Source organism: Malus sylvestris, chromosome 5 (genome assembly GCF_916048215.2).
Source record: "Malus sylvestris chromosome 5, drMalSylv7.2, whole genome shotgun sequence".
Taxonomy (NCBI): Eukaryota; Viridiplantae; Streptophyta; class Magnoliopsida; order Rosales; family Rosaceae; genus Malus; species Malus sylvestris.
The window spans coordinates 41207304-41267084 of NC_062264.1; the positions used below are offsets into that span (position 1 = coordinate 41207304).

Here is a 59781-nt window from a genome sequence, read left to right on the forward strand (position 1 = left end):
AAAATATAGTGGAGGGCGGTTGTGGTCTTCGACGACATCAAGAGAATGTGTCGCTAGAGAACCTAATAAAATCTCATCAAACCCTAATTTATCTCGTTCATCAACTCCATGGCCAAGGTTGAAGGATCCAAGGATTGTGCGTGCGTCCCGAGCTTTTGGAGGAAAGGACAGGCATAGCAAGGTTTGCACCATAAGAGGGCTTCGAGATCGACGGGTGAGGCTATCGGTACCCACTAAAATCCAATTGTATGATCTTCAAGAAAGGCTTGGTCTTAACCAGCCTATCAAGGTTGTCGATTGGTTGCTTGATGACGACCATAATCAAGTCTGGTTGTTCCAGAGTAGGTGGTTGGGTAGGTTTATGTGTTTGTGTAATTTTTTCAAGTTTGTAAATTTTGTATTTGAGAGTAAAATGATAAGTTTGTGGGACAAAATTTCTAAGTTGGATGTAGAAAGAAGATTAATAGGTTTAAATAAAATTTCCCTTTTAAAAGTACATCGAAAAGAGATGTACTTCTGCAAAGCTTTCGCGGTAGGACCAGGACGTTACTAAGAAAAAGAAGAGAGATAACATAGGCTGAAGTGAAAAATCGGATAAAATTGGTGGAACTATTATTAAATAAAATTAATTTCGGGGTTTTTTTAGAAATAACGTAAATTTGAGTGGTGGGTTGGGGAAAGTATAAATTTGAGCAAACGTGTACCGAAAACAAAAATTCGGTGCTTTCCGCTGCTTCGTCGGAGACTCCGGAGTCGCTCTCCTCCGAACAAAATGGTCAGTTTCTTTCTCACTCCTCAACTTTCTCTCTCTTGAAATTCCAATTGATTTGGAAAATGTTTTGGGCTAGGATTAGGGTTAGGGATTAGACATTGGTATCAGCTTCTTGATCTGTTTGTGAGTGGAATAGTTGGGGTCGGATCCAAGTTCCTCAGAACTGAATCTTGCAGATCCTGCAATTTTAACATAAATGAAATGCATATTTTTGAAATTAAGGTTATATATATGTATATATATATGCTAATGCATTGTTTAATTGGAGGATAATAAATTGTTCAGATTTTATGTTTGTTTGTTCTTGTTGATTTGCTGCTGTTAGATGACTCAAAATTAACAGATGAATGGCATACATTGTCCCATTTGAATTTTTAAGAAAAAAATTGGATTTGAGCTTGCAACTGAGTTACCGTGATCCTGGGAAATGATTCTACTAGTTTTATGTGTTTGTTTGATCTGGTTAATGTTGTTATAAACAATGTAGTTGACATTGTAAACGGATCACACTTAAGTTTTTAAGATGTTCAATATAAGCTTGTAAATGAGTTAACATAACCAACTATGATCCCGGGAAATCATTTGCGTAAACTTGTAGTGGAGCATATTCAGTACAATTGTGCACTTGCAATGTTAGATGTGCACGATAAGCATGGATGGGTGAGATGTCGGACCCTTTTATAATGGCGGTGCTAGAAGCAGTTGGTGCAGTGATCCCATAATGATTCATGTTTTGCAAATCGGTTATTGGTTGTTGATTGTAGGAGTCATGCCCTTCGATAAAGAACATCCTCCTCCTTGATTCTGAAGGGAAACGTGTGGCTGTCAAGTATTATTCAGAGGAGGACTGGCCAACGAATGCTGCCAAAGAATCTTTTGAGAAAGCTGTGTTTACTAAAACTCAAAAGACAAATGCACGGACAGAAGGTAATTTAAGCTTTATTTATATCTGTATAGGTAACTCCGCCTATGTCTTACATGGCCGGTCCCAAGCCCGGATAAAGGAGGAGGGGGAGGGCGTCAGGTAGTCGACAGCCGGCACTCCATGATCACGTCGAATCCTTATGAAAATGAATCCAGAACAAAATCGCGCTAAAGCTAGGGCGTCACCCGTAAGTGGCGCGCTGTGTGGCCCGAGCACAGTGATAAGTGAGCAAGGGTCGCTGTATCTCCATCGGCACCCGGATGCAGTGTTAAATGAGCAAGGGGGCCATAGAAACTTCTTTTCGAACGACTCCACTCAAAGTTGTTTGGGAGCATATGCTCCTATCAACTTTACCCGGGACACACAAAAGAAGTACTTTGATCCTATTAGACGGGGGAGGGTGAAGAAGCTAGGACAGAAGGGTAGAGTTCAAGAGAGCAAAATGCGTTTAGGAACGTGGAATATAGGAACCTTAACGGGAAAATCTATGGAAGTAGTGGAAGTTATGGTGAGGAGAAGGATAAATATTATGTGCCTACAAGAAACTAAGTGGGTTGGTAGTAAGGCAAAGGATCTAGAAAACTCAGGGTTTAAACTTTGGTATTCGGGCACAAATAGAACGAGAAACGGTGTTGGCATCATCGTGGACAAGACCTTGGTACAAGATGTTGTAGATGTCAAGAGGGTAGGAGATAGAATCATGGCAATCAAGATTGTAATAGGACAAGAACTTATCAATGTGATTAGTGCGTACGCACCTCAAGTAGGGTTGGATACGAGTTCGAAGGAGAAATTTTGGGAAGATCTTGGAGACTTGGTGCAAGGAATTGCTCAGACGGAGAAGTTATTTATAGGAGGAGATTTAAATGGACACGTGGGCAGGGAGACAGGCAACTATGGAGGTTTTCATGGTGGCCATGGTTTTGGGGAGAGAAACGAGGATGGGGAAGCTATCTTAGATTTTGCAATGGCATATGATCTCTTCTTAGCCAACACCTTCTTTAAGAAGAGAGAAGAACATGTGATCACCTACAAGAGTGGGTCGTCAAAAACACAAATAGATTTTCTTCTAATGAGGAAAGGGGATCGTATAACTTGTAAGGATTGCAAAGTTATACCAGGAGAGAGCGTGGCTAATCAACATCGCTTGTTGGTGATGGATGTACATATCAAAAGAGTAAGACAAAAGAACAAGACTTGGAAGTGCCCAAGGACTAGATGGTGGAATCTAAAAGAAGAAAAACAAGCCATTTTCAAAGAGAAGGTAATCACCCAATGTGTGTGGGATAGAGAGGGGGAAGCTAGCCAAATGTGGGATTCCATGGCTAGTTGTATCCGAAAAGTAGCAAAAGAGGTATTAGGAGAGTCCAAGGGCTTTGCCCCACACCAAAAGGAATCTTGGTGGTGGAATGAGGAGGTACAAACAAAGGTGAAGGCTAAGAAGGAATGTTGTAAAGCCTTATACAAGGAGAGGACCGATGAAAATGGTGAAAGGTATAGAAAAGCGAAGCAAGAGGCGAAGAAAGCTGTCAGAGAAGCTAAGTTAGCGGCTTACGACGATATGTATAAACGACTAGATACCAAAGAAGGAGAGTTGGATATCTATAAACTATCTAGAGCAAGGGAAAAGAAGACAAGGGACCTAAACCAAGTGAGGTGCATCAAGGATGAGGATGGAAAGGTTCTTGCTACAGAGAACGCGGTTAAAGACAGATGGAGAGGTTATTTTCATAATCTTTTCAATGAAGGACATGAAATGAGTGCTTCTTTAGGGGAGTTGAGTAACTCAGAAGAGTGTAGAAACTACTCTTTTTATCGTCGAATCCGGAAGGAAGAAGTGGTTGTAGCTTTGAAGAAGATGAAGCATAAAAAAGCAATAGGCCCAGACGATATACCAATCGAAGTGTGGAAACTTTTGGGAGAGACAGGTATAACATGGCTCACTGACCTTTTCAATAGGATTTTGAAAACGAAGAAGATGCCAAATGAGTGGCGAACGAGCACTTTGGTGCCTATCTACAAGAATAAGGGCGACGTACAAAATTGCATGAACTATAGGGGTATTAAGCTAATGAGTCATACAATGAAGCTCTGGGAGAGAGTCATTGAGCATAGATTGAGGCAAGAGACACGGGTTTCGGACAACCAATTCGGGTTCATGCCAGGGCGCTCAACCATGGAGGCAATCTATCTCTTACGAAGATTGATGGAAAGATATAGAGATGGGAAAAAGGATTTACACATGGTCTTTATAGATTTGGAAAAAGCGTATGATAGGGTCCCAAGAGACATTCTTTGGAGGATTTTAGAGAAGAAAGGAGTACGAGTAGCATATATCCAAGCTATAAAGGATATGTATGAAGGAGCAAAGACTGCCGTAAGAACTCATGAAGGACAAACCGAAAGCTTTCCCATAACTGTAGGATTACATCAAGGCTCATCCTTAAGTCCTTACCTTTTTGCGTTGGTAATGGATGAGTTAACAGGACATATTCAAGATGATATTCCTTGGTGTATGCTTTTCGCAGACGATATAGTGTTGATAGATGAAACTCAGGAAGGGGTAAATGCAAAGCTTAACCTTTGGAGAGAAGTGTTGGAATCTAAAGGTCTTCGCCTAAGCCGATCAAAGACAGAATATATGGAGTGCAAGTTCAGTGCAAATGGAGGCCAAAACGAGTTAGGGGTGAGGATCGGAGATCAAGAAATACCAAAGAGCGACCGTTTTCGTTACCTAGGATCTATCTTGCAAAAGAACGGAGAATTAGATGGAGATCTCAACCATAGAATACAAGCTGGATGGATGAAGTGGAAGAGTGCATCTGGCGTGTTGTGTGACCGCCGTATGCCACTGAAGCTCAAGGGAAAATTTTATAGGACGGCAATAAGGCCGGCGATGCTGTATGGCACAGAATGTTGGGCGGTGAAACATCAACACGTACACAAAATGGGTGTAGCGGAGATGAGGATGCTTCGTTGGATGTGTGGGCACACGAGAAATGATAAGATTAGGAATGAGGATATCCGCGGTAAAGTAGGAGTAGCCGAAATTGAAGGAAAGATGAGAGAAAATCGGTTACGGTGGTTTGGACATGTGCAAAGAAGGCCTACTGACGCTCCGATTAGAAGATGCGACTATGAGACAGAGGTTCAGGGCCGAAGGGGTAGAGGAAGACCTAGGAAAACTTTGGAAGAGACTCTAAGAAAAGACTTAGAGTACTTGGATCTAACGAAGGACATGACACAGGATCGAGCACAATGGCGTTCTAAGATTCATATAGCCGATCCCACTCAGTGACTTGGATTTTCCAAGTCTCCAACCGAGAAGTTTTCCTCACTCGGGAAATTAAGGGAACACTACCCCAACCTACATGCTCCACTCAGAAAGCTTCAACATACAAGCTTCAACAAAAGAAAATTCAAAGAACTTAGCGAAGAAGGCTTTGGTGTATTTAACACAATACGTTGAAATGAAGGAAAACTTATTTATTGATATCCCCGATAAGCTACAAATATGTACATATACATGAGTCAAAATAAACACACAAGAGGGAGCCTTCACAAAGGTTGCTTAGGAGAAGTCTCAGCAGTAAGTAGAGCCCCAGAAAGAGAAGGCACCGGAGGGGGATCATTTGGAGCCTCAGTACTAGACAGAACCCTAGAAGGAGGATGCATCAGAGGTTGATCATTTGGAGTTTCATTACGCGGTACAGCCCCAGAAGACGAAGGCAATAAATGCCTTTGGAACAAACCCACAAATCTCTGATGATCAAGTAAAACCTGACCATCAGTTTCCTTCATCTGGTCAAGCTTCCTCTTCATGTTTGTAGCATAGTCATGTGCGAGCCGGTGCAACTGTTTATTCTCATGCTTGAGCCCCCTAATCTCCTGTTTGAGACTCATCACTTCAGCCGCCAATGATTCAACTTGGCGGGTTCGAGCAAATAGGCGTTGGGCCATATTAGACACAGAACCTGCACACTGAACACTGAGAGCCAGCGAATCCTTAACAGCTAACTCATCAGACCGTTTGGAAAGTAGTCTGTTATCTTTGGGAGTGAGAAGGTTCCTGGCCACCACCGCAGCGGTCATATCATTCTTCATCACGGAATCCCCAACGGTAAGAGGACCAGTAGGGGAGACGAAGGATGGGCGCCATATGTTGTCTGGAGAAGGCGGGGCTGCCTCTTCAACAAGGTTCAAGTCAAAACGACGGTCGGAGGGGCCAGACATTTCAAAGGTGTTGAAGAGAGAAGAGGTCGGACAAATCAAGATCTTAGAAGTGCAAGAATGAAGCTTCTACTGGTGGAGATTCAAGTGTGCTTTGGAACTTAATGCCAGCCCCTATAAAAATAGGCACTCGACGGAGCTTCAGAAATCGAAGAGGCGTTTGCTTTCTCAAAAGCTGGGCTGCTTAGAGATCACGAGGGTTGATCTCAGAAATCGAAGAGGCGTTTGCTTTCTCAAAAGTTGGGCTGCTCAAAGACCACGAAGGCCGATCTCAGAAATCGAAGAGGCGCTCGCTTTCTCAAAAGCTGGGCTCCCCAGAGACCACGAGGGCCGATCTCAGAAATCGAAGAGGCACCTACTTTTCCAGCCTTGTCAGCACCTGTCACACGCACACTCAGCTTTGCGGAAATTATGGGCATTCTGTCAAAGACTTCTGGGGAAGTAGAAAACACATGAATCTTACTGTTCAATCACCCACTTCCCACACGCAACAATAGCTCATGGGTACCACAGATAACTTTGCCAAAGTTCTCTGCCAAAGTTGAGCACGTGAAGCTTGCAGCTCCCACTACATCGCTCTGACCAAGAAGGGTAAAAGAATAGCAAAGAAACAGCACTAACAAAGTTTAGACCCATAAATTTTGAAGGTCTAGCTACCATATTATTACCCACAAGGGTAAAGGAACAGTACCACTGCTGGATAATTGGAAAGTCCCTGTGTGTCAACCTCTGTGCTTCGTGGCAAGGTAGACTAGCAAACATGTCCAACCTTTACTCACATTCGAGAAAACACTCCCAATAAGATTGCTTGCTCCAAAATCGAAGAGGCACCGTCCTCCGAATCTCAAGAGCCAGACTCCCAACATGACTACTTTCTTAAAAATCGAAGAGAGGGTAAAGGAACAGTACCATTGCTGGATAATTGGAAAGTCCCTGTGTGTCAACCTCTGTGCTTCGTGGCAAGGTAGACTAACAAACATGCCCAACCTTTACTCACATTCGAGAAAACACTCCCAACAAGATTGTTTGCTCAAAAATCGAAGAGGCACCGCCCTCCGAATCTCGAGAGCCAGACTCCCAACATGATTACTTTCTCAAAAATCGAAGAGACACTGCTCCCCGAATCTCGAGAGCCAGACCCCCAGCATGATTGGTTTCTCAAAAATCGATGAGGCATCGTTCTCCGAATCAATCGAAGAGGCGCTCGCTTTCTCAAAAGCTGGGCTGCTCAGAGACCACGAGGGCCGATCTCAGAATTCGAAGAGGCACCTACTTTTCTAGCCTTGTCAGCACCTGTCACACGCACACTCAGCTTTGCGGAAATTATGGGCATTCTGTCGAAGACTTCTGGTGAAGTAGAAAGCACATGAATCTTACTGTTCAATCACCCACTTCCCACACGCAACAATAGCTCATGGGTACCACAGATAACTTTGCCAAAGTTCTCTGCCAAAGTTGAGCACGTGAAGCTTGCAGCTCAGCTCCCACTACCTTTGTGCTTCGTGGCAAGGTAGACTAGCAAACATGCCCAACCTTTACTCACATTCGAGACAACACTCCCAACAAGTTTGCTTGCTCCAAAATCGAAGAGGCACCGCCCTCCGAATCTCGAGAGCCAGACTCCCAACATGATTACTTCCTCAAAAATCGAAGAGACACTGCTCCCCGAATCTCGAGAGTCAGACCCCCAGCATGATTGCTTTCTCAAAAATCGAAGAGGCATCGTTCTCCGAATCTCGAGAGCCAGATACCACAGACCACTTTTTCAAAGTGCTCTGACAGAGTTAAAACATGTGAAACTGGCAGCTCCCACTACCGTGCTATGACCAAGCAGGGTAAAGGAATAGCATTACTACTTGTTGTTAGGGAGACTCCTATATATGTCGACCTCCATCCCCAACGGACAGGCAGACCTGCAAAAATGCTCAACCCTTCATCATATCTGAGAGGGCACTCCCAACGAAGCCTTTCGAAATATTCAGCTTTCTTTCCCCCCGATAATACCTCTGCAAACAAGCTATACTAAAGCAAGAATATCTCATATCATCAGGGTTAAAAGCAAGAGTATCCCATATCATGCTTTTTCCCTGTCTTTTCTTTTGGCCTTGTTTTTACCTGCAAGACAAGGAGAAAGAGAGCAATCAGTCAGCACTTGGAATCAAGCTTCCAGCCAGGAACTGACTGCCTGGAACCCCTTACCTGATTACTTACCTGACATTGCTCTCGAGTACTCATCTTCAACATCTTATGTTCCCAGGGAAGATTCCGCATCTGCTTGAGGAACAGATAGGGCAAGTGCGAAGGATACAAGGAAGCATGTGGAGACAAGCGTAACAGCACACGTGCCGATACATCCATTACTCTGTCAAAAGCAAAAGTATCCCATATCAGCAGGGTGGAACGTACTCTAGATTTGATGGACTTGTTTTGACCCTCAAATTCTTCAGTCGGCCTTATACTCTGGAGGAAACCAGAAAACCCTCCAGCTCAGTTCAAGAATAAGCCTGTGGAAAGTTACTTCTTCAAAAGCAAAAGTATCTCATATCATCTCTTCTCATTTTTCTTCTCTTTATCCTTCATGCTGCTTCAAGATGGGGAGAAGGTGAACAATCAGTCGGAGCTCTGATTGCTTACCTTGTCTGTCACCTCTTTCAGCAGACCCCCTAGCTCGGCGACTTGGGGGACTCCTACTACATGGTTTGTATCGCGCTTGACCAAGCCTGAAACTACAAGTAAGCTTCAAGTGAAATTGATACATTACCTTGTGCATCTCCACCAGTTAAAGATACCACCCTTGGATGGAGGAAGAGTACTTCCAGAGAAGATGCCACATCTACCTATGAGACAGATAAGGCAAGTCAAGACGACACCACACTCCGATACTTAGAAGTTTCGTGATTACGAGATCATTCTCCCACAATATTTCCTAATGTCATTTGTACTAAATCATTCACTTGTAATCACTAAAGGAGAGCTTGAACCTATGTACTTGTGTAAACCCTTCACAATTAATGAGAACTCTTCTATTCCGTGGACGTAGCCAATCTGGGTGAACCACGTACATCTTGTGTTTGCTTTCCTATCTCTATCCATTTATATACTTATCCACACTAATGACCGGAGCAATCTAGCGAAGATCACAAAAAGCGACCGTTTTCGCTACCTAGGATCTATCTTGCAAGAGAACGGAGAATTAGATGGAGATCTCAACCATAGAATACGAGCTGGATGGAAAGAGTGCATCCGGCGTGTTGTGTGACCGTCGTAGGCCACTGAAGCTCAAGGGAAAATTTTATAGGACGGCAATAAGGCCAGCGATGTTGTATGGCACAGAATGTTGGGTGGTGAAGCATCAACACGTACACAAAATGGGTGTAGCGGAGATGAGGATGCTTCATGGGATGTGTGGGCACACGAGAAAGGATAAGATTGGGAATGAGGATATCCGAGGTAAAGTAGGAGTAGCCGAAATTGTAGGAAAGATGAGAGAAAATTGGCTCCGGTGATTTGGACATGTGCAAAGAAGGCCGACTGACGCTCCGGTTCGAAGATGTGACTACGGGACAGAGGTTCAGGGCCGAAGGGGTAGAGGAAGACCTAGGAAAACTTTGGAAGAGACTCTAAGAAAAGACTTAGAGTACTTGGATCTAACGGAGGACATGACACAAAACCGAGCGCAATGGCGTTCTAGGATTCATATAGCCGACCCCACTTAGTGGGAAAAGGCTTTGTTGTTGTTGTTGTTGTTGTTGTTATATCTGTATAGGTCATATGTCATCAAATTATTCGAATCCCTATCAACCGATATCCCCTCATATGAAGCATTGTGTTGTTTTGATTCGACCTGCGTCCATATAACTTGTTGCGTCTTCCTGTACAGCTGAGATAGCAATGTTTGAGGGCACCATTGTAGTTTACAAGTTTGTTCAAGACCTTCACTTTTTTGTTACTGGGGGTGAAAATGAAAATGAGCTCATTTTAGCCACAGTTCTCCAGGGTTTTTTTGATGCAGTCGGCATTCTCCTGAGGTCTTTGTTCCCATCATAAAACTTGATAATTTTTACTCTCAAGTAGTTGTAATTTGATATTAATTTGGGCTTTCTTTTGTACAGAGGCAATGTGGACAAGAAGGAAGCACTTGAGAATTTGGATCTCATTTTACTATGCCTTGATGAAATTGTTGATGGCGGGTAAGCTAAACGAAAAGCTAGAAAGATATAAGAACCAAGATTGTTTTAGCAATGTATATTGCTACCTTTTGTTTAGATTGGTTGTACCTTATATCTTTTACCAATCATGACCCACTAGACCTCAAATCTCGCAGCCTGAGCCTAACTGTTTATTTTTTGTTCAGCATTGTTCTTGAGACTGATTCAAATGTTATAGCAAGTAAGGTTGCAAGTCATAGCATTGACGCTGGAGCTCCGTTGTCTGAGCAGGTATATCCGTTCACTAGATAGTTAAACTCGACGTGTAAAAATACTGTGTCAACAACCGGATACTCCCTGCCACCAAATTTTATGTTGTTAATGTATGCATATTTCTTTTTGCAGACAATAAGTCAAGCATTGGCGACCGCCCGCGAACATCTAGCCAGATCACTTCTTAAATGATGTGTTGAAAGAGGAGAAGCAAGGAGAGAGGACATCAGTTTTGTATGTTTCTGTTCCATTATTGGTGTGCTTGATTTCAAGTATCGAATTAGCTTAAAATGCTTCGATGTTATCAAATTCGATTACTTTTGTAGAACTTGGTTAATTTGGACATCGGAACAGTTGATGTCAGGGGTTTAGAATTCAAGCCGATTCAAGATATACGGTTACATTGTTTGGTGAATTGAACACCATATGAACTCACAAGCGATCGTGAGCTATAAACCTTGTCAATAGCGCAACTATGGATTACGTTAACCACTTTTTAAAACTACGATATACGCTTTATACATCTATTTGGTTATACATCTAGGCCTTGTTTGGTACACGGGTGTTTGGTGAGCTTTGTATGAAATAAGCATTGGACTATTTAATCCGGGCCCACTTATCTTATATCCCATACCCGGCTATATATCCCTTCTAAAACCATGGGACAATTTAGTCGGGCTCGCTCTCTCCTTCCTCTCCGAACGCATGGTTGGTCCTCCCAGGTTCCGCCCCTCCCTCATTCATCTTCCCAGGTTCCGCCCCTCCCTTTGTTTCATGGAATTTTTCTGCAATTTCTGATTTCTGGGTTTTTTCATCCGCCATTATCTAACACAACAGGCTTTAACGTCTGCAACTTTCTGCCATTTTCTAGAGCTTCAAAACTTGTGAGTAATTTGCTAGGTGAAAATCAAATTCAAGTTTTAAATTTTGGGTGCATTTAGTAGTTATTTTTCTTGTTTTGTAGAGGGATATTATTTTTATAGAATTTTTCAAGAACTAGAGCAAGCAAGCAAGCTCCAATGGCAAAACGGCTCTCTTCTCTCTCCCAGTAAAAAACACACAAAACTCACTTCCTCTTTCTTTGTGAATCCGAGATTGTTCACCAGCTTCACTTCAAAAGCCGTCTCTGAATTCGACGGCCGCCATGAGCCCAACCTCTATCCTCGAAATGAAGCCGTTTTTAGGCCTTCGAAACCCTTCTTGTCCAAATCAAACACCCCTAGAACCCCAGAAATCTGAGGAGGGAGTGATGGAGGAGGGCGTGAGGGGAGGAGACGATTGGAAATCTGGGGGGAAGATCAGCAATCTGGAGAGGGGATAGGGAAAAGTTCATCAAACAAGAAAATATTTGGCAATTTTTTTTCTCTTCCCTTTTCTTATTCGGTTTAGTACCAAACAGTATAAATAATACGATCATTAGTCCGATACTATACGAAACGCCAGATTAATTTAGTCAGTACTATCCGGTGGCTATTTATCCTATTCGACATAAATAGTCAGTACAATCCGAGCTGCCAAATGAGACCCTATTCGGTTGAGGCGTCACCAGGAACCTTTCTCTTCCTATTCTCTTCGTTTCTGTTTCTGAGAATCCGACTGTTAAGGTACAACAATTGTATCATGCTTGTTGAATCATAACATAATCTGCGTTGTGTAGGAAAGCATCGCCGGCTGTTGGGGGTAGATTGTTGCGAGACGCATTTTTACGAACCACTTCATGATTCTCTGCCTCGTGCTGAAACATCTTAACCAACTCTTGAAGCTCCAACTTTCTAACTTCAACTTGCTCTCCAGTGACCGGTTTTTTCAATCCAAGGTAAAGCAGCCCGACCGCAATCAGCACAGTTCCTATAAAGATGAGAATGGCTGAAAATACACCAAAGGCATATGGAGCGTTCTCTGCACCCGGCATTCCATCAACATTAATTCCAAATAGTCCAGTGATGACCGAGAGCACAAGGCCGCAGCCACCAAAAACAGTCAGGTTGTGCGTCACTCGAAGGCTTCGATCCTGGTTTAACATTCAGGATGATAATTTTACAGTTAAAAATCCGAACAATAAAGAGTTTTACAGTTAAAACCTAAGAATGTGTACACAGACCTGTAACCATGCACGAACGGTGCTCTGCATCACGTCCTGAATGGTGAATAAGCGGCCGCGAACTGCTTCTTGTTCCTCGATCATTTCTCTTGTACTCTTTCTTATTTGCTCTAACAAGGTTCTTGCGGCATTTCCTCTCAAATGTTGGAGAAGCTCGAATACAATCTCTTCTCGTGCATGAAGTGACCACTTCACTCTGATAACCTGCAATGGAGAGTTTGCTAACAAAATCTATTCATTTGAATGGAAGGGTAACCTCAAAGGACACTCAAACAAAATGCTTCTGCTGACTGCCTAGATGCTAAACCTAAATGTTAGCCGGACTCGATTTTTCCACTTCAACAGGGAAGGGGTATTGAAGGCCATAGGAAATACGATACCACATACATATGGTGGCTACGGGTTATATATTACGTATGCACCCAAACACCAAGTATACAGTTAGACCCGTAGAAATAATGGGAGTAAGGTAGATTCAGTAACATCTTAAGAAAATATATTCCTTTCCGATTGACTCAGTTTCTTGCTTCCATTTCGATGTGCAGGATCTGTACATTAGTATATCACTCAGTCACTCACACAGCCGCACCCCGGTGGCTCGTAGAAGCCATTTGTCTTACTAGGAGTGATATCCAAGGGCTCATAGAAGTCATTGTCTTACTAGAAGTTCAGGTTGTTCATCTTTGCTAGATCCTTTCAACAAGAATAAACACAAATATATAATCGAGCGATTTTCACCTCCACTGGAATTCGGTAGCAAGGAGATACAGCATACAGCATACCTGTGTCGATAGCTTTCTGATTTCTTGGTTGAGGATTACAGTGAAAAGATTCAGATCCTCATGGTTTCTCCTATTAAAAAAAGAAGGTAAAGTCATAAGTGAAGTCCAAACTAAATAGTAATTAACGAGGTAATATTACTTTACGAGGAATGGTTGTATGCATATGGAAGAACCTGTCCATAAATTTTAATTCAACCTCATCTGCTGCTCCAAATATGGACTTACGGAATAACCTGAAACAGCGGAGACATTGAAGGGAACCACAAATTAGAGAAAAAAAAATGACAAACATGTAACAATGCACACACAACGTTATGGAAAGCGGAAGAGAATTAGTTGTTGTACATGCATGAGCCAACACCAATAATTGATGTGTCATTTCCACAGTAGGTAGGCTGCTGTAATGTTTGCTAAATCAGAACGACAGTGTTAAACTTACCTGTCATCCCATCGAGAAAGGCGGCAAGCTAGATGTGCTATGACTTCATGCACTGTTCTCGGTGCATTATAGCCTCCAGTTGAAAGAAGTTCCTAACCATATCAAGGGATTAAACCACCAACCTTTAAGTTCAATGCACAAACAACGTAACACAGTAAGAAGATCAAAGCCACTGAAAGGATCAATCAAGGATGAACAACCTGAACTTCTGTGATACCCAACACATTTATGCTTGACACCGAGCCTTTAATATGCAAAACCGTTACAAGGAAGTTTTGTGCTTGCCACGATCGAAGTACAATGGGGACATCATCCTCATCAACAAATGGATTCCCAGCAGACTGACCCAAAAGCTCAAATAGCAACCCCCCAGCAACCCTAACTGGGACCTGGATAGAGGCATCAAAGCATGTTCAAAATCAACTCTTCTACAAAACCAGATTCCGAAAAAGTTTGAGCTGAAAGCCAGTCACTTTGTTTGTTACAATCCTGCGAATTACTGCAACAGGCTTTACAAACCAATACTACTAATTATTTTGCAATTTCAGATATAACAAGCGCAATGTACCTCGTATAGCAGGTGCTTCATCCGGTCACTGATCAGTCGACTTTCATCTCTTAAAGCTAAGCCAACTGCAGGGTGAAGCCACTGGGCATTCTTTAGCCATGCTTCAACTGTGGGGTGGCCTGCAGAGACATGGCACCACCAAATGGGCCCTGCCGGACGCTCCCAATACGGAGCTGCTAAATCTGCAACAGTGAAGTCATCTTCACCATCCATCCCAACCTGCTGAGAGGGCCAACTAGCATTTGCTTGCACGGTTAGTACAATTTCCGAAATCCTAACCCACCCAATTGGAACCCAATGACCACCCTCAAATCTTTCGATATCCTGAACTTGGCCTGATTGCTGGCTTCCATCTTCCATTTGGGATGGAGAATCAGAAAATCCGTAAGAAGGAACACGCACCCTTTCTTGCTCACCATCTGCTTGTTGTTTGGTGGGGATCCTTGGACCGGGTTTTGAACTGATTGGTTTCTTCCGGCTCCGAATAAACTCAAAAGCACAAATAAGCCCATCTTTCCAAAGATCATTCCCAGGCATTGGATCTCTACTAGGACAATTTCTATGTTTATCCGGTTTCTTCGTGTTATTGCAATGGGAAGAAGAACCGTTCTCCCCCACCCTACTCTTTCTCTGTTCCATCAGTGCACATAACAATCAGCTAATATTCTCAGAAGCCCAAGGAGAATGGACAATCACAATGTTCGGTCGCAATTCTTGATCACAGCTAAATACTGCAATGTTTGGAAAAATTATCAAAACCTGACTACAATTAACTAATGAATTATAATTTCAGTCCATGGATTGCAGTCTGCAGTTTGCAGTTTGCATTCATAATTTGGGACAGCATAACTGATAAAGATTCAAACTTTCCATCTCTGAGTATAAAAAATTTACAGACATTGCAACCTGCAAGGCTCCAAGTCCAAGCTAAACAAGAAAACAGAAGAACTTGCAAGCAAACAAATAAAATCTACCCATATAAGCAAACAGACCCAGAAAACAAATGTAAGAAATACCCAAGAAACAAAAATCAAGTGGGAGTGAGAGAGAGAAAATTGTACCTGAAAAATCAGTGCAAAAAAAAATGATTAATTTAAATGGTAAATTATGGGTTTTTGAGTGAATAAAAGATGATTTCTATCTCTGTTAATTATTATGAGGAAATGAGTTGAGAGGAGGAGCTTACCCAGGAAAGAAGGTAACAGTGTTACTCAAATCGAAAAAGGCAATGCCTTTGTTTGATTTCTGCAGGAGAAAATGTTGAAAAACTTTAGCTCTGCGAAAAAGGGAAGGACGTGGAAAGGCTACGAACGTTGGATTTCTTGCAGGTGGTGTGCATTTACACCGCCATAATTGTTGGAATACACGGCACCCACAAAACATCCGATACGAAAAATCATATTTTTATATTAAAAAATAAATCTTGGTATTATTTATTTTATTTTTAATTTTGTTTTTATTCTTAAAATTTAAAATTTTTAAACTTTTTTTATTAGTTTTTCTATAATAATATTGCTTCAGTCTAAAAAAGGGTTTTCAATTGCACTGTTTAAATAAACAGTGTTTGGGACCAAATTTTATTTTATTTACAGCCATGCCACTGAGTCTTTCTGCCACTGCTTTTGCTGCTGGGTTAGTTCGTTTTGGGCTGTATTTTTTGGGCTTACCTCAATTGTTAATGAGGCTGGCCCTTCGGTGTTCAAATGACGGAAATATTCATCTAAGGTTAGGATCACGAGGCTAGGATTAAAGGAAAACTAATGAAAATAGCTTGAAAACTTTGAGTTTTAATGATAAGGACAAAATAAAGGGTAAAATGAATAGTACCAGGATTGACTTTTTAGTGTAAAAATATGGTTTTTCGTTAAAGTGAACAGTAGCGGGTGCTTTTCGTTAAAATTCCCTAGAATTAAAGGATTGTAGGGCACTTTTGTCATCTTAATTTTGGGATTGGGATTGGGATTGATGGTGAGGGAGACAGAGAGGGACATCGGCCATGCCGCTTGCAGAGGAAGAGAGCGATAGAGAGAGATTTCGTGCGGATCGTCGATTCAGGGGTGGGAGGGTGACAATGAAAGAAACCAAGAGAGAGTTGAGAGAGAAAGAGAGATTTCATGCGGATATTCCAATTGTTCATTGATTCTTAGGTGCTACAAAGTCTTTTTAGTTATTTGTGTGAATAGTTACGAGAGAGAAAGAGAGATTTCGTGCGGATATTCCAATTGTTCATTGATTCTTAGGTGCTACAAAGTCTTTTTAGTTATTTGTGTGAAAACTATTCATGCATGTTGCGACTAATGCATTCAACGCCCGCAACAAACAAATGCCAAGTTTACAAAAAACAGGGGAAGTATCCATCAACTCAACAATGAACATCCCTATTTAGCACACAATATATCAGAACAGAACAGGTTTACCATCCTTTCAAATAAGTTCTATATGTAGATCAAACATCGATCAGAAAACAAAGCAGAAGAAGCAACAGAATCACAGGAGTCCATATAATCCATCCAAAGAATTCACCGTCTGCATTCATGAAATCACGATAACCATATAAACCATTTGCGCCCAAGAAGCTTCTCAACGACCTGAACCAAATACCCATTCACCACTCAAACATGTAAACAAATCCACAACAAACCGAAAAGCTTCTGCAATCATAAGCAACTACGCGTATAGCGCATGTGATGAAACTAACTCAAGCAGCAATGAATACGCCAAAGATACAGCTAAAACAAAATTAGAAGAAAAACAAACAACTTTTCTTTCGAGTTTGACATATTACAACATAAAGCACCATGACGCTTCTGCCATAGCAAGATAAACTCCCATGTCAGTATATTAGCATGTATATATACGTGTGTATACCAAAAACAGAAACTATGAACACGAAAATTAAGCTCTGCTACTCTCCATTTTTTCCTAAGAAAAATCTGAGGCTGCAACATGAAAACCACGAACCTAATTGGCCGCGCCATCTGCCCATAGGCCGAAGGGGGTCCTCAACTGTATCCTCATTGTATAAGGGTAGATCTTGATCGTCCGGATCTAGATTATTGTTGGGGGTGGACCATCATTGGGAGGTGGGCCAATATTGGGAGTCTTTTCTATTTATCGTTGTTTAGAAACTAATTCATGAGTTATATTTGAAAATTTGCACATTCACCCTAACATGGTTTGTGGGGAAGTGAAATTGAAACCCTTACTTTTAGTCCAAGTGTATTTTAATTTTTGTAAAGTTTAGTATATGTGATAAATAAAGTAATAATTGTTCCACCCAAGGCTTTACTTAGTAACCGGGACAGTCATGCCTAATCAGCAATGATTCTTGCGTCTAACGGTAGAGTCTTGGCATTGGACAGTGTGTAAGGTTTCGTAGCCTTTTCAACTCGAGTTAGTAAGTCCTTAAAGGTGTTCTACACCTAGTGTCCTAAAGCCTTTATGGTTTGGGAGTCATTGACTTAAAGCTCACTACATAGGTTGGTTCGAAAGCTTAAGAGAACTGGCATTGCACGATCACTACTATTACTAGAAAGAAAGAAAAAATAAATAAAATAAAAGCGAAAAAAGAAAAAAATATATATCAAGTTATTATGTGTGAAGTATTAAATAAAAAATATGAGAAGTAAGGGTTTTAGTCAAGTCCCTTTAAATTTGTTAGTTAACTTTACACCATAGGAAATTCATAAATTATTTTCTAATTGATTCTGAATGGCTTGGACTTTGTAGTGTGATTAGTTGGAACTTTTGAAAAGATGTTATGATTTTTAACGTTTTCTATGGCTTACAACTTAAAAGTGAAAATTGTCTTAGTCAAGTTTTTGTTAAGTTTCTAGTTTGTTAGTTTTTATTTTTGTTTCTAGTTTTGTTTTGCTTGAGGAGAAGCAAAAAGTTAAGTTTGGGGGTATTTGATGAGTAGATATTATACTATATATTTTAACTTCATCTTAGTAATATTTATTGGTTATTTTGTGTGAACTTTGATACTTTGTTATGTGTTTCTAACATAGGACATTCGACAACCTCTAGATCAAAAAGTATTCAAATAAATGAATTTTCGAGTTATTCTAATTGGAGAATATTTGTGAGTCTGTTAACATGATCGTGTTAAAGTTTCAGATTTTTCTACCAAGCGATTTATTTATGGCGATGAAATAAATGAGCAACGTGCAGTGCTATTAAGTGACATTTTAGGCTTATTTGGGCTTTTTGGCATCCGAGATTATGTCTTTTGGGTTCGAGATCTACTACAATTATGTTCGAGACATCTCAAGCTTTAATTCAAGTAGTTTTGGACCTGTTTTGGAGCCTTTAGAAATCCAAAAACGTGGCTGGGCAGATTTCTCAAAGTTAGAATAGAAATGTATTTCCTAGTTATCTTATTCAATTATGTTTCCTAGTTTTTAGAAGACCTTTTTTAGTAAGGATTTTAATTATGTAGTAGTATAAATAAGACTTTTTAGCCATTAGGGTTTTTTGGGAGGAGACAGAGAAGGGAAAAAGGAGAAGAAAGAACTCACTACTTTAGAAAGCTTTTGGATTCAAGTTTATTTTCAAGGTATTTTCTATCTATATTTTTAATAATATTTTATTTTATAATTGTTCGTAACTAGTTTCATTTGCTAGGGCGAGGCCACAAGCCTTAGCAAGAATATGTAGTTTCTTTTCAATTTACTTATGATATTATGCATGCAAGTTTGAATTATTAATCACTGGTTTATACTGTCAAATTGTCTTAATACTTAGCTACCATTAGGATCTTTATAAAAGTAATTTGATGCAATTTTGGTCAGAGATCGGCCCTTAAAATTGACGAAGGCTTATTATGGTTAATATGTGCAAGTTCAATTAAGATGAATACTATGTTTTAAGAGTTGTATGGTTTTTCAAAATGTTTCAAAACCTTTATAAGTCATGTATGTTTAGATTTGATCTGAAAACCACAGATTGCATGTTTGATATACGCTCTATGTTGGGGGTCCAAGTAGGCATATATTAGGAAAAAACTAACCTTCAAAATATGTATGTGTAATTCATAAGTAATTAAAAGAACTACCTAATGTTTTTAAGATGACGGCAAAACCTAGGCTTTTACAATTTAATTTTCAAAAACCGTTTCTTTTAGTTTATTTTATTTTGTCAGTTTATTTAATTATTTTTCTATTAAATTCGTTCTTATTATTTGAAATAACAAAATCACATTTTTTCAAAACTTTATTTTAAGTAATTAATTAAGATTTGGTTTGATACAAATTATTTATTCAATTGTTATGGTCGATTATACTATAATTACCTTCTACAAGTGTGTTTTTATTCCAACGTTTTGCTGGCGATAAAAATCCCTATCAAGTTTCAATGGACTCTTTGACCAAAAAAAAAAAAAAAAAAGTTTCAATGGACTGGATTGGATTAGCTAAAACTACTAGTCCGTGTTTGGTGCGAGAAGATTGGACTAGTTCCAACTCAGTGCTTCGCTAGCTCGTCTTAGGTACACCCCCGAAAGGTATGGGATTCCTAATCCCGTCTCCAAGACCTGCGTCGTTTGCACGCATGCCTCGTCTGCAAGTTCAACACCTTCGTCTTCCTCTTCCTCTCTTCAACCTCTTATGCGAACTGAGCGGCACCCATTAATCTACCAGAGGCAGCGAGATATGCGCCCGAGCATTGATTGTGAAATTAGACTGCTTCTACTTCTGCTAAGACGGTTCAATGTCGATTTGGATATTGGACAGACAGAGCCATCCTGCCAAATCACGACCTTTTGATATCAGTTTCCTCAAGTCCAGCGGCGGCACCGCAATCTATCTCGTCCCTCCGTCCGTACAGTCGAACCGACGGAGGCGGTTCAACAATCGACCCGTCCTTTTTGTTCCACAAATCTTCTGCACCTTCCTTCATGGACCGATTGGCAGGTGCTGGTTGGGGTGCATCGGGTTGTGCCCAGTTCCCGAATTCGAAAAGGAAGAGAAAAAGAAAAGAAAATAAGAAACACTTACTAACAGAAGCCTCTAGAAAAGAAAAGAACGGGAAAAAACAGGGAAAAGTAGAGGAAAAAAAAAAAAGAGAAAAGAAAATGAAAGGTGGAGAGAGGGTGGGGAGAGAGAATTTAAAAATGACAAAAAATATATTTAGATCTTAAAAATAATTTAGTCCGACATTGCACTAAATGTTCCTATCTTTTTATATTACTTAGTTCATGCTAAGTCAGTCCAGCTTAATTTTTGAAGATAGTCCGATCTGAGATAATCTAGTGCAACAAACGTACTCTAAGTTTACTAAGAATCACAAAGTGACACATTGGAACCTCCAGTCTCAACATTTCACCTCCTATAAGCAAAGTAAAATAGAAGAACCAACCAACAAGCAAATAACAAATGCTAAAGTTTACCTAAAGAAACAAGAGAACAACCATGAAAAGCAAAAGCATGTGAAAAGTTAGAAGAAAAGTACGTAATGAAGAAAAAAGAAGTGCTTGCGCGACAATAAATTAAGAGAGGGAGAAGCTTAGGCCATCTTAAATGGAAGGAGGGCCAAATGGCTCATTTTAGCCCTATATAGTGTTGTAAAAAATTATATTTTAATAAATAGTGTTAGGCCATATTTTATATTATCTCCTGCAGAGGGGACCAAAGATCCATAGGCGAAACATAGCACTTTGACAAGAAATTATCTCCAACCGAGGGGGCTAAATGATCATAGGCCAAACATAATTCATTATTTTAATTAAATTAAACTACCATATTAAAATAAGGTTTTCGAACATATTTTGAGTGCCATTTGTCGCCAAATGAATAAGCCTCCGGATTTCTTATCTTTATATAATCTCAATAATTTTTTGGATAGAATTTCGAATGGCATGTGTCGCTAACGTGAATAACTTTCCATATTTCTTATCTTTATGTAATCTTAATAATTTTTCTGATAGGATTTCGAGTGCCACATGTCGAGATGTAATTGGTTGTGCAAATTTTAGATAAGATTCTTATCTACGTGGCACTTCTTATCTTCAGTTTTCAATGTTGTAGGAATGATGTAGGTATTTATAGGAAAAAAAATTTAAATTCGTCCAAAAAAAATTCAAATTCCAACACTAACCTGACGGCAGCATAACGTTAACTAGTTGTTGCTAACTAACGTCATGTTGACGCTAGGTAGGCATTGTCATTCAAATGGGCTGAGCTAGAGTGCTGGCAAAATGTCAAGCTTGACATTCTGGAGCTAGAGGGCTGGCAAAATGTCAAGTTTGACATTCTGGTGCTGATGGCTAGCTGGAAAGGGCCAACCCACTTATTTGGGCCCGATGGGGTCCACAAGCCCTTTAGCCTAGCCCTCAGTTCGAGACGGTTTTCGTGTCATTCCAAGCTATTTTTAACCCTATGACCCTTTGGCCGGATCGGTTGGAGATGATCTTAATTACTTAGCAAGGTGGCAGGGTGAAGTTCAATTTAATTTCCATTCTTTTTCCTGAGAGAATGTTTAAAGCCTGGAACTTTTAAGTTGTAGGAAGCTCCTCAATTCATTTGAGTTTGAATTCCTCTTTCGTAAAGATAACAAGTGGATTGTCCGACAATTCTGTCCCACTTCTTAAGAAACAAGCTCTATATGTAGGTTACACAGGTCTCGCTCTTTAGTCAGTGTGTTCGACAGTACACCTGATTCAACCGTTGAACATAAATTCTTCTCCCGTTTGACCAAAGAAAATATTATTAGATCAAGAACCAAGGCCACGCTCTATGGTCAGTGAGTTCTACAGTTCACCTGATTAACCCGTTGAACATAACAAATTCTTCTCCCGTTGGATAAAATATAATATTACCAGATCAAGAACTAGTTAGTAAACCCGCAAGTGTTTTCTATGCATTGTGATTTACTCTCTAATTTGTATTTTAGCCAAGAAATGCATAAATTTCATTGGGAGGAAAACCATCCTTTCTCTACTACGGGAAAAACAAACAAACAAAAAAACAACTGAACAGGAAAACAGAGGAGAGAAAAAAGAAACGAAAAGGAGCGTAGTAAAATATCCACTAATCCAAATTAGCACACTTGTTTTTACCTAAGGTAACAGGTTAAACATGGTGAGCAAGAAAACAATATCTAGAAATACAATCTCTCTCGTGGCACAGGCACAGGCACAGGCACAGGCACAAGCACAGGGACAGGGCAGCAGCCAAGCCAAGGTCTCTTCCTCTTATGACCAAATAATGATACATGAAGACGATTATTCCGACTGCAGTAAACGCCTCCGATTGGCCACTTTCAAACTCACTACAAGACCCCGAAAAAAAACTTGAGGAGAGGGAGGGAGATGACCAAGAATTAGTAGCTGTTCTGCCATAGCTGCTGTTGCGACTGCTTCGACGGTTGGCCGCCTTGTGAGCCGCCCAGGGACGCGTCCCTCGAACTTTGCTGCTGCTGGTGTTCTAGGGACATCCCGGTTTGAGAGTGATAAAAGTTGGGGTAACCGAGAGTTCCAGCATACTGCTGTGAAGGCGGGGGTTGCTGAGCTTGCCGGAACCCTGCGTGCTGTTGATTCTGCCCCTGAAAGCTGTAATAGTTGCTGGCTGGAACAGCGGACATTGCTCGGGAACCAGGTCCATGAACCCACATGCCCGAGTTATCATTTTGCTGCTGACAAAGAAAAAAGAACAAGAATGAGTTTTACTGATTGCAGAATAGTAGTTGTTTGCTTTGAGAATATACTGTTAAACGAACGAAAGGATAAGCACTTTTCATGAGTTTTTTCCCAAGATAACAAATTACCTGCTGAAGTGAGATCAAATGGCTATTGTCCTTGTACTGAGAGTTTACGACATCGTCATAGCCCATCGTTGTTCCTGTAGGTGCCGAGGGTGGATTCAAAGGAAAGTTTCCACCAGGAATGCTGGTTGAACTACTGAACCCATAGCCAGGCGGAATATTAGCAGTCTGCGGCAAACTGCTAACAGAGACGCTATTTTTATACTGTGGGAGAACTGCAGCCAGAGACTGATGATATGTGCTGTTACCAGCAAATTGTTGCTGGAAAGCTGATGGCATATATGTGTAGCTCTGAGGCAGGAAAGGATAACCGATCATGTTTGAAAAATGCCCTAGCGGAAGAGTAGGTTGAGAATAAGGGTGCACTGCAAGGTGTTGTGGAAGAGCTGGTCCAGTAGCAACATTAGCACCAGGCAGGCCCTGTGGAGTAGGCTGAGGTGCAGAAATACCACCTGCTCTCAATGCCTGTGTATCCACAATAAAACAATTGGAAGAAAATTTGAGATCTCTAATGTGTCCGGATTTGATCAGAGCAATAGAGAAATAAGTTGACCAAAAAAACCTCGAACAAGAACAATTTCGTTATCTGGACTTGTTGTACATAACAAACAATTTCAAGAAGATGATTTCCACAGCATTGGAACATACACACGAAATACAGAAAACAGAGGCAACTAACTCACATATAAGTTGCAATCATAAGATGGTAAATGCTTAAAGTAATTCCATCAGAGTCAAACCAAAGAAAATGTGCAGGCTGACAATAAATATGTAATTAGAACGGATAAGTAGTGAATCTTTTCCTTAAGAAACCAAGGATATAACTTTAGCAGAATGATGATGAGTTAGCACAAGACAACCAATTTCACAAATAATCCATGGCCTCTATAGAATAGAATGAATACAATGCAAATTTCAGCCAACTTAAACTAGTTTGACTATGTTACATTAAGTTTCTTGGATTTAAGCATGAATCTCGGTCAACAAGAATGGGTGAACATCTGCATGTAACTCTTTTTCTTTGCAAGCATAAGAAACGTACACCCACAGTGTAAGTTGTAAAAATGTTCTAGTATTTTTATGCCAGTCAAACTATCAACTAAAAGAATAATTGATAAGCTTAATACACAATAGAAAGGAAGGAACCTCTGCCATGGAGATGGTGGGACCGCTGATAGAAGAAGCCGCATTTCCATACTTTGTGGGCATAGATTGGGTCATGGGGAACGGTGAGTATGGAAAATCCTCCCTTGCAGCTTGAGCACTTGAAGCTAACAGAGTGCTGGGCAATGAATTTGTATATGCCTGCTTTAAAGAAAATATGAGAAATGAGATTCAACTAACAGTAACAAACAGGATTTGCAAAATGCAACCACGTCACTCTAAGACAAACAAACACACCAACAGAACCAAATGATCTAAAGTATGATGATACTAAAGGCTAAGCTTCATCTCATGCCCCTTTTGTCTTCCCAGTTTTAATTTTCCAATGCTTATGTAATGTATATAACAATGTGAACATACAGACAAAACACACTCGCAACACTTGGTAATTAAAAAAAACATACAACACATCCAGCACTAGCATTACATGTGATGTATATAATGATGTGAATCTAAAGACTCCAATGCAGTCGATCTAAAGGCTCTAAACATGTAAGATCTCCAGGTCCAATGATGTTGGCATCCAACCAACTGGCAATATATTGCTCAAACCAGAATCAATTATTATGTGGAGACTGCAATATTACCTCAAAACAATTAACACAACAAATAGAAAAAACATAGTTCACTGCCTTACCATCACATTCGAAAAAGGAGCCATATTCTGCATCTGCGAGCTTGTCTGTTGGTGAGAAAATGCCGCATCCAATTGTTGGGAATTCTCATATGCAAATCCAGGTGCAGAAGAGAACACATATTGATTCCCCTGATCAGGTTCATGGGTTTCTTGTTTCAAGATCTCTGCTTGTGAAACTGAAGGAGATTCATAATCTCCCGCACTGGCTACAGTTCTATGAACTAGACTTTCGTCCGAGGCATTCATGAGATGCTCATCTCCATAATACTCAGGATTTCTGCAGGAAAAAAAAAAAAAATCTTAAGATGGTGCTACACAACCAACAATAAAATCAAGGGAATTACTATCACCAGGTCATACCTTGCATCTGAGTGTGCAATTGCAGAAACATCTACGGCCCCAGATGTCTCTTCAAAGTTACTTTTTTGTGGCTCCGATGCAAATGAATCGGAGCTAGGAAGAGCAGGATCTGGGCCAGATCGGAAACTTCCAAAGCTCAAGTTCAAGACATCTGGAGTATGAAGCTGAAGGTGATTAGGAATGACCACAGGAGGTTTTTCTTCTTCAGGAGCTGCTCCACTATCATCGTTTTGTAAATTAAGTTGCTGCAAGTTTGCAGCCACTGATGACACGTCTTCTTCAGCTGGGGAAAGAAAGGGTAGACAATTTCTTAAAAAACAGCATTCAGCATTCTGGAATTTATTAAAGTTTAAATTAGCAACTTCGCTATCCAGAGAAAAAATTAGTTAGAATTTATGGAAAAGCAAAAAACTGTTCAGGTCAAAATCCACCAAATTAGAGTATTAAGCTTTTCTTCCCTGATTCAAGATACTAACTTCAAAGCACAAGTTGCAACTGAGTTTTCAGTTACAAACAACCCCTTAAAATACTCTTTGCAGATTATCATAAACCTTCGTCACAATATTTCCATATCTTTATGCAATGTTCGTATTGAAATATATAGTGGAACTTTGAGAAAAATATAGGTCAGAAAGAACAGAGGAAGAAGATATTGCAGGACAAACCCAAAAAAAAAGCCATCAGGTTACCTTCATTCTCCTCGAAAGCATGCCGCTGTGGTTGGTAGGAATTTATGTCTTCATACAAGCTATTATCAAAATTAGATGCACCTCCGGAATTATCTTCTTGTAAATGTCTACCAGATACAGAAGTAGGCTCATTCTGGCTTGGAAGTGCCTCAACAGAATCATCTTCTTCCACCTCAACCTCATCTATCTGGGATCTTATATGTTGATTAGCTCTATCGACGGGCACGTTAAATGAATCAGCATACAGCTCAGAGTTTGCGGGTGCCCCAAGAACAGAGGACATGCTAACAGATGGTGGATCAATCAAGGGCCACTCATCATGGGTCGCTGACAACTTTGGAACATGATCTTGCGGTGAATGCAAATTGTGATGCAATGATGCTGCAGGAGGCACCCCATCATGATGATTACCACTATGATTATGGGGGTTTGGCATGGTGGTAGCCTTGGCTTGCGGCCTGCCCATCTTAACAATGTCGGCCATGGATACTTGACCTGGAACCCCTCCCCATGCAGACTGATATCCTGAAGAAGGCTGTGAGAATGACGATATTCCATCATCTGTGCTCAATGTTGGCATTTTATTTTCACTCCCCACAGAATCGCTGCAACAGATTTACAAATAGATGAGCAACACATCGAGTATGCATCATCCCCATGTTTTTAACATGAATCGCAATCTATACCACCCCAAGGGCTATCGAAGTAATAAAAAAATGACCAGCTAGAGTAAAGCTGCTACAGACAAACAGACATGCATATAAACCACGTATGATTAATGTAGAGCATGTTTTCACAAAGATATGAAGATGAGAGAACTTCCTCTGCAATTTACATGTCAAGACTCGAGACATAAAAAAGGCCTAATTGTGTTCTTTACGTCTTTTACAATTGAAGTATGTCCACAAGAGCATTAATATATTAAACAGACGGTTGTTAGAAATGAAGTGACCTGTAACAGTGAAAGTTTAAGTGTGACAAGACACTCAACAGATAAAAGCTTTCTTTGAAAAATTCAAATACAAGTTTAAAAAAGCCAAAGAACATGAATAAACAGATGAGGGTTAGCAATTTTCTCAAAATTAATAATTATATTATTTAGTTGCATTATATGCTTCTAAATCAGAGAAAGAAAAGAGAGAAAGAACTGTATCAGCTTGAGGTTTTATAGTTATAACCTGTAGGATGTGGGTCGTCGACCTGTGTGATTTCCTGCCATGCCAGACGCAGAACCTGGATAAGCATGTGTCCCATTTTCCTTCTTGTATGCAGACTTACCATGCGAAAAACCAGAATCTGAGGGGGGAAAAGAAACAGATAGGTGAGACTAAGTTTATCAACGTTATGTAGAAATTTTCAAACCATGTAAACACAGTATTATCCAACTTTAATTGCATCAGTCCGCCACATACCATTAGAGCTAAAGTGGTTTGATCCGCCACGTGCAGAATAACGGTCACCACCTCTAGCACCATAACTTGAAGCGTTACTCGCCCCACGAGACCTGGAATCTGTCGGCTCCTTACTCTGAAGAAGAATATGAGTGTGTGCGCGTGTGTTACGTTAGAAAGGATAGGATAACATAAAATCTTTTCATAAACCATGAAGAGAGCAAGGATGGGAGGTAAATGACAAAACATGAACTTGAAATTATGCAAATGACACGCACGCACCTCTTTTTTCTTTTCTCGTTTGCTCTTCACTTCATGAAAAGGATCTACACAAGTTATAAGCTTTACATCATAAGCAGTTTCAACAAAAAACATATATATACATCAAATCACATTCATATAAGCACCAAGACCCCACATAATCAACCTAAGAAACCAAAAATTACAGAAAAGAGATCATATTTCAACTTTCAACTGCGATTTTACGGAGCAAGCATCACAAGCAGCATGCTTCAAGGACATAATTAATGTTTTAAACAATAAAACTCTTTAAAAAAACTCATTGATTTCATTTCTTCCAAAGTACGATTTTTCAAACAAGATGAGTGAACGACTGCGAGTGAGAAAGATGGGAACCCAGAAAATAACTAAATAAACAAAAACCCAGAAGGGGGAAACAGCCCAGCAAAGCATGACATATATATTTTTCGAAAATTGAAAGACCAAATAGTAGGGAAAGCACAAGACTTGATAAATCAAATGAACAATTTCCTTCAACCCAATAAATATTTTTCCTTTTATAATCCAGAAAATCCACTGGACTGTCACAAATACTACAGCTATGCCTCAGTCCAATACTAACTTTTTTATTTGCCCTAAAACAGAAAAAACCCGAAACTTCAAATTCAAAATAAAAAAATGGACAAATAAATTTGAAAAGAGAGAAGATTTTAGAGAGAGAAAGTGAGGAGAGAGAGAGAGAGAGAGGGATAGGGGTTGGACCTTGGGCGAGGAGGCGATTGACGGCTTCGTTAGGGTCCATGTTACAGTCTTTAAGCATAGCGTAGATCTCCTGCTCAGTGCAGTTATTCACAATCTCCTTCAAGCTCTGCACCATCTTCCGAGACCCCGCAGGTATGCCGGAAATCCCAGTATTGCCCTTGCCATTGCTGGCCACGCCTCCGCCGCCTCTCCCGCTCATTCTCTCTCTCTCTCCCCTTCTGTGAGAAAACCCTTATTAGATCTGAGACTGCCGAAACGGCGACGTATTGGATTTACAGCTGTTCGTCTCTCTCTCTCTGAGTTTCCGCCGCTGCTGCCAAACAGAACGCAAGGAGGAAGAAGATGAAGATAAAAATCCAAACTCTCTCTCTCTCTCTCTCGGCACCGAAAACCCTTCCTTTCTTCCTTTCTTTTTTCTTTCCTCTTTGAGTGTGCAGATTTTTTAATTAATTATTACTTTCGGCTTCACAAATTTAAAAACTCCACTAAAGTAATTATATGGTGTTGATCCTAGGGCATGGAAAGATATCTTGTTCGGATCTTTTCCTTTAAAACTTAATAATCAAATAATCTGAGCTTTAAAATTTTGATTCAACGATTAAAAATAAAAATGTTGGTAAAAAAATTAAAAACTTATAATAATTTTTTTTCCGTTTGATCAAATCTTAAAGGCCTGGATCACTTAATTTTTGAACTTTAGAGGAAATGATCTGGAAAAGATCTCTTTCCATTGGGCATTACTAAAACAAATTATAAATTATAAATAATTTGACTTTTTTGTTAATTGGCATCAACCTATCTTTGTCTTATACCAATAATTTAGCACTATAATGTCGAATTATCTTACACATGATATGAATCGTCACGGGTGGCTTAGTGGTTGAAAATAAATTTCAAACCCTTATTTTACATAGAACGTTTTGAGTTTGATTCCTAACGCACTTGAATCACAAGATATTCCACATAGCACGTTTTGTGTTCACTTTATAACACTCTTGAATCACACGATGGTAGCGAAAACCATCTCCAATCATTGGGTTAAAACCTAAAGTTTAAGTTTTAAACTAACTCAATCTTGCTCCAAAGTTGGGCCTAAAATAAGTTTTGGGTTAAAAACTAAAATTTGGGCAAATTTAACCCCAAATTAAGGTTTTGAACTAACTCAATCATTCTTCAATAGTTGGGACTAAAATAATTTTTTGGTTAAAACCTAAAATTTAGGCAACTTTAAATTTGTAAATACATTACATCTAAATTTTTAAAATTTAGGCAACTTTAAAGTAAAAAGGCTGAACAAATGATGTATCTATACTATGAGGTTAGAGAGTAAGTTAAGTCTTATAATAAACTAGCAATAATATGGTTCAAATTCGTCTTTGGTGATAATCAAAACCTAAGACATTTCACATTACAAGTGAAGAAGAATACCATTAGATCATAGTGACACTTAAATTTAGATTTTAAACTAACTCAATCATTATTCAATAATTGGGTCTAAAATAATTTTTTGGTTAAAACCTAAAATTTAGGCAACTTAAAAATTTTAAATACATTGCATCTAACGGCTGATATCAAATATGATCAAATCTGACGGTAAAATATTTCTTAGATGTATATTTGCACAATTATAAGTACTTTTCCATTGGCTAATTTATACTTGAAAAGTTAGGAACCACACAATCAATCAAGTACATATTAGCCAAGTTCCTTCTAAACAATATTCAAAATGCGATCTCCCCCAATTCCTTGAGTTAAAAATGTATTGAGAATACATTTACAATTTTTTATGTAATAAAGATTCACAATGATTGATGGCCACCTTAGCAATCCTTTTAAATCAAATCAATTTGACCATCCTCGCATAACACTAACACACTTGCCTCTTGTAGAGAATTTTGTCCGTATGACTTTCGTATCTTGTAGCTTATTAGTTCTAAAATGAGATTATTAATTACAAGATAACGACGGGCATATAATAATAAAGATGATGATTTAATATATTTTAATGACTATACAACTGATGATCACTTCGCACAACAGTTTTGTGGTGTTCTTATTTATTTATAAATAAAAAGTCTTATGTTCGATTATTATCAAATATAAACTTGAATCACATAAGTTTATCAATGAATTTAGGTGTGTGAAGCTCCTTGGAACTTAAGAACAGTTCTGGAGGATATCAAGTAGCTTGCTTCTTCTTTTTTGAACTTCAAGTGGACTTATACATTCAGAAAAGCTAATTTTGTGGTGGACGCATTGCTACCATTAGTCATAGTGTAGAAAATTTACATATTTAAGAGTTTTGTATCCGAACAAGACACGCCTTTTATTTCGATTGTATTGAAATCAAATGTACTCGAGGATTTTTTATTTGAACTAAGTTACTTTAGTTAAAAAAATATATATATGAGTGGGTGGACGCGTCTTTAGAGTGAGTATATGAAAGGAATAATATTATAACAAATGATTGTACTTATCCTAAGTTTTGACACGGCGTACTCGCATACACTGCACCAAACTAAGTAGAGATTTTTCAGTGTGATCGATACACGTGATGGTACACCACGTATCATTATATAAATTGTAGGATCTGTGTGCTAAAAAATTAATAACTTAAAAAATAAAATTTTTCACTACTCTTATTAAAACATGTGATATACCACTTGTATTCTCATCACAATTAAAATTTTCTGCAAACTAAGCTCGTCTCAATCCAGTCCAAACTAATATCTTCCCAACCCAGCCGTCCAGTCCAATCCAGTCCCATGTTCGACAATCCAACACTTGGCAACCGAGGGGTGGACAGTCGGACACCTACTCAACAGCTGGCCCTGGCCCACCGCTGTCCGTCCTACCCCGGGACTGGATTAAACTCCCACACGCACCCAAACAGGCCCCGTTCCCACGTGTCAAACCGTCACAAAGGTCAAAACGCCGCGTATTTAAACTCCCGCGAAATTAAATAAAAAGGTAAATTTTAATTTCTTATTGGAAGGAGGAGGAGAAGAAGATGAGGGTTCTGTTGCTCAGCAACACCACACTCTCACTCTCACCGCCGCCGTTATCGGAAACCCTAAAATCCCCGATTCGATCCAATTTCAAGCGAAATTCGATCAATTGGGCCGAGAAAGCTCTTGTTGGAGCCCTAGGTGGGGCCCTGTCGCTCTGTCTTCTGGTCTCTTCGCCTTCGCCTTCCATAGCAATTGAGCCTTCTCCTTCTTCTTCTCCGCCGTCGACGGAGTATTGCCGCGAGGAGGAAGGAGGTGAAGCGGTGGAGTTTTTGGTGCCCGAAGCAGCGGCGGCGGTGACCAATGAGGGGATTGTGGAGGAGGCTTGGGAAATTGTCAATGACAGCTTTATCAACACCGGCCGCTTGAGCTCGTTCCCTGAAACTTGGCAGGTACACACGTGTGCGTTTGCAGAACTTCGATTTTGACGCGTGCGAAAGTTGATTGTAGAGAAATGTGAAACAAAGTTAGTTGATTTCGGAATGAAAGTTAGTTAAGGACTTGATTAGGGAGTAATTGTTCTGTTTTTGCATATGTTTATATACTTGGTTGATTCAGTTCATAATATGTGCGTGTGTGCCCGTGCTCGTGCGTTTATATTTGTATATATAATGCGTGTGCATGAGATTAATGGTTGGAGATCTTTTTGGTAGAGGAAAAAGGAAGACATAAGAAGTAGTTCAATAAAGACAAGAGCTAAGGCTCATGATATGATTAAGCGAATGTTGGCCAGCTTGGGTGACCCTTATACGCGATTTCTTTCCCCCGAAGAGGTAGTTCATTATTTGCCCCCTTCGTCAGTCTCTCTGTATTTGGATTTGCTAGTATTTTTCCTTCTGATATTGTTTCTTTACATGAACATCACGCTACAAGGTTTAGTGTTACGACACATTGTGCTAAGGAAAGATGGGAAGAAAAATTAAGGGCTTTGCTTACGAATGTCATCCCTTACAACATACATGTTGTCTTCACTTGGTGTTTATTTACGAACTTTACAGCGTATCTTATTCCATGGCATATGTCGCTTTTGTCATGTTGAAATGAAAGTTCTCCAAGATGGCGAGGTATGACATGAGTGGTATTGGAATAAACCTCAGGGAAGTCCCAGATGAAAACGGAGATGTGAAAGTGAAGGTACTAGGACTTGTACTGGATGGTCCTGCACAATCTGCAGGTGTGAGACAGGTATTCCTGTACCAAACTTGCAGTTATAGATGTAATATTATGTCTGTTTCCATATCTCCCTCTCCGCTTTGGCTTTTCAACAAACTCACATAAAGTCTTGACAGTGTTTGGTGTTGGCTGCTGGTTGTATGTTTTCTTGCATTTTATTATTTGGTAGGGGGATGAAGTACTAGCTGTTAATGGATTGGATGTGAAAGGGAAGTCAGCTTTTGAAGTATCATCATTGATGCAAGGCCCTAACGAGACGTTCGTTACTATTAAGGTTGTGATATTATTTGTACTGAATACTGATGTTTTGTTTCTCAACCAAAAATAGGTTGTCATTTAAATTAAGCTTCTCAATGGGTACTGCTAATTTACTATTTTGTTGGTTTGTTTTAAAATGATTGTTGAGAATAAACATCATCATACATTTCAGGTCAAGCATGGCAATTGTGGGCCTATTCAGTCTATTGAAGTCCAAAGACAACTTGTTGCTCGAACCCCTGTCTTTTATCGGTTGGAACAAATAGAAAATGGAACCAGATCTGTTGGATACATGCGAGTAAAAGAGTTCAATGCATTGGCTAGAAAGGACTTGGTAATTGGTATGTGGTTTTAGCAAATTCAACTGAATGTTAGTTATTGCTTATTCCTAATCTAAATTAATCAGTTGCATGATGCTATAATGCGTAAAATTTCTGAGCATGAAAGTGTTTCTTTACATATTTTTGGTTTTAAACATTAGCGGTAAATGGAAAGGAAAAATGAACTACTACATGTTCCTTCTCTTTGGGGCTGTTCTATATCTAGGAGGAACCAGATAATATCCAAAGTAATAAACCTATTTTACCGGAAACAATTGAATATATAGAGATTGGGCAATGTGACCATGGAAATACCTGCTTTTATGATTCATCATCAGTTTCAATTCGTTACACCTGCTGAATCATGAATATCTTCACAACCATTTGTTATTTTTCTAAATACTTAAACTTCTCAGTTTTGTTCCCAGTTTGCTAGCTTCAATATTTTTATGCTCTACCTTATTTATAACGGCACTAGCAGCTTCTTCTTTTGCTTTATACTAGACTTATATAGTGTCGGTTAGTAGTAGGGTGGATATTGATGGAAAAATTTATTTTGCAGCTATGAAGCGGCTTCAGGACATGGGTGCCTCATACTTCATTCTGGATCTTAGAGATAATCGTGGTGGACTAGTACAGGTTTCCATTCTGGATCTTAACTTCAAGCTAGTGCTAGGTTTGATGATTACACCTTGCAGAATTTCTTTCTTCCTAACCACTGCTTTTGATGACATTGTGGATCTTTTAGCTAGTGACTAGGTTATATTACTCATATACTCCTTAACTATAACTGCTAGTTGAGAGATAACTTTTGAGTTAATGCTAGGTTTGATGACTACACCTCCGAGAATTTCACTCATCCTAACTACTGGTTTTGTTGGCTTGGCATTGTGGATCTTTTAGCTAGCTAGTAGGTTTATTAGTCATATATTCCTTAACTATAACTGCTAGTTTATCTTTGATCACATGATGTACGAATTTATTACTTCTATCCTGTTCTAGCTTCCAAAAGAGTAGAGCCGTTAAAAAGCCGGTAAATCTCTCTCCTTTTTTTGCTCAATCAGGCTCTATAAACACATGAGCCATGTGAATGTTTCGATTCATCATGACTTGCAATTAGTCTTGGTCGTATTTGTCAGACTGTACGATTGTCTAAATAAATGACAATTTCAATAATATTTGAAAATTTTGCTAGATAATCCATATGTGTGGTCATCATTTATTGTTTCAATCACAGAAATTGAATTATCATTATCAAGTCTTTATACGATGATGCCATTGTCAATAATAAAATGAAAATTTACATATTTTTGTGGAAAATCATGCATCCCTTTTCAGTAGTTGTGTTCAATCAATCATGTAACATTGATTCTTAGCACAAACTCAGTTATGTTGTATGTTCCCTGTTAGTACTTTGTTCAGATGAATTCTGCAAAATAAAGATTCTTTATTTAAACCTGTTTGCATATTTTCAGGCTGGAATAGAAATTGCCAAGCTATTTCTAAATCAAGGGGAGACGGTATGTGTTTTTCCTTTTTCCTTATTGCATATACATTTTTCCTGTTTATTTTCTCATTGGTGGTATTTGTGTTTGGCGTTAGTCCTTTATGTTGCGTTCTCTAAGTAGCTCCTGTATGCTAGGAGAATGATTGTGTTAATGTGGTGTATTTTCTTGATGATGATTATGAACAGGTGATTTATACTGACGGGAAGGATCCCGAATACCAACAAAGCATCGTTGCAGATACTACACCATTAGTTACAGCACCTGTTATTGTACGCCCTTGTACATGTCTAAGATACTTTTTATCTGTTTCCATGAATTGTATTTGTGGCAAGTGTAATTGCAAACATCTCGAGTTTATGAGTTATGACAAGGCTCTTGACTTAACTTCTAATACAGGTTTTGGTGAACAACAATACTGCTAGTGCAAGTGAAATTGTGAGCAGCTTGATGATCCCAATTACCTATGATTATTTTGGTTCATACAATTCAAGCACTTACATCGGTGGCTCTCATTGCAGGTTGCTTCCGCTTTGCATGATAATTGTAGAGGGGTTCTTGTGGGTGAGCGGACATTCGGCAAGGTAAAAATTTGTCATTGCTGTTTCAGTTTTTACTGTTGCTTCAGCATTGCCTTTGCTTGTTTATTGTATATGTCATGTAACGGAACTGCATTTAGCTAGATTCCTCAAGATTCCAGCCACTTGCTTTCTAATGGTTAGTTCTCTTTATGATTCTGATGGCGTCTCTGATGCTTTTGACAGGGTTTAATTCAATCTGTATTTGAACTTCGTGATGGCTCCGGCGTAGTTGTAACTGTTGGGAAGTATGTCACGCCAAAACACAAGGACATTAATGGCAACGGAATAGAGCCTGATTTTCGAAAATTCCCAGGTACAAAACTTAACATCATTCTTTTGCAATAAATGTGCTCAAGTCCTCAAGTAATCTGAGGATCTCTTTTATCTGCAGCATGGAGTGACGTCACTCAACGTCTTTCACAGTGCAGCATGCTTCAGCGGGGATAGATCAGTGGTTGAGACGGTTCTTTCTTACCATGAAAGCGGCAGCGGTACTCGTTGATTACATGTGCCTGCAACTGCAAGAGATGGGCAATGCGTATAGAACTCTTGAATTTTGAGTTCTGTGATGAAACATATCGCAGGAGTGCTCTGTGCTCGCATGGGGATTTTGCATTGGAGAAGAACCTGAGGGATGGCGGAATATACTAGTCTAGGAAGATATGCTCTACATTTTTTTATTTTAGTTTTATAGATAAAAGTATGTTTAAAAATAATGAACAAAATATATCTAAAACTTCATTTTAAATCCAATGGCCTACACTAGGAAACTGCATTGTCTGATAAAATCACGGGGCTATTTTCTGATTACCTTATTACCATAACCGTTCATTTGATTAGGCCAATTTAAAGTGTTGATAACAAAATACACAACTATAAGAAATCAGAATTTTTTGAATTTTTTTTTCTCATAATAATTTTGGAACACCTTTAAAAATTCGATTGGAATTGCCAAGTGCATTCTGATTTTTGTTCAAATTTTTTGGAGAACATTCGAATTGGAGAATTTTTGGATTTTGATTGGAAATTTTACTGTCAGAAAGTTGAAATCATGCCAACTTGCACCCCTATTCCATACCCAAATATTGTTGTAATTTGTGACCAAACCATTGCTTCATTTGAGAGTTTTAACGAAACAATTCCGGTATTGTTCACTTTTAACGAAAAATCACATTTTTACTTTTTCTGGTACTGGTACTATTCACTTACACCTTTATTTGTCATTTTTTATTAAAAACTAAAGTTTTTTAGAACTTTTCGTTAATTTTCCTTAATTTTTATCATCACTATTTCAAGGAATTCAAGTACGTCCTATATACCAAATATGGAGGCTTTGCATTACATTTTAGTTAAAATTGGCGATTCTGCTTTTGAGGAGATGAACCTTAAAAGAAAGCAAGAAACCCAAATATGTCCTCTCACGTCATATGTTTTTTCTCCTCATTTGTGTTGGTTCACACCAAAAGTTTTGTTCCAAATTAGGTAAGAAATGCCCAATAATATTATCAAGCAAGAAACGCTTGATAATATTCCCACTATCAATCCAAGTACTACGCAGCTTAATTTTTATCATTACTATTTCAAGGAATTCAAGTACGTCCTATATACCAAATATGGAGGCTTTGCATTACATTTTAGTTAATTTTTTAGTTAAAATTGGCGATTCTGCTTTTGAGGAGGTGAACCTTAAAAGAAAGCAAGCAAGAAACCCAAATATGTCCTCTCACGTCATATGTTTTTTCTCCTTATCTATGTTGGTTCACATCAAAAGTTTTGTTCCAAATTAGGTAAGAAATGCCCGATAAATAATAAGCATGATTAACCTTGCTCGTTGCGTACATGAGCTTAGTCAATAGCTACGGACTATAGCATATGTGCTCTCCGTATGCACTCAAGTTCAAATTCCTTTCTTCACTGTTTCAATTATTTTAAAGTAAAATATCACTGGTTGTCTTTTTGTTCTATGCACTGATTTGTCTAATTATGGATCAATCAGTATTGATGTTTTATTACACTCCCTTTATATGAGATGACCAGTCTGTTAATCTTAAAGTAACTTTTATCCGTTTAACAACAACCCTCGACTCAGCACCGTTGGATCACTAAGGCCGACTTTCGTCCCGGCCCGACGGACGAGTTCTCAAGGGAAGTTGAATGGCTCTTGAGCTCATATTAAGGCCAAGTTTCTCCTTTTGCTAAGAAAAAACAATGCCAACTTGTTCTTTAAGAAAGCAAAACAATGTCACATGAGCAATGAACAAAGAAATCGACCAGGAGGAGACAATATTCTCGATTACAGACCACCAGATGCCACTCATAAACTCCCTCATCAACAACTTTAACTTTTTGATTCATTACCATGAAAAAAACCACCTCAACTGAACAAAGTACACCAAAAACAGTTGAAAGAAGAGCACAAAACAAAAAGGTTAAAAAACAAGATTCTACAGAGAGATTCCCAATTTATTAGCCCAAACAACCACCGCCACTGAGTCTTATTCAACTAGGTGAAGTCGGGTGTATGAATCCCAAAATGCTACTGCGTTCGGTTTTGCTTCAAGTCTTTTGTTAGCTTAAAATACATCATATCTTCTTTTAAATTCTCTTTCCAAGTCTTCATAGGTCTTCCTCTACTCTTTTCTCCCTGACGTTCCGTCTCATAGTCGCATCTCCTAACCGGAATAAAACATGAGATTCGAATCCCATGAGCATTGAACATGAGATTTAAATCCCAACAGATCATTCTCTTTTGCCTTTCCCCATTTCATACACTTCTTTTTTTTGCAACCATCTCTTGCTTGCATATCCAACTTACCCAATTCCTCCTTTCTCAAGTTTTCTATATTCTCCATCCCTTTCTCTCTTTTCGTCTCTCTTCGATCCAAGAAAGATACGATTCTTCCTCTAGGTATATTATATATAAAATAAATATGCAGAGAAAGGACGTACAAGCTCCTTTTTTTGCAGTACCTCCACCATTTCTGTTCCTCTTGGGTAGTATATCTTGGCTTCTGCATCATTGTTTCCAGCCTCAAAGAAAACCTGCAATCACAAGAGTGCACAAGAAGAGAAGTAGCTAGGAGAGATGGGTGTTGGCTCGCTTCGGCATTCTGCGTTGTTTTTCTTGTTTTTTTGCTTTAGTTCAGGTAATTTGAATTGCTGTATGGGTCTCTGTTCCTGCCTGGTTATGTGTTTCTCTTCCTTCTGTGTGTTTCAACACGAGCCTTCGAACCACCAATCCGGATTTCCTCAATGATCATCAATTTTCCTTCATGTCTATAGATTTATGAAGAGATTAAGATTACTATTTCTAAAGAGCACTGGATTCGGAAACCAGCCGCTTCTAATTTCAAAACGTCTACAGTTTGTGACATTTTCGAGTCAAAACTACATGAAGTTCTATCTATTGTTAATCCACCTCCTTTCCGTATGATCCAAGCATAGGAAAAAAGATTATATTCAAGCACAAGAAGCATTTAGCATGCTCTTTTAACTCAATCTGATACCATGCTTTTCATATCTTCAGGTTCAAGTGTTCCAAAGAATCCTCTTTTGGAAGCAACCCCCCAAAGAAGAACGCAAGTGAATCAAGAAAAGCATATACTTTCTGCATCTTCGGTGTATACTACGCAGCTCGATAATATTCCCACCGTCAATCCAAGTACTCTACCAACAACTCCCACACCGTTTGTGAACCCGACATACCCACCATCACCAACCACAACAGACCCAACCACAACTCCAATCCCAATACCACCGACCCTGACCCCGACAACTCCCACCACAACTCCCACCACGACTCCATCATCAGGTGGTACTTGGTGTATTGCAAGCCAATCTGCAGCACAGAATGCCTTGCAGGTAGCTCTGGATTATGCTTGTGGCTATGGAGCTGCAGACTGTTCAGCAATTAATCAGGGTGGAAGCTGTTATAACCCAAACACTCTTCAAGGTCATGCTTCCTACGCCTTCAATGACTACTATCAGAAGCACCCATCTCCTACCAGCTGCAGTTTCGGCGGAACAGCTCAACTCAGCAACACTGACCCAAGTAAGACATTTCCAGAAGTTTGTTTCTATCAAGCTTATCACTTGTCCTACAAACTTCACTTATCACAGAAAGAACTCTCCATTTCTTTTTCCAAAACCTTCGGATCCGCCACTTAACAAATTCAATTCCTGACCTTGCTGTTCTTGTTACATGTACGCTTGAATAAATGCTGAACTCCTTGCTCTGTCAATTTGCAGGTACTGGTAGCTGTCGCTTTGCATCTTCCTCAGCATCAACCAGGTAACCTTTCATAGCCCTACCCCCAACTTCATTTATAAATACATAAAGTAAAACAGAAATCTTATTCTACTTTGCAAATTCAGCATGAACTCACCACCAACGCCAACAATGTCGCCACCAACGCCAATGATGTCAACAACACCATCAACACCGACAATGCCAACAACAACAACATCACCATACACCCCAAGCATCGCTACACCAGGTGGAGGATCAACAATTTATGGTGACTCGCCAACAGATTCCCCTAACTCAGCAACCTCAATCTCATCTTGCATGTTGCTGCTATTCATCATGACTGGGATCTTGGGGTCACTTCTCGCAGAAAATTATGTCTAAAGGGAAACTACGTTTCAGCTACTCTATCTGCAATTTGATGGCAAGCCATTCACTTGCCACTTGCCAGCATCCTACATAAATTTCAACGAGGCCCCGAGACTCAAAACAAGCTACTATGTTACCCCTAGGCCTTGTTCCTCACCGTTTAAATTACTGCCATACTTCGTCAATGTATTACCCAATCGTTGACTATTAAGCCTAAGGACAGAAAAGCATAGATATTTTTTAGGTTCTTGTACTCGTAGACATATAGGTCCCTTATCTGCAGTTTTAGTTCAATAAATTATTAGTTAAGGCCACCAGGCTTCAGCCCCTCTTTTATATATATTGATATAATGCTTACTACATGATATTAACTAACGCAATTTCCCTATGATCCCAAAGAACAACACATACATAGACATATGACAGAGTAATAGGTGTAGTAATGAATATTATTGACCTAACTAGAAAGAATGGATGTAAAGTAGTCGGTTGAAGGACTGACCTATGTCTCATCTGGCATACCCCATTAAGATACTACAGAAGAATCAATGTATTCAATATCGGGTATGTTTCCTGTTTATCAACAAACGCATAAGAAACTTACCTAACTTGTACACTACTTTCTTGGAAGACAAAGACAACAGATACCTAAGCTTAGTAAGCTCTTCTTCATTTGCTACTTATAAAATGTTAATACAAGTTATTTCAACAGTAAAATTTTGCTTAATTCATATTATTGTACTTTCAGTCTTTCATTATAGATCCCAAAAATGGCATCAGTTTACTCAAAAGTGAAGCTTTCCAAAAACCACCTCCCGCAACGCAGGGTTAAGACGCTCCAAAAGAAAATTACTAGAACAAGGAATGAAGACAATTCTTGTGTGTGCATGGAAAGATCAACTTGATCACTAACTTAACAAACACGAAACAGGATGCACAATGCACAAAGATTGATTTATGTAAATGTATCTCAGTGGTCTAAAGTGAACCATTTGATGTGTCTTGGCATCAGAAAATTATGATTGAAAATGAAGAGCAACAACCTGCCTCTTAGCTGATAATATCTCTTTTATTACCATACACACGAATGATTCAAGAGTACAAAATCAGATGATAGATCACACTGACAGTAATTCCTTAAAATAAACAAACATAAATACAAATTTAGAACTTTATTATCTTGTTTGCTAAACAAATCAAACAGGAGAACGAAAGGTAACTAATGACTATTATCACACTTACTCCTTATTTACAATAAACTCAGAACAGGTACAAGCATGACACAGCAGTGAGAACGAAAGGTAACTAATGACTATTATCACACTTACTCCTTATTTACAATAAACTCAGAACAGGTACAAGCATGACACAGCAGTGATGGAAATGATGGCTATGGTAGCAATAATTGAACCTCGCTCAAATGATCTCTGCAGGCTTCCTATTCGTGAGAAGTGCTGGAAAGCCAAATATGCTGCAACAACCAGTGCAATAATAGCACCTTCTTGTCTACCCCTGCCAATGGAACACATTGAAACATAAGAAGCAAGAAAATCACTGATAATTGGCAAAAGTTCGTCTTAAACGATGCATTTGCGCACCTTATATGCAGAACTTGGTAAGGAGCCACAATCACCAGGAGTACTGCTGTCAATGGCAACTCAAGTTCCCCTGAGAAAGAACAAAATAAGACCATATATAATGTTAATTGATGTGGCAAGTGCACCACTATATTAACACACCTCAATAAGACTTGGAGAAGTGCCAATTTCAGACCAAACTTATACCTATGACCCTGACATGGTTCAGACAAAACTTAAAAGTCAGTATATTGAAAATAAGGGCATCTTCAAATACTATAAGGTACCGTTTGGTACGTGGGACGGGACGGGACGGAACGGGACGAGCCGTTCCGTCCCACGTTTGGTGCGCCTAAAAACTGTGGAACAGGTTGTCCCATGGGACGAAATTTGGCTGATTTTTTGTTCCACCTCTTCCCCCTGGAACGACCCGTTCCACATCCGTGGAACACAAATTTATAACATTTTATGACAAAATTTCTCCTCATCTTTTTCAATATTTACATCATCTGTTCCGTCCCGTCCCGTCCCATCCTGTTCTGTCCCGTCTGCGTACCAAACGGTACCTAATAGCCCCAAAGATGGGTAGATTACGAGAAATGGGTTGTTCCCCACTAGTCAATTGAATAAAACCAACAAACCATGTCATAATTAGAAACTATCATTTGAGAAAACCAGAATACTCTCCCCGTTTAGCATTGTCTAGCCCAAAACTCAAACCAGGGAATCAGAATTCAGAAGAGAACCTACCGGGAATAAAGAAGAAGAGACGGACAAGAAGGGCTAGGAATGCAGCCCAGATACCATATTCACCCCTGCAAGCCAAAGTCATGAATGTCAGCCAAGTTATACATTTAAGCTTAGACCGCAAACGTGCTCCACAGGATACCAAGAAAAAAACTTTCTAGCAATAAAAAACAAGAAATGGAAAGAAGAAAACCCCAAGTTTTTGAAATGCTTACTTAATCCATGAGATGACGGCAGCCGGCGCTTGCAGAAGAAATAAGGGAACAAGAAAGGATTTCTGAACAGCAGTCCCTTTTGCAAGCAACAGAACCCTGGAAATGTAAGAAATTTGAATACCCAATTACCCATTAAACCATTAATCCATCTCACTCAACATCTCAATACTGAAAGCAGAAAACTTTCATGGAATCTCAAAAGATCTATTAGAAAAACACCCCACCGCAACAATAAAATTAAATTTAAAAAAAAAAAAAAAAAAAAAAACCATCTTCATCAATTGTCATGCTCTAATTGATTCTTAGTTTTGAAATTTCTTTTTCCCATTACAAAATCAGCTGGATTTTTTTTCTCAAAAATATTGAGTTTGAAGGGTTTTTACTAAAATCCAATGCTGTCGAGGGAGAGAGAGAGAGAATTACGCGGTAGAAATGGTGGAGATAAACTGGAGGGTGTTGACAGAGAGAGGTGCAGCGTAAGTGTAACACATCGCACCCGATCCCCTCCTCTTACCCTTCATCACCACGAACTCCTTCTTTCCACCAATCGAAACTCTGCGCCAAACAAAAACAACAGCGTTGCACTCTCAGATCGATTGATATCTGAAGCATTGAGAGTGAAATAACGAGATTACCTGAGAGGGTTGCGGTGGAGTGAGCCCAAACGAAGACAAGAGAGCTTGGCCGGCCTCGGTTGAAAGGCGGAGAATTTGGAGGTGGTAGCGCCGCTGCTGCCGACGCTGTAGAGAGAGACAGTCGGTGGTGAAGTGGAGGAGAGTGAGAGAGTCGCCATTTTTGTAGTTTTCGAACTCTGCTTTCTGCTTTTTTTGTGCTTTCTGCTTGCTGCTTTTGGCTTCCGAGGGCACAATAAAGAGACAAACACTAGTGTAGTTCACTATTTCGCGGCAAATAATTTGGATCCACGGCGACCGTACACGTGCGGGGTTTACGGTTCTAGGTCACATCATACACAGGTAGGATGAGAGATATTTTCAAAAATAACAAGTTTGAAACAGTACTTCATATGTCAGGATACGAGAAAACAAAAATGATAGAATTTTTGTGTACTTTCCCTTATTTTATGATACGTAAAATTTATGTTGAATACTTGCCACTTGAAAAAATTTCTTTAGCTGGATGTGAAATTACAATTTTTTGGCTTGAATCGAAATCAAATGAATGAAAAATGTTTTTATTCTTCGTTAAGCTAATTTTGTTGCAGATACTTTTAGTACGTGTAATGTTTAGGTGTGTTCTTATCATATGGTCGTCTTCCTTGCTTTTAACTTTGAGGTTGAGATTAGGTTTTTGTGGTTTGTTTAATCTGATTAAGTGATGAAACAGTTTGTATTATAGATTCATTTGATTTACTTCAATATGATAATTTTAATTGATGTGATTGTGTTAACATGTTTAGGCATCAATATGTATCGAAAAAATTAACAATTTTGGTAACAATTGGGATTCTTATGACATTTTGGCTAAAAAAATTAATTCTCATAATTGTTAACGCATGGTCTTTTTCCACTCCTAAAGGCTCAAAGGAAGACCATGGAGCACTACGAATGATCGCTCGACGGTTTGGTTTGTTTGCAAGCAACGAAACCGAGCGCTTCCTCATAAAGTACTTTCCAACTACCCGGAACGAGTTGGTGTACTGACAACTTTATAACAAAAAGTATCAGAGACAAGCCTACTCAGACATCAACTCCAGGTCACGTGATGACTATTAGAAAGAACATAAGCCCATAAAGGGACTAAAGACTGACATATTAAGTGCTCAAGTGTGGATTCTCACCAATTCCAGGTCCAGCAAGGCACTCGGTACGCGTTGCCCAAGAAAACATACAAGTGGACCTAAATAGATGTCACTTAGTTGCCACGTGTCAATTAAAGAACATAATGGCAGCTAGTAGGTCAGGCCTACATATTTGGCGCATTAAATACAAAGATGGTGGAAGACTCGAGTCTAAAGATTTGGGGCTCAGTGAGGGCCTATTTAAGGAGGATGGGTACTCCCTATAACGGGTCGGACTAATTGAGAGAAAAAGTGGATGAAGCCCAGTTTTAAGGGGTGAACCACTTAAATAATGTTGTTCAGTTCTTATCATTCTGATATCGAGGCCAAAAAGGACCAACTACACGACTATACTAGTCTTTGTTAGCCTCACCAAATTTAAGCTTTAACAATAATAAGTTGTGCACTTGTGTGATACATATAAATAACTAAATGATTTCTAATTTAATTTAATTTAATTTAATTTTTTACCAGAGATAATCTTGAGATCGTGATCTATTACAGTTTCAATTATAACACGAAAACAACGAGGATTCACTAATTTCAACTCGGTGGAAAGTGAGACGCATCTAAATATTGTGCAATATGATTCCTTTGGTGGATTTTATGTTTTTTCTCTTCATGGTTGTCTTGAACCTTTTCCTCTTAACATGGTATAAACTGATAAATTTAAAGGAAAATTAATGAAAAATACTTGAAAATTTTGAGTTTTAACGATAAGGATAAAATAAAGGTTAAAGTAAATAGTATCAGGATTAACTTTTTAGTGTAAAAATATGATTTTTTGTTAAAATAAACAGTACCGGAAGCTTTTCGTTAAAATTTCCTAAATTTAATCTCACATTTCATTGAAAAATAACTATGAGAAAATTTACATACAAATCAAGCCAAAAATGGTGGATAGTCGTGTGCATATTATAACATAGGATAGGACAAAACAAATAATTTTTTTCTCAGAAATGGCCTCCTCAGACTCCTCCTCCTCTCCAACCCTACCCATCCCCACTCTCCCTAGTGTCTCCAATTTTCTGACGATCAAGTTTGATCGTACAAATCACACACTTTGGCAAGCATAAATGTTGCCCCTTCTTCGCAACAGGAAGCTTGTTCCCATCGTCGATGGCACCAGTCAATGCCCTCCCGCATTTCTTAAGCACAGTGATGGCAATATTACTTGATACCGTCAAACCGGCCTTTGAGGCCTGGATTCAGCAGGATGGCAAATTTTTTTTTCTCAGCAATGGCCTCCTCAGACTCCTCCTCCTCTCCAACCCTACCCATCCCCCCTCTCCCTAATGTCTCCAATTTTCTGACGATCAGCCTTGTTCCCATCGTCGATGGCACCAGCCAGTGCCCTGCCGCATTTTTTAAGAACAGTGACGTCAATATTACTGACACCGTCAATCCAGCCTTGAGGCCTGGATTCAGTAGGATGCCTTTGAGGCATGGCGTCCTGCTGAATCCAGGCCTCAAAGGCCAGATTGACGGTGTCAAGTAATATTGCCATCACTGTCCTTAAGAAATGCGGGAGGGCATTGACTGGTGCCATCGACGATGGGAACAAGGTTCCTGCTGCGAAGCAAGGGGAGCATTTGTGCTTGCCAAAGTGGGTAATTTGTACGATCAAGCTTGATCGTCAGAAAATTGGAGACATTAGGGAGAGTGGGGATGGGTAGGGTTGGAGAGGAGGAGGAGTCTGAGGAGGCCATTGCTGAAGAAAAAAAATTGTTTGTTTTGTCGTGAGACTGATTTGCTCATGGATACCATATAACAGAAATATTCAAGCATAAGAGTTTGAAAGCTAAAGAGTTGCTGATGCTCAACTCGGTTAATTCTGAGTGAGTTTAGGTCATTGTATTTATAGACGGGTATTACATAAATTAAGGAAACTTACTCGAATTAGAATTTTACAAAACTGAAAAAAATACAAGAAAATACAATGAATTATCAGTTGGACATGAATCCCAACTCTTCCAGCTAACACAGACCGTCCATTCTTAGTCGCAGCAACCTGAGCGGGAAACCTCCTTGGTGAAACCATTTGTAACTTATATGTCTTATCAATAACAGAATTAACCTTTTTGATATCCCAAAGCACTTCTAGAAAAGTTACAGACCGTCAAAAGCGGTGGTGACTGTTATTCTGTTAAAAAACTTGTTCATGACAGCTTTCTTGCTAAACCTAGCTAACACAGACCGCCCATTCCAACTATTACTGTTGCACGTACATGTAAATACCATATATAGACTAGCTCTTAGTTTGGTGCTACGACATTCTTTTTGGGTTTGGAAGAGGTTTCAAGTTCGAATCTCATCTTCTTGGTCTTCTAGTAGAGCAGTGGCGAAAATTCATACCAAGAAAAAATGAATAATGTGATTCCTCATCCTGTAACAATATGCACGGTATTTCCGCCTCGTGTTAATTCAATAGGCATATGGAATGCATCACAAACTAGTCGGGTGAGTGTTAATGCATCGCTCCTGCATTTCTCGTTTCCGTTGCAGAACTACACCCTCCCAGTTCTGGAATTTGAAATGACTCTCATCTACATCGTCACCCAACTCACCCATTTGTTTCTCAATATGTTTGGCCTCCCAGTGCTTGCCGCTCAACTTGTGGTACGTACGTTCTACATTTATCATGTGCCTTTAGTTCCCATGCATTCAAGTTTTTTTATTTTATTTTTATTTTTTGGTTTCATCTCTATGGTCGGTCTAGGTTAAATAATCATAGATATATCGATCTCACATAATGCAGTACATTATAGTTGATAGTCGTCCATGGGAATGTCCGAATTGTCTTACGCGGTCACTTATTTAGGCTTTAATTATTAGAAATAAAATAATAGTAACAAACAGGTGGATTCAGGAACGGAATTTTGTTTTGTGTGAGATATGAGACAGCTAGCCGATCGCCCTACTGTCACAAATCCCACAAAAACAAACTCCCTCTCCCGCTACCAGAAAATAGGGCTGCCCTACAAAATCTTTCACGACAAACCACATTTTGTCGACAAAATTTTCAGTTGTAGGACAAAACTAGTCAACATTTAGGGTTTATTCAAAATCTTTACAAGAAGGAACAAAGTCATAGGGCAAGGTTATATTCGTCGGACAAGTTTTTGGTGCCAAGTTTAATATATAGCGATTGACAAAACTAAAATGGTCACACCAAATTTATTTGAGTTTATTTACCTAGAAACCGTGGGTTTTTTTTTTCTTCATTAATTAACTCATGAGTGAATTATGAGTGGTGCTACACTTACAACTTATTTGTACCTTTATTTGTACTATATCTCTAATAGAGGTAGAGCTCGCGAACGTATGTGAGTTTTATCTCTATTAAAGAGATGGTACAACTAGGTAGTAAGAATAACAGTTTTGGTAATTATATTTACAATAGCGGTGACAATATTTGAACAATTAACGGACACATATTTTCTCTATTTTGGTTGAACCATACAGGCTGGAATACTCCTTGGTGATGCAGGACTTGACAGAGTGATCCAACATTTTCGTCCTGAACAAGAGAATCCCATATTTCCTTTTACTAATCAGGAAGTACTCAACGTAATATCACTGTTTGGATTCACACTCTTCAGCTTCTTGATCGGAGTCAAAATAGACTTGGGATTAGTATCAAAAATCGGAAAAAAGGCTATCTACAACGGCGTGTTAACCTTGGTGGTGCCTCTAATAGCCGGCTTCTTAACGCTGCTCTTCCTCACCTGGGAGTGGTCCTTAAACGCGGACGAAGTCGTGCAGCTTATTTTCGTAACAGCAATGCATATTCAGGCTCCGTCTACCGTCATTGCTTGCCTCCTCACCGAGCTCAAGATCCTAAATACCGAACTTGGCCGGCTCGCATTATCTTCGGCACTCGTCTGTGATTTCTTTAGCATTGCCCTAACTACTGTTGCGACGTTGGTGAAAGTCTTACAGAACGATGCATGGAGGGGCATGAGGGACATTGGGGTGATGATAATCTATACTTTATCTGTTTTCTGTGTTTTCCGTCCAATAATGTTTTGGATTGTGAAAAGAACCCCTGAAGGCAGCCCTGTTAAGGATTCATACATTTTCTTCATCCTGCTGGCATTTTTGGGATCTGGATTGTTTTCCCACTGGTGTGAGCTCCCGATCGTGATCGGGCCTTTGATCTTAGGGTTCGCAGTGCCAGATGGGCCCCCACTAGGAGCTACTTTGGTCAAAAAGCTTGACTTTATGGTCAATAGGGTTTTCATGCCAGTTTTTGTGACCACGTCCTTGATGAGGGTTACTGTATCCTTAGAAATGCCTCCGGCTCATAGAAGGGTGGTATTAGGCACCGCCATTGTTACTTTTGTGATTTTCTTGAGCAAATTTGCAGCCTCTATGGTGACTCCTTTGTGTTGCAAGATGCCTTTGAGGCATGCAGTGGCACTGGCTCTCATAATGACCAGCAAAGGCGTTGTCGAGATAGCTGCATACACCATCGCAAAAGACACTTGGGTACGTAAATTTTTACATCAACTCTATCATATTAAGTGACATGTGAATATGGGGTTAGGAATCAAGATATAAACTATAAATAATACTTGTTTAGTCTGAATAGATTTATTAGACTATGTGTAATTGTTGTCGCAAACTGATTTTTCTATATTACTGACCACATCTTTAATAATAGTAAAATTCAAATGCGCATTCATATTTTGACCTCAATATTACAACAAAATGCTACAAAAATATTAATTATAACAAACTCTTGTCAGAATTTGATTAGGTTCATTATACCATGTTGTATTGTTATGGCACACTATAATTTTTTTATTGCTAACAATCTCTCTAATAGAAGTAGAACCCGACCTCTAACACATTCATGTTCTCCATGGTTTTCTTTTGTTATGCGCAGGTTATAGTTTCTGGGGTCTTTAACCATATGATGTTCACAGTTTTATTGAGTGCAATTGTCGTGCCACCTCTTGTGAAGTACTTGTACGATCCTAAGAAAAAATATGCAGGCTACCACAGAAAAGCCCTTCTCAATTCCAAACCCAATTCGGAGCTCCGAATTCTCGCATGCATCAACAGAGCTGATAACACCCCCGCCATCATCAACCTTATCGATGCCTCGTGCCCGACTCGAGAAAGCCCCATCGGCCTCTACGTTCTTCACCTCATCGAGCTAGTTGCTCGAACCACCTCCGTCTTAATCTCACACAACTTACAAACAAGAGCCCTCTCCAATTATTCGTACTCCGAGAACATCATCCGTTCGTTCGTTCAGTTTATGAAAGAGAATGAAGAAGCAGTCTTCGTGCATGTATTTACGGCTATATCTCCACCCCTATACATGTACGACGACGTATGCACCCTCGCGCTGGACAAAAACACATCGCTCATAATCCTGCCGTTCCATCGAAAGTGGTCGGTTACTAACGGGTCTATAGAGTCGGAAAACCAAGCCGCAAGGAAGCTCAATTGTCGGGTGCTTGAAACCGCGCCGTGTTCGGTTGGCATTCTTGTGAACCGCGGTCACGTAAAATGCACCAACTCCTCAGTATCACCTGCAGAAACGTATCGAGTTGCATTGGTTTTCATCGGAGGGAGTGACGACTGGGAGGCACTTATGTTCGCAAAACGCATGGTTAGGGACGCGTGCATTAGCCTGACGGTGATTCGGCTAGTGGACGCGTCCGAGGACAAAGAAAGTTTCACCAAATGGGAGGTGGTGCAGGACAATGAGATGTTGAAGGAAGTAAGGCATAATGGTACAGGGTACGTGAGTTATGTAGAAGAACACGTGGCCGACAGCACTCAAACGACAAGGAAAATACGGTCGTTGATGGACGAGGATGAATACGACCTGTACATAGTCGGGAGAAGATACAATGTGAGAAGCCCTCAGACATTGGGTCTTGAGCAATGGAGTGAGTTCCCTGAACTTGGGGTCATTGGCGACATGCTTGCCTCGGCGGATTATTGCTGCAAATTCAGTGTGTTGGTGATTCAGCATCAGCAACAAGGGACTAGCTCGTAGGTGTTGGCTACTTAGGGAATTAGGAGACTTTTTTTGGTGTATCAAGAACACCATCACATGAGGATTCCACTAAAATTATAACACGTTATTTAATTTTTTTATCAATATTTGTAGAAGGAATTATTGATTATGTCGTTCACACCATATTATAACATGTGTAGTGTGCGATGACAAGTGTTTTCTTGCTACTTAGCGAGTCAAAAACGAAAAAAATGTTTCGAAAACCACAATTTTGTAGCACTTCTTGTAAAAATTCTCTGGAAGAAAAATGACGAGGTCGTAGAATAAGTTGTATGAAAAGGAAAATGCTAGGGACGAGCTCTTCTCAGCCAGCGGAGGCTGGCCCTTGTATATTGAGCCACGGTTTTGCGTTGCAAATAAGCTTCAAACATGAATTTGTCAAATTTCGATGTATGTTAGAAGGATGTTGGTAGCCAGTTGAACAGCATACTGAACATTCCACAATTCGTAGCTTCGCCGTTGCTTGTTCATGGCCGTGGAAGCATGTGTTCTCAGATTTATCGAACCATAATGTTACGATAAAAGAAAACAACCAGCAGCAGCTATACTTGTATTTATATTCAAGATAATCATAGCCATTGGCAAGTATGAAACAAGCAAATGAAGGGGGAAGCAACGAACGAAAAAGAATGCGATTATCTAAACAGGAATTACACAACCACCCGTTGCAAACGTCACTTGAAGTAAAATTCTATGCTTTTATAATACAAGTCTCTACAGACTTATCAAGAAGTAACTAGCAACAGAACTCGACAACTGACTTACATTACCAGAAAATGTGTTAGTGTTCTCCGCGTGACCTGCAGACAACGCATGCAAAGTTGTAAAAGCGCAAAGAGACTAAATTTGCAGAAGATCAAGAACAGCAGTGTTAGTCAAGCTAATTTAAAAACCCAACTAATCTCTCTGATATTCGAACCCTTTTTGTCTCCACAATCTGCACAGCCCTCTCAACAGGATAGCAGAAAACTATGCAGGAGGCCGATCCTGTCAATACTTCATGCATTATCTTTGTATGCACAAAAAACAAGCATCCTCACGACGGTTTTCCATTTAAGAGGTCAGTCAGTTCAGCATCTAATGAAGAGTATGACCTAAATCAGTTCATAATGCTGGATTTCATGCCCCATATCCTCGTGGGGTAGAAACATGCCTATACTTAACCTGAACTTCCTATGCCACCATGCAGTACATATAGTTCACTTAAATATATTTACGAGAGTAATCTTGAATCATAGTATATAATTCACTTAAACATACAATCTGTGATGTATTATTCAAAGGTTTGAATTCCTAATCAGAAAACAAAATTGACAATACCTAATTTGATGTGATGCATAGTCAAATCACTTCCCCTCACATTTCCTTTTCAAGCTATTTTGATTTAATTGAGAAATGGAGCTCCGGTTATTTAAACTCTTCAGGAAAAGAAAATGAAACTAAAAACTAATTTCTAGAACATAGTAAACCAGAAAAAGTCAGTCCATCAAAGCGTACGAACAAATCTTCTGGGAACATGATGCCCTGTAGACATAGGATGCACAAGTAGTTTGTCCTCCTCTTTGTGTTCCTCCCTGTTTCTTGTTTCTTATCCAGAAGGGCCAAACCTTCACAGAACTACAGAAAAGTTCTCAACTCCATTTTAGCATAATACGAGAAATCATTTCATCAGAAGCATGACTTAATTTTAAGTTCAGAAAGTATTCAATGCCGTTAATTATTGTAGCACTTCCATTTTTTTTCCTCAGTATAAATTTTTATGAACTGTTTATTTACTACAGAATCACAGATATGCAGTATCACAGGCTCACCTTTGAGTTTTTACACAATATATTAATTACTTTTCTACGAAACATAATCTTATAATTAAATGAAAGTATAACAAAATATTAAGAGTTAAAAATGACCAGATCAAGCCCAAAGTTCCAGCTTTCAAGTGCTAGCATACTTGCATTGTTAATGTTATTTATTTAAGACAATGTATCAAAAGCTTTGTGATATATGCGACAAAAGTCAGTAAGAAGTCACGTTTTCAAGAATTATAGCGTTCATGCATACTGTAGAAAGCAACTTAAAATTGTTTGATAAGAGCAAAACAGGCATTCCATACAGTTACCTTGGAACAAAAACTAACAAACTATTCTGCAGTGTTGTCAGCTGAAAGGAAGAAAACAAGGAAACAGGATCGAAGAGCTGACAGCCAATAAGGAAAAGAAGATTTAATTGCATAACTAAATCTCACGAGATCAAGTGAAAAGAAAGTGGAGCATCCCAATTAAAGACCAAGATTGTATAGATAAATTTTCCCATGTGTACACCCTGATAAGCAAAACTTAAAACTATACAATAAGGATAAATAAGACTTTCTCTACAATTACCTTTGAACAAAAATCAGACAACCCATTCCACAGTGTTGTCAGCTGAAACACAGAAAATAAGGGAACAAGAACCAGCACGCTAACAAAAGGTAAAGTAAGAGCTTATTCTATAGCTATTTATCTCATGAGCTTAAAAGAAAAAGAACGATGAGCATCTAGATTAGAGGCCAATATTTGCTAAAAAGGATGAGAGGGGGCAATGAGCTTCTATATTCAAGCAAGTGAGAAGGCAAGTGACTCTTATTCCTTGTAACCGAATTTTTTGGCAATTATAGGACGAACATCATCAGCATTAACCAGGGTCTCTAAGAAGGGAAGTAACGAAATCAAAGCACTATCAGACGGATCATCAAACCAACTCTTTATTGGAATTCCATTATTAACTTGCAAGCGGAAGACCTGAAATAGTCAAAAGAGAATAAAGGTAAAACAATCAGTTTCTTCAGTAATAACAAGGTTCATTCTTTTCACTTTTTCTCTCTGCCTTTATGATTATTTTGCAGGTACAAGTATAGTAGGCTAATTATCACTTTCTTCCTTTCTTCATCTCTCTCCTCTTTTTTGCCTACTCACATATTTTGGTACGACTAGGGTTTTTTTTTTTTTTTCACCAGGAATAAGACCAGTTTTTATTTAGTACCCACTGCAACTGCCAGCTTCAAAAACATAAAGAGTACTTTTCGAATCATAAATTTTTATTTAGGCAAAAGAAGAAACTAATAATATAGAATCTGAAATAAAGTGTGAGTTCTCAAGCAATAGAACAACCCATAATGCAAAAAATAAGGCAGATAAAAAAATAAGTAAATTCCAAGCAATTAACACAAAAGCCCAAGGGCTATACCTGTGGAGTATTATCAATTATGGCAACTTTCGCAAGATCAACACCCAAAACTGTCAAATCTTTAGTGTAACTGCCATCCAAGAAAATGCATGATTCACGATAAACTCGGCGAGATATAAACTTTGCACATGGATCCAATATATCAAGAAGCTGCGCTGCATATATGCTTTGGCTGGCAGTAAAAATAACAACTTCAAACATTTCTGCAACTCTCTCCAAGAAAGTTTGCAGGTGAGGCCTCCGCTTCACATATACCGTGTGCTCTTTCATGTTGAAAAAGACAGTAAATGTGAAGTCTGCGTCATCTCGATGTTCCAATGTAGAATGAACCAGTGTTTCTGCACGCATAGCAACATTACATTTCAGCAACCTATCATCAACGTACATTTCTCAAATGAACTCTAAAAATCACACTGAGATTAAACTGAAAAATATCTAAGTAGAAGACTGGATCTGCGGAAACCCTACTTGATCTATCCCTGCTAAGGGCATAATTGGTATGGTGGTCCGCATTTGTACCTTATCATTTATATCGTATTTGGAAATAGTATTTCTGACTGATTAAATATTTCCCAAAAGATCAGACAAAAGTCAACCAAATAGAGAAACGAAAAAGGAAAAATAACATTCTTTGAGCCTTGGTGTACTTTATTCTATGCCTAAATTATAAATACACAAGCACTCACATATATACATATGAATGTATTAATGTGGCCAGGGACAGGCAAGCACACACTCACATACGTACATGTGAACATGTTCACGTGTAAGGTATAAACTGAAAGAATAAGAGATTTGCTTTCTAGACAGAGGCCAGATTGTATATGTGGCACACATATACCAACCAATCACAGGTCCTATATAAGCACTATTAACTGCATTTACAACTTGTCAACACATTTGAGACAAAATTAACTGAAAACCTTTTCTTTTTTTTTAACACTGTTCACCGAACTGGGTCACAGTTTGTCATTATGAGCAAAAGACTGAACTATAAACATATATATATAACATTTTATATATAGCATTATGTATGATACTAAGAGATAAGGTTTTCTTGCACACCTATGTATAAAGAGAGTGAATGTGCCAAAACTTCAACTAAACAATGGATAGAATCCTAAAATGTTGCACTGAGACCGGAAATGGGTAACACAAAATTTTCCACAACTTCATTAGTAATTTTCAACATTTTGGCTTTCAATTTTGACTTGTAGGCATTTTGTTAGTATACCATCTTCATGTAGAGTTCAGGACGAGGTTCTCTACCAGGAGCGTAGATCAATGAACTTTGATGAACTTGTTAAGGGAACTAAATGATTTCAATATAAATTCATTAGGAAAATTAAATAATATTTGTCATTTAAGTCTTAAGATAACATTTAACAAGTAAAATTTCCAAAAGTAGCAATTAAAATGAACCAACTGGTCTAAAAATATGTCCGATGTAACATTAAATGATCTAAAATATATGTCTGATGTAACATTAAATGATGACAAGATAGCACATAACCATATGAAAACACATGCGTATAGCAATTCTTACCATCCAAATCAAGTACAAGAGTTACAGACTTTCTTTTTGAAGCTTCCTCGGGCAATATGTTGGGTTGATAATTTGATACCACCTCTGATAATTCTGGTAAGTTTTTTATGAACAACTGTGGATCAAAGGACTCTGCCTGATTTGAGTCAGAAGGGTTAACAACCGTTTCCAGGTTGCAGGGGCTCATCTGACCAATTCCCAAATACATTTCAGCACAATTTGTATCTATCATGGCTTCTTCACATGATTTGTCATCATTAGTATTAAAATTACTGCTTCTGATTGTGTCTTCTAGGAAAGGCAACATCATGTATTGCTCAGACACATCAAAAAACATATTTGGTTCAGCTGATTTGTAGTCTTGGAAGCAATTCATTTCACTTATATCATCATGAAATGCATTCTCGTCGAAGGGTAAGCTTGATATTATCATGTCAGAAATGTAGAAATCTGATACATCACAAGTTCGATTATCACATGAACGTCCGTTATCATCACTGTCACCAGCTCCTAACACTGAAAAGGCAGGACAAGATTAGCATATTAGATATTATCTCTCATCTGAACATGTAACATTACATTACATTAAATGACAAGGAAGATTAGATTATTTAAATGAAAACGTTTACCAGTTTACCACCCGAAAGTGGTTGAATTTTATTGGTCAAATAACCTAATATACTGAATAAAGTTTGAGGATAGCTTTACACTTGGTTCCACTTGGTTCCAGGCTAACACATACCTATCCTATTTGTTCCTTTTTTAATTGTAAAAAAGAACTGGGAAGGGGTTGTTTTATTCAACGTTGGCTGGGGTTTGAATGGCAAAACCACAAATACCCAGTAGATTCTCTATACGTTCAATCAACTGAGTTTGAGACATACCTGCATCAATGTCAGCATGTGGTTCACTATTTTGTTCGCCGTTCACTTCACTCGACTCCAAAGCAGGAGAGAAAATTGTCTTTATGTCTGATGGGCAGGCCTGACAGGAGTCCTGGAATTAATAAACAACCGTTGGTGTACAAGCTTATAAGGAATTTTAAGGCCCACAAGGTGCAATTCTAGAAAACCTTGAGCAAGAACACAAAGATGAGAATAATGAATTTTCATTTACAGGTTACTCAAACTTCATGAAATTAAAGGCAATGCACTGTGAAATGACAAACTCAAAAAAAGGTACCCACAACACCGTAACTTCAGAATAAATACTTGCCATTCTTTTAGTGGGAGAATCACATGACTGCTTCTGAATTTGACCAGTTTGTTCACCCAGAAGTTCCTGATGTTCAATTGCCTCATCACTTCCAATTTCTATAGTAGAAACTTGTGTGCTTGAAGAAACTATGAGAATAATAAGAAGCTCTAATATTAATAATTAAACAAACAAATTTAGATGCAGATAGTTGTGCATGGACTGAATCAATGTCCTTCATTGAGACCTCCATTGCTAAAAAGTTTGGAATTACAAAACTAGAAAGCCAGAGAGCTCAAATTCATGGAAAATTAACACAAACTTTGAAATTCTGCATTTTTTTCCAGACTTTGCTAAGGAGGGCAACCTAGTATCATAGTTTACCATATTCCTAATACCCACAGAAACTTGCGTGAAATGTTGAAATCTGGATAGGCAGTATGAGATAGCTTGATCACATCAATACAAAGATACATAATGAAGTCTTTACTATAATACTATATGATAGGACAAACTTCAACTTCTTTATGTTTGGTTTCTTACCCTCCTGACAATTATTACAAGTGTCAAAATCTTCTGAATGTTCTGATTTCCTAGCATGAGAATTCTTGGAAATCACACTTGACCTTTGACATACACGAAGACCATTTTTTTCTCGTAAACATCCCATGCTTGATTGAGCCTTCATCTTGAAAGATGGCATTTGATCTGTACTTGTGATGTGCACCACAATCTTAACTCTCTGTCAGAAAAAAAAAAAAATCAAGATAAGAATAAAGTAAATGATACCAATCTAAAAGAAACCGTAACAAAGGGAACCAAGCAGTAGAGAAATTAAGCAACATACAGTTTGTAGTGGGGTCCACGTATCTCTGTCTGGGGTATCTAATCAAAGATTCATAGTATTGATGATTAGCAATCTAAGCTCCAAGCTTTTTGAAGTTTTCCAAAAATTGTGTCGAACTGTCGCTAATGTATCTGTTTGGGGAGGAAAAAAATTAAGGCTCGTCAGCACGCAAATAAAGTAACTTGCACACAGATAAACTACACACGGTAATCAACAAGTAGAAAAGCAAGATTTCACCTAGTAAATTGGGAAATGAGTTAATTAGTTACCAAAGTTATCTTCCCCACAACAATCAGTAACAATGTAAAAGAATATCGTAATCAACTGCTGATTCTCTTGCATCAGATGCTGAGGTCATCCATTAAAAAGTAAAATATTCAATAAATCCATCTAAAACTGAACTTCCAAAAGAAGATGCTACAGTTTTGCAAATACAACCACATATATAGTTTGTTTCTCCTGTGTGACGACAACAACGTAAGACACCCTTTAACATCAGGGATCACATTGATGGATACCATCCACTCAACATGATTAAACAGCTGCACAATATTCACTACATCCCGCATGTTTAAATTCCCTTCTTCCCATCCGAAAAAAGAGAGAATCTTCCCTCCTTCCCAAATATAAATGAGCTGCGATGATACTTTTCATCTCAACTTCAAGAAATGAAACCTAACTAAGTCAAACACTGGGCTATCCTTAAAACAAGTAAACTAACCCAACAAACAAGGCTCATTAACAAGGCTATTTAAATTCCCTTACTAACCAGAAAGCTTTCATGCCGCCACGACACTGCCACAGCCTCCTCAGCACCCCACTGCTCAAATCACCATCTAAAAGTCAAAATTATTGTGTTTACAGATTTATGCATTCTACGAAATGATCCAAACATGATATATCCGAATCAAGGAACAGAAAAATCCATCCAAAATGGCCTTTGACCTCAAAATTTACAATACCATGTCGTTGAAATCTAAGTAAACTCAAACGCCGATTCCAAAATCTACTAAAAATGCATAATTTCTTCTTCAAAAACCATATTTCTAGAAAAAATTTATGAATTAAAAACAGAAAAATAACCACAAATACACACGCACACTAAAGATAACATACTGATTACCTAAACAGGCACAAAATCGAAAACCCCAATGCGAAAGCTCCGAAATTTCCAAGTAAAAGCTCGAGATTTGAAGTCAACCAAACCAAACCAAGTGACTCATTACGAAAAGCTTCTAAATTCCAAAACCCCATTGACCAAAACAACTACTCTCAAATCGTGTAAGCATTTCCTCAAAGAAAAAACAATCAAAACCCGCAAACGAACTTAAAACCCTAAACACGAAGCTCCAATGGCAGTTGTATATAGTTAAATCAACCAAATTCAAGCACTGAAAAAGCAATTGAATTCGAGCAACAGGAACCGTAATTAGCTAAATTAATTAGTAATTATTTAATAATAATTATACTGAATAGTGGAAATAAAAAGGTGAAAAATTGAAGAGGAAAATTGGGAGAAAAAAACATACCTGTAGAGAAAGCTGACCCCCTCTCCCTCTCTCTTCCTCTCTCTTCCTCTGTAAGACTCTGTTCTCTCTCTTAACGGTCAGACAGAGGTAGTATGTCGGCTTCGGTCGGATCATACGGACGGCTCTGATGGGATCTTCGCCAAATGATATACGCCAATGGGGGTTTGCCACGTAATCTGTGGAGCCAGCTTACAGTGACTTGTTGACACGTGCACTTTCCCGGACACAGAGGGAGGTGTGTTTGTTGCCATGCAAAGACCATTTTGGTCACCCTCTTTTTAGCGCGTGAACGACTTCGTCAAAGCAAAGAAAATAAAAATTATGATAAATTACATGGTAGTTTCTCAGATTTGAGATTTATTAAAACTCCATACGACATTTTTAAAATATTTCACTTTCATATCTCACGTACTATTTTATTTCAAAATAATACATCTGTTACATTTTTCATCCATTGATCTGTTAAACACTAATGTGACTGCCACATTTGTGTCACGTGACTAAAAAAAAAATTTAATTTTTTTTAACCGGAATCTTCTAAATAAATATATAAAAATAAAATAAAAAACAAAACAAAACAAAAGCTGAAACGCACCTCCTCGCAACCCCCACTTTGTCTTCCCTCCCTCCCTCCCCCACCCAACCTGCAACCCAGAAGAAGAAGAACAAGGGGAAAAAACAATAAAAAATAAAAACCCATCTTCATCTTCCCCGACCCCCCTCCCATCTTCCCCAAACCCACCGTACCCATCCTCCACGTTCTTCTCTGCACCCACCCGCGCACCTACCCTCTGCACCCACCTTCGCACCCACCATTTCCCCTCCTTTATACACCCCATTCTTTAAATCCACACCCATTGGGGAAGACAAGATCTAGGTTGCAGGGAAAGGGATATGGATTTTTTTTTTCTTTTCTAAGTTGTAGGTAGTGGGTGCGGAGGAGGAGATGGGGGATGGGTGCATGGTGGGTTTGGGGAATACGGGAGGGAGAAGAAAAGGGTGGGTTGTAGGGAAGGGGGGTCGAGGAAGATGAAGATGGGTATTTTTTTTTTCTGGGTTGCAGGTTGGGCTCAGGTGGGAGGGGAGATGGGAAGATGGGTGCGGAGGAGGATGTGGAGGATGGGTATTTTTTTGTTGAAGATTAAGGTTTTTCTAAAAAAAAATTTTGCCACGTGACACACATTTGGCAGCCACGTGGCACAAATGTGGCAACCACGTCAACACTTAACGGATCAATGAAAAGATGTTGTATGGGGTTATAATAAACCTCAAACATGAGGGGCTACTATGTAATTTACCCTAAAAATTAATTCTCTCTCCATAAATTTCTTTTTATTTTTTTATTCCTATTGATCATATAATATT

The 59781-nt window shown here is 39.0% G+C and overlaps 8 protein-coding genes across 20 annotated transcripts; 4 read left to right on the forward strand and 4 right to left on the reverse strand.

The window, feature by feature from the left end:
* Window positions 1-635: 635 nt before the first annotated feature.
* LOC126621909 (coatomer subunit zeta-2-like) lies at window positions 636-10853 on the forward strand. The gene is made up of 6 exons (XM_050290529.1): window positions 636-775; window positions 1537-1699; window positions 9808-9955; window positions 10040-10117; window positions 10282-10366; window positions 10481-10853. The coding sequence occupies exons 1-6, from the start codon at window positions 773-775 to the stop codon at window positions 10538-10540; spliced, it is 537 nt and encodes a 178-aa protein (XP_050146486.1). The 5' UTR covers window positions 636-772; the 3' UTR covers window positions 10541-10853.
* Window positions 10854-11695: 842 nt separating this feature from the next.
* LOC126621906 (uncharacterized) lies at window positions 11696-15588 on the reverse strand. 2 transcript variants are annotated; one of them, XM_050290525.1, is made up of 8 exons: window positions 15425-15588; window positions 14239-14969; window positions 13871-14059; window positions 13671-13762; window positions 13405-13464; window positions 13232-13301; window positions 12450-12653; window positions 11696-12359 (listed from the first exon to the last, which is right to left on the reverse strand). In XM_050290525.1, the coding sequence occupies exons 2-8, from the start codon at window positions 14875-14877 to the stop codon at window positions 11967-11969; spliced, it is 1647 nt and encodes a 548-aa protein (XP_050146482.1). In that variant the 5' UTR covers window positions 14878-14969; window positions 15425-15588; the 3' UTR covers window positions 11696-11966. The 2 variants fall into 2 exon arrangements, with proteins under 2 accessions (XP_050146482.1, XP_050146483.1); XM_050290526.1 differs by having other exon boundaries at window positions 15300-15445.
* A 6647-nt stretch (window positions 15589-22235) lies between these two features.
* LOC126622485 (uncharacterized) lies at window positions 22236-28710 on the reverse strand. 4 transcript variants are annotated; one of them, XM_050291285.1, is made up of 10 exons: window positions 28242-28710; window positions 27522-27565; window positions 27261-27375; window positions 27027-27144; window positions 25849-26453; window positions 25160-25442; window positions 24800-25076; window positions 24145-24306; window positions 23002-23463; window positions 22236-22866 (listed from the first exon to the last, which is right to left on the reverse strand). In XM_050291285.1, the coding sequence occupies exons 1-10, from the start codon at window positions 28438-28440 to the stop codon at window positions 22558-22560; spliced, it is 2574 nt and encodes an 857-aa protein (XP_050147242.1). In that variant the 5' UTR covers window positions 28441-28710; the 3' UTR covers window positions 22236-22557. The 4 variants fall into 4 exon arrangements, with proteins under 4 accessions (XP_050147242.1, XP_050147240.1, XP_050147241.1 ...); XM_050291283.1 differs by having other exon boundaries at window positions 22236-22869; XM_050291284.1 differs by having other exon boundaries at window positions 22236-22869; window positions 24145-24303; window positions 28242-28709.
* Window positions 28711-31217: 2507 nt separating this feature from the next.
* LOC126623856 (carboxyl-terminal-processing peptidase 1, chloroplastic) lies at window positions 31218-35834 on the forward strand. Of its 4 annotated transcripts, none has more exons than XM_050292836.1 (12): window positions 31218-31641; window positions 31903-32022; window positions 32297-32434; window positions 32592-32696; window positions 32853-33021; window positions 33563-33639; window positions 34476-34520; window positions 34694-34777; window positions 34905-34943; window positions 35027-35089; window positions 35270-35399; window positions 35478-35834. In XM_050292836.1, the coding sequence occupies exons 1-12, from the start codon at window positions 31252-31254 to the stop codon at window positions 35531-35533; spliced, it is 1416 nt and encodes a 471-aa protein (XP_050148793.1). In that variant the 5' UTR covers window positions 31218-31251; the 3' UTR covers window positions 35534-35834. The 4 variants fall into 4 exon arrangements, with proteins under 4 accessions (XP_050148793.1, XP_050148794.1, XP_050148795.1 ...); XM_050292838.1 differs by having other exon boundaries at window positions 31625-31641; window positions 32248-32434; XM_050292837.1 differs by lacking the exon at window positions 31903-32022.
* A 2052-nt stretch (window positions 35835-37886) lies between these two features.
* LOC126622170 (PLASMODESMATA CALLOSE-BINDING PROTEIN 1-like) lies at window positions 37887-40025 on the forward strand. The gene is made up of 4 exons (XM_050290842.1): window positions 37887-38232; window positions 38613-39137; window positions 39335-39377; window positions 39461-40025. Exons 1-4 carry the CDS (start codon window positions 38172-38174, stop codon window positions 39714-39716), a joined length of 885 nt encoding a protein of 294 aa, XP_050146799.1. The 5' UTR covers window positions 37887-38171; the 3' UTR covers window positions 39717-40025.
* Window positions 40026-40751: 726 nt separating this feature from the next.
* On the reverse strand, window positions 40752-43115 carry LOC126622171 (cold-regulated 413 inner membrane protein 1, chloroplastic-like). The gene is made up of 6 exons (XM_050290843.1): window positions 42876-43115; window positions 42664-42795; window positions 42241-42336; window positions 42029-42093; window positions 41300-41369; window positions 40752-41213 (listed from the first exon to the last, which is right to left on the reverse strand). Exons 1-6 carry the CDS (start codon window positions 43031-43033, stop codon window positions 41048-41050), a joined length of 687 nt encoding a protein of 228 aa, XP_050146800.1. The 5' UTR covers window positions 43034-43115; the 3' UTR covers window positions 40752-41047.
* Window positions 43116-46402: 3287 nt separating this feature from the next.
* LOC126622921 (cation/H(+) antiporter 4-like) lies at window positions 46403-50260 on the forward strand. The gene is made up of 4 exons (XM_050291600.1): window positions 46403-46498; window positions 46544-46657; window positions 47504-48529; window positions 48930-50260. The coding sequence occupies exons 1-4, from the start codon at window positions 46403-46405 to the stop codon at window positions 50055-50057; spliced, it is 2364 nt and encodes a 787-aa protein (XP_050147557.1). The 3' UTR covers window positions 50058-50260.
* Window positions 50261-52347: 2087 nt separating this feature from the next.
* Window positions 52348-58503, reverse strand: LOC126622169 (uncharacterized). 6 transcript variants are annotated; one of them, XM_050290838.1, is made up of 9 exons: window positions 58417-58503; window positions 57657-57707; window positions 56888-57018; window positions 56584-56782; window positions 56062-56189; window positions 55731-55830; window positions 54847-55362; window positions 53301-53638; window positions 52348-52855 (listed from the first exon to the last, which is right to left on the reverse strand). In XM_050290838.1, exons 4-9 carry the CDS (start codon window positions 56741-56743, stop codon window positions 52697-52699), a joined length of 1401 nt encoding a protein of 466 aa, XP_050146795.1. In that variant the 5' UTR covers window positions 56744-56782; window positions 56888-57018; window positions 57657-57707; window positions 58417-58503; the 3' UTR covers window positions 52348-52696. The 6 variants fall into 6 exon arrangements, with proteins under 6 accessions (XP_050146795.1, XP_050146792.1, XP_050146793.1 ...); XM_050290835.1 differs by having other exon boundaries at window positions 55731-55842; XM_050290836.1 differs by lacking the exon at window positions 58417-58503 and adding an exon at window positions 58011-58344 and having other exon boundaries at window positions 55731-55842.
* Between the last annotated feature and the right edge of the window lie 1278 nt (window positions 58504-59781).

Coding starts and splice junctions, on each gene's coding strand:
- LOC126621909 (XM_050290529.1), top strand. Junction 9,956..10,039: donor GCAGTCGGCATTCTCCTGAG/GTCTTTGTTCCC, acceptor TCTTTTGTACAG/AGGCAATGTGGACAAGAAGG. Junction 10,118..10,281: donor GATGAAATTGTTGATGGCGG/GTAAGCTAAACG, acceptor TTTTTTGTTCAG/CATTGTTCTTGAGACTGATT.
- LOC126621906 (XM_050290525.1), bottom strand. CDS start 14,877: ATGGAACAGAGAAAGAGTAGGGTGGGGGAGAACGGTTCTTCTTCCCAT. Junction 13,763..13,870: donor TGGGTATCACAGAAGTTCAG/GTTGTTCATCCT, acceptor TGATATGGTTAG/GAACTTCTTTCAACTGGAGG. Junction 13,302..13,404: donor GAATTAAAATTTATGGACAG/GTTCTTCCATAT, acceptor TTTTTTTAATAG/GAGAAACCATGAGGATCTGA.
- LOC126622485 (XM_050291283.1), bottom strand. CDS start 28,440: ATGAGCGGGAGAGGCGGCGGAGGCGTGGCCAGCAATGGCAAGGGCAAT. Junction 27,376..27,521: donor AACGAGAAAAGAAAAAAGAG/GTGCGTGCGTGT, acceptor ATTCTTCTTCAG/AGTAAGGAGCCGACAGATTC. Junction 27,145..27,260: donor AAACCACTTTAGCTCTAATG/GTATGTGGCGGA, acceptor TTCCCCCCTCAG/ATTCTGGTTTTTCGCATGGT.
- LOC126623856 (XM_050292836.1), top strand. CDS start 31,252: ATGAGGGTTCTGTTGCTCAGCAACACCACACTCTCACTCTCACCGCCG. Junction 31,642..31,902: donor CGTTCCCTGAAACTTGGCAG/GTACACACGTGT, acceptor TCTTTTTGGTAG/AGGAAAAAGGAAGACATAAG. Junction 32,023..32,296: donor GATTTCTTTCCCCCGAAGAG/GTAGTTCATTAT, acceptor TTGAAATGAAAG/TTCTCCAAGATGGCGAGGTA.
- LOC126622170 (XM_050290842.1), top strand. CDS start 38,172: ATGGGTGTTGGCTCGCTTCGGCATTCTGCGTTGTTTTTCTTGTTTTTT. Junction 38,233..38,612: donor GTTTTTTTGCTTTAGTTCAG/GTAATTTGAATT, acceptor TCATATCTTCAG/GTTCAAGTGTTCCAAAGAAT. Junction 39,378..39,460: donor TCTTCCTCAGCATCAACCAG/GTAACCTTTCAT, acceptor TTGCAAATTCAG/CATGAACTCACCACCAACGC.
- LOC126622171 (XM_050290843.1), bottom strand. CDS start 43,033: ATGGCGACTCTCTCACTCTCCTCCACTTCACCACCGACTGTCTCTCTC. Junction 42,337..42,663: donor ATCTCCACCATTTCTACCGC/GTAATTCTCTCT, acceptor TTACATTTCCAG/GGTTCTGTTGCTTGCAAAAG. Junction 42,094..42,240: donor GCCGTCATCTCATGGATTAA/GTAAGCATTTCA, acceptor TTTGGCTTGCAG/GGGTGAATATGGTATCTGGG.
- LOC126622921 (XM_050291600.1), top strand. CDS start 46,403: ATGAATAATGTGATTCCTCATCCTGTAACAATATGCACGGTATTTCCG. Junction 46,658..47,503: donor TGCTTGCCGCTCAACTTGTG/GTACGTACGTTC, acceptor TGAACCATACAG/GCTGGAATACTCCTTGGTGA. Junction 48,530..48,929: donor CCATCGCAAAAGACACTTGG/GTACGTAAATTT, acceptor TGTTATGCGCAG/GTTATAGTTTCTGGGGTCTT.
- LOC126622169 (XM_050290835.1), bottom strand. CDS start 56,743: ATGCCATCTTTCAAGATGAAGGCTCAATCAAGCATGGGATGTTTACGA. Junction 55,843..56,061: donor ATTCTCCCACTAAAAGAATG/GCAAGTATTTAT, acceptor TATTAATTCCAG/GACTCCTGTCAGGCCTGCCC. Junction 52,856..53,300: donor TAATTGATAATACTCCACAG/GTATAGCCCTTG, acceptor TGACTATTTCAG/GTCTTCCGCTTGCAAGTTAA.